The sequence below is a fragment of the Erpetoichthys calabaricus genome, chromosome 2 (genome assembly GCF_900747795.2).
Source record: "Erpetoichthys calabaricus chromosome 2, fErpCal1.3, whole genome shotgun sequence".
NCBI classification, from domain to species: domain Eukaryota; kingdom Metazoa; phylum Chordata; class Cladistia; order Polypteriformes; family Polypteridae; genus Erpetoichthys; species Erpetoichthys calabaricus.
The window spans coordinates 131,004,413-131,076,501 of record NC_041395.2 but is presented as its reverse complement, the minus strand read 5'-3'; the positions used below and the strand labels follow the sequence as shown (position 1 = coordinate 131,076,501).

Genomic DNA, 72,089 nt, shown 5'->3' with positions numbered 1-72,089 from the left:
AACTGCTGTCTTATTCAGATTATGCATGGATAGGTTTAACGTTGCCATGAGCCTGCAAATAACAGAATGAGTTCCGTTGGCACGTCTTATATTTATAATTAATACTTTGCCATTAATGTGCAATATTTTGAAATCATTAGTACTTAATTTTTTTCCAAAATGTTTAATGGCATGGAACAAAGACCTAAGCTTCTATACTGCAGCACCAAATGACATATTTGGTTTACTTCTGACAGTTTTCGTACACATTTTTGTGCAATGTCCACATTTTCCAAGTAGGGTGAATGATGAATACAATTAACTGGTTAGAGCTTGCCTTCCTTCACTCTTTCCTTCTTGACTAAGATAAATTCACTAAATACATTTTTCATTTATAAAATTGTATTCCTACTGGAATGTGCATCCGGCGCCGCCGTGAGTGGCAGCCTTTTCAGCAGCTCCGTGTATGACTGTATATGTATGTGTACTTTTCTACTTTTATTTTTCTATGTTTATTTATTGATCACTCCTATTACTTTATTTTATGTGGATTCCTTCCCTGGACACACTTACTTTTACAACGTGGGCATGGATTTTAACACGCCGAGACTCGCCTATTCAAGTACTCAACTTCGAGCGCTGAGAACAAATGCCAGTGCCGGTGTGGTTCCCTATTTACCCGACGAGGTAAGAAGGTGGTATCGTGGCAGCAGAGCCGGCACTAAGCTAAAAAAGAAGCGGCTCGTGAGAAAGTGGCGTTTCAAGCCTTCGGTGCCTTCTGTGATTCTGGGGAATGTAAACTCAATCTCAAATAAGATCGACGAACTGGCTGCGCTGGTGAAAAATGTAAGGACCTACAGAGAATGCAGTTTGTTGTGTTTTTGCGAAACCTGGCTAAATAACACCATCCCAGATGCCAACGTGGAGCTACCCGGGTTTAGCACAGTTAGAGCGGACAGAGATGCAAGTACCTGTGGTAAGCACAAAGGAGGAGGACTCGCTCTCTATGTTAATACACGGTGGTGTCACTCTGGACATGTTAACGTCAAAATCTCCACTTGCTGCAGGGATATCGAACTGTTGGCCGTAAGTTTACGTCCCTACTATTTGCCCAGAGAGTTTGGACACGTCATTGTTGTTATTGTATACATTCCTCCTCGGGCAGACGTGGAGTCAGCGAGTGACATCATCCATTCTGCTGTTGCTAAGTTACAAACGCAGCACCCTGAGGCACTTGTGCTAATCGCTGGAGACTTTAACCATGTGACGCTGGACAAAACATTACCTGCATTCTCCCAGTATGTGGACTGTAACACCCGGGGAAATAAGACTATTGATTTACTTTATGCAAACGTTAAAGACGCATACAGCGCCACCCCGCTGCCTGCGCTTGGGAAAGCAGATCATAACCTGGTTCTGCTTCAGCCTCACTATAAACCAAAAGTTAGAGTCCTACCTGTAACCACACGATCATTCAGGAAGTGGACTCCGGAGGCTGAGAATACTCTGAGAGAATGTTTTGGAACTACAGACTGGGATATCCTGCAGGGATCTCATAGTGAGAACATTGAGGAAGTTGTTGACTGCACTACTGACTACATCAACTTCTGTATGGACATTGTAGTTCCAGTAAGAACAGTACGCTGCTATGCTAACAACAAGCCATGGATTACAAGTGACATCAAGGGCCTTTTGAATCAGAAGAAAAGGGCTTTTAAAGACGGTGATCAGCATGAGCTCAAGCGCGTGCAGAAGGAACTCCGAGTCCAACTCAGGGCGGCGAAGGAGCAGTACAGGAGAAAGCTGGAGCAGAAGTTGCAGAATAACAGCATGAAGGAAGTGTGGGATGAGATGAAGATCATCACTGGCTGCAGCTCGAAGCGGGGTACCACCATTGAGAGAGACGTGAAGAGAGCAAACCAAATGAACAACTTTTTTAACAGGTTTGACCACCCTAACCCACTCTCACTCTCACCTCGGAGTACTGCACCCTCCACACATCCTTCTGCTGATACCAGCATAGGAAAGACATCCCCACCCATAATTACAACAGCGCAAGTGAGCAGAGAGCTGAGGAGACTTCGTGCCAGCAAAGCAGCGGGTCCAGATGGAGTATCGCCACGACTGCTGAAGGTCTGTGCATCAGAGCTGGGGGGTCCTCTACAGCGCATCTTCAACCTGAGCCTGGAACAGGGGAGAGTCCCGAGGCTTTGGAAAACATCTTGTATCACCCCAGTCCCAAAGGTATCACGTCCTAGTGAGCTGAATGACTTTCGGCCTGTTGCTCTGACATCACATGTGATGAAGACCATGGAGAGGCTGCTGCTTCACCACCTTAGGCCACAGGTTCAACACGCCCTTGACCCTCTGCAGTTTGCATATCAGGAGAAGGTGGGAGCGGAAGATGCCATCATCTATATGCTACACCGATCCCTCTCTCACTTGGACAGAGGCAGTGGTGCTGTAAGAATTATGTTTCTAGACTTCTCTAGCGCCTTCAACACAATCCAACCTCTGCTCCTTAGGGACAAGCTGACAGAGATGGGATTAGATTCATACCTAGTGGCATGGATCGTGGACTATCTTAAAGACAGACCTCAGTATGTGCGTCTTGGGAACTGCACGTCTGACATTGTGGTCAGCAACACAGGAGCGCCACAAGGGACTGTACTTTCTCCGGTCCTGTTCAGCCTATATACATCGGACTTCCAATACAACTCAGAGTCCTGCCATGTGCAAAAGTTCGCTGATGACACTGCTATCGTGGGATGTATCAGGAATGGGCTGGAGGAGGAGTATAGGGACCTAATCAATGACTTTGTTAAATGGTGCGACTCAAACCACCTACAACTGAACACCAGCAAAACCAAAGAGCTGGTGGTGGATTTTAGGAGGCCCAGACCCCTCATAGACCCAGTGATCATCAAAGGTGACTGTGTGCAGATGGTCCAGACCTATAAATATCTGGGAGTGCAGCTGGATGATAAATTAGACTGGACTGCCAATACTGATGCGCTGTGCAAGAAAGGACAAAGCCGGTTATACTTCCTTAGAAGGCTGGCGTCCTTCAACATCTGCAATAAGATGCTGCAGATGTTCTATCAAACAGTTGTGGCGAGCGCCCTCTTCTACGCAGTGGTGTGCTGGGGAGGCAGCATTAAGAGGAAAGACGCCTCACGCCTGGACAAACTGGTGAGGAAGGCAGGCTCTATTGTTGGCATGGAGCTGGACAGTTTAACATCTGTGGCAGAGCGAAGGGCGCTCAGCAGGCTCCTATCAATTATGGAGAATCCACTGCATCCACTAAATAGTATCATCTCCAGACAGAAGAGCAGCTTCAGCGACAGACTGCTGTCACTGTCCTGCTCCACAGACAGATTGAGGAGATCGTTCCTCCCCCAAACTATGCGACTCTTTAATTCCACAAGGGGGGGTAAAAGTTAATATTTAACATTATACATAGTTATTGTCTGTTTTTTTCACCTGTATTATTATCATTCTTTAATTTAATATTATTTATTGTATCAGTATGCTGCTGCTGAAGAATGTGAATTTCCCATTGGGATTAATAAAGTATCTATCTATCTATCTATCTATCTATCTATCTATCTATCTATCTATCTATCTATCTATCTATCTATCTATCTATCTATCTATCTATCTATCTATCTATCTATCTAATCAAATCATGAATTAGTGTCACAGTCTTATTTGTCACTATAATAAAAAAAAATATACCCTTAGATGCTTGATCTGTGTGAGATGATTTGAAGATAGATACAGTAACCACAGCTTCAGGAAAGACTGACATTGATAAAAAAAATTTTTTTTTAAAAGAGTGTTTACTACTTACTCTCTTTGAGCATGATACAGCATTTCAGCAGAGCAATATTCATTTTAACTTTAAAAATCTGATGGAATCACATTTGTACTGCTTCATGGCTATTTTTATTAATTTACTTATGGAAGCAGACTTTAGGTTATTATCATCTTCCTTCTTTTACACTTCAATGAAGCATTTATATAGTTTTATGCCTAGTACATTCATCCATCCATCCATTATCCAACCCGCTATATTCTAACACAGGGTCACGGGGGTCTGCTGGAGCCAATCCCTGCCAACACAGGGCGCAAGGCAGGAAACAACCCTGGGCAGGGCGCCAGCCCACCACAGAGCGCACAAACACACACACCCACACACCAAGCACACACTAGGGACAATTTAGAATTGCCAGTGCACCTAACTAGCATGTCTTTGGACTGTGGGAGGAGACCCATGCAGACATGGGGAGAACATGCAAATTCCATGCAGGGAGGACCTGGGAAGCGAACCTGGGTCTCCTAACTGCAAGGCAGCAGCACTACCCACTGTGCCCCTAGTACATTCAACTGTACATTATTAAGTGGTTTATGAATACCTTTGATTATGCTACCCTTAATTGTTTCAAGAGAGTGCAAGCATTTTGTCATTGTTGGTAAATGTAGATCCAGTATAGTACCAGAGAGAAAAAAACTTCCTTAAAGCTTTTGCCTTACCCTATTGGCAGTTTATGGCTATGTAAAGGTTCTCCTTGACCATATCATGAGCACCTTCGGATTGCTTATCAAAGTCATTAGGATGATACACACATTTATTCTGATGTTATTGATGTGTGTCTGTCCAAGATGGAACAGACAAAATTTTTAAATTAAGAATGCAGTGCAGCGGACTTATTAAACAAGCAAGGAAAGCAGCCACTGAGGGCCTAGTGCTAGAAGGATGCCCCCAAAAGACCTAATTGTCAATGAAAGATACACATGAACTGGTGATTATTATGCATTGTCTGGATTTATTTATAATAAAATGAAACAAAAACACATGTTTTAGTGCTTGTTTGAATGCAACTTAACCCTTCCTAGTGGGAAAAATGGTTTGTTCCATCATGCCCGGACCCTGTTGGTTTGAATAGTTCCAAAGAATTTGCAAGTACTCCAGAAACAACCACATAACCTTAAGTGTTGAAATTTAAAGGCTAATAGCACAGTCTTTCAACAACAAAATGAAACTTTTTATTTTTAAAAGTTAGTTTTCACACGTTACAAAATACAACTCCATTACACCACATAACAAAAACTGTTTTGTTAAGGAATAGTCAAAGTCATCCCTCTGACAAACAAAAAATAAGAAATGAAGAAATTTACAGAGAAGTTCCACAAACTGGTCTCTTTCTGAGTCTGCCTCACAATTTGTTAGCACTAGAGCTGGATGTGCAGTCTCAGGTGCAGAGGAATATGAAAACGATAGTATTACTGGTACCCCTCTCTGTAGCAACAGTGAAAAAACAGGAGAAAATGTTGGTGAGCCTCTTCCCCTCCACGAAGAAACTTTTTTTTTTTTTTTTTAAAGTTATATTATAAATGACAACCTCACTCTCTGGTGAAAACAACTATAAGATAAAGACTGCTGTTCACTGGTGAGGAGGGGGTCAATTCAGATGAAAAATAAAGTTTATCCTATTAACAATGATGGGTACTGATTTACTAATGCTAATTATTATGTACAAATGAAAAATGGAGAAAGAATAAGTAGATCATGGGTGGTGTACAGTGAGAAAAATGACTGTGTGGTGTGCTTTTGTTGCTGTCTTTTTGGAAGTGAGAGTAAAAATCAGTTCAGTGGAGCTGCCTGCTAAGGCCCAAGCATGTAAATTCAAGTTTTAATCAGCTCTTCTGTCTCACACAACACAAACATACACTTATGTTTTGCTGTTAGGCTGTTCTCCTAATGATTATACTAGTTGTTCTTTTCAATTTGAAAACCTGCTGTGTGTATTTTTTACATCGGGTTATTCTCTTGTTGATTATAACGAGTTGTTTTAAACTTTCTGTCTGACAATATGATTTATGTACCACCTTTTATGGTGAAGAATATTTGTTGAGCTATACCACATATACTCTATACTGTATATATGCTAAATTAAATTTGACCTCCATAAGCCACAAAAAGATGTGGGGGCCAGGAGACCCCTGTTTAATTGTGAAAAACAGAAAAAAGTGAAAATAAACAAGCACGCAAGGGTGGTAAACTACAAAAATGAAAAAAGAGCTCCTGAGGATTCAGCACAGGTGTGAAGGTTGAGTCAAATTGACTGTCTCCTTCTAGTTCCTAGTGGATTTAGAATGCTGATTCCTGGAAGATCGAGGCTTGGTGGCACAGAACCAGAATTGCTTTCAGTTGTCCTTTGGTCAATGTCCCTCTGAGCTGCAGATTATAAAGAAGGTTGTGTTAGGAAGTGTGCTCCCTCTTATTCTGGGGCTGGTATTGCTATCCTGACCTAAGCCTTGAATATGTTCCCTGTTTGCATGCGAGAGGGCAATGGTATTGGCATGAAGAAGGCCTTTCCAATATAGAACCTTCACCTTGTAACAATGCAAATCCAGAAACCACCTAGGACTTGAAGCACCAGTACTACCCCATGAGACCCAATAAAGCTTGCACTTGCCTTTGACTTTTGGCCATAAACATTCTCAAATGGCAGCAACTTTGGAGCATTGTGATTTAACCTTGTCTCTGCCAGCCATGTAACCCAAATATTTAGTCTTGATAAACCCAAAATAATACCTTTTAGATTAATACCTATATCATTGTGATGAGTGGCATGGAGCACAGCCAAAACATGCATCAGGTGTTCCTTCCATGTGCTGGAATAGATGACTATGTCATTTAGATAGGCAGCACTATAGGCATTATGGAGGTGTAGCAGTTTATCCACTGCGCATTCAAGACTCGCCTGTACCCAATGCAGTCCACATAGGAGAACTCCATAATGTCAATGTCCACTAGAGGAGGTAAACATGTTATATTCTTTATCAAAAACTGTTTTAGGGAATCTGCTAATAACTCTTTGTCATATCGGAATGGACAAATACTGTGCTTTTCCCAGCCATTCAAGGAGATCATCCACTCTTGGCATGAGATAAGCAACAAATCAGGAGACCTGTTTGAGGCATCGACAATCATTACAAAATTGCCATCTACTAACAGCTTTTGGCACTAACACAATACAGGCTAAAAATTTCTTCTATGAACCCCCTCTGCCTTTTTTGGCTCTGTGAGACTATAGTGATGTCATGAGCAGCTAGTGACGTCAGGTCTGACTTGATGTCTATTACTTCCCAAACTGACAAGATAGTAGCTTTCAATTGTCTCTTTTGCATGGGGAACAAGCCTTTACCAAAACTTACATGAATCGAATTTGTAAAGAGTGATCTACCTGTTCCAGAGGAGGATGCTGCAGCATCCCATTCCTTCCACAACTTTAACAAATTTGACATGACAGATGCGTTGGAAGTTTTGATGACTAAGTAAATCTACCAAATCACATTGCTCCTTAATTTTGTAGGAACTATTAGCTAATGCATTAATATCTACGAGTGAGTACTAGGAATCAGTACCATTACTCAATCTCTGGCTCAAAACAACTGTGTACAACTTGGACTGTTCTATTTCTGCATGCTCTTTCTATTATTTCAAAAAGATTTGTACCTTGGCAAAACTTTCACGCAACTGAGTGATGTATTCAATAATGTTCACTGAGGGCAAGCTAACCCTCCTTAAGAATATCAAAGAGTCCACAAGGTTTACTCCCATAAAGTAACTCAAAAGCAGAAACTCCCATAGAGGCCTGAGGGACCTCCCAAAAAGACAACAGAAGCAAGGGAATAAATCAAATCAAAATCAAATCAAATCAAATCAAATAGCCTTTTATTGTCAATTCACTATATGTGCAGAACATACAGGAGAATCGAAATACTGTTTCTCTCTCAACTACATAGTACAATAAAGTATAAAAAGTATAAAAGTATAACATATAAGATAAATAACATTAGAACTTGTAAAGTAAACCTGTGTACAATGTGCAATAGTCATTAGTGCAAAAGCCTGTTACAGTAAAAAATGAGAAGGTGCATTATAGAGTAGCTTATGAGATGTACAAAAAGACAAACAGTTACCAGCAGATGTAATATTGAGTCTTTATATAATACCAGATAAGGTAGGGTACTTGGTAGATAGTGACTCTTGTTACGGTCCAGGGGCAGGGGGGGAATGTAGTGGACAGAGTTCAGCATCCTGACAGCTTGGTGGATGAAGCTGTTAGACAGTCTTGTGGAGTGGGCCCGGAGGCTCTGGTATCTTTTTCTTGAGGGGAGGACTCTAAAAAGGGAGTGAAAGGGGTGGGAGGAGTCACCAGCAATGCTGATGGCTCCACGGGTGAGATGAGTGTGGAAAATGTCCTTGAGGGAAGGCAGTGGGGCACCAATGATCTTACTGGCCGCATCCACTATGCATTGCAGGGACTTCCTACAGGAGGCAGTGCAGCTTCCATACCACACAGAGATGTAGCTGGTGAGGATGCTCTTGATTGTGCCCTGGTAGAAAGAGTACATGATGGGGGGTGGAACTTGTGCTCTCCTCAGTTTGCGTAGAAAGTAGAAGCGGGAATGAGCTTTCTTGGCTAGTGATGTGGTGTTATCTAACCAGGAGAGGTCCTCAGACATGTACGTTCCCCAGGAACTTGGTGCTACTCACCCTTTCCACAGCTGCACCGTCGATGGTCAGTGAGGGGTGATGTGAATGACCTCTCCTGAAACTGACCACAATCTTTTTGGTCTTTCCCACATTCAGGAAGAGATTGTTGTCTTTATACCACTGGAACAGTTGGCTCACCTCGTTCCTGTAGTTGGCTTCGTCATTGTTGGTGATGAGGCTGACCACGGTTGTATCATCCACAAACTTGAAAATGTGATTGGAACTGTAGATTGGTACACAGTCATGGGTATGCAGGGTAAAGAGCAACGGGCTGAGCACACACCCTTGTGGGGCGCCTGTGCTCAACGTGATGGTATTAGAGGTGTTATTGCCGACCCCCACATATTGTGGCCTCCCTGTAAGAAAGTCCAACACTCAGTTGCAGAGAGAGGTCTTGAGTCCCAAATGGCTGAGTTTTTGTATTAGCTTTTGGGGAATGATTGTGTTGAATGCTGAACTAAAATCTAAGAACAACATTCGCACATAGGAGTTCTTTGAGTCCAGGTGGGTGAGGGCTGGATGGAGAGCAGCAGACATGGCATCCTCTATGTACCTGTTTGTCCTATATGTAAACTGAAATGGGTCATGGGAGGGGGGAAGAATGGACTTAATGCTCTGCATAACCAGCCGCTCAAAGCATTTCATGATGGTGGAAGTTAGTGCTATGGGCCGATAGTCATTATAGCTAGATGGGAGGGTCTTCTTAGGGACAGTAATTATGGTTGTGACTTTAAAACATGTGGGAACAACAGCTTAGTCCAGGGAGATGTTGAAGATGTCAGCAAGGACATCCTTGAGCTCCTCAGCACAATCCTTCAAAGCACGACCAGGTATGTTGTCTGGTCTGACTGCCTTCCGTGGGCCTTCTGTGGGTTGATCCTAGAGAGGGTTCTCTTCACGCTGGCTGGGGCCAGACATATGGCCTGCTTGCTCAGGGGGGAATGGTTTTCTGTGCTGGTGAGCTCTTTTGTGTCTCGAATTGGCCAAAGAAGTCATTTAGGCAGTTAAGCAGTGTGATGTCACCTTCACAGGTCTGTGGTGGGGGTTTGTAATTAGTGAGGGTTTGGATGCCACACCAGAGAGACTTCTCCTGTCATCTTATATGACTTTTCTTATCATTTGTTTTACTGTTTGACTGAAATACTCCACTAACCCATCCATCTGGGGTCATATACAGATTTTTGGGATATTTAATAGGTAAGAGTTTGGCAACCTCTCTGAATGTATCTTAAATGGACCTTTTCTGCATGAAGTATAGAACACTAATGGTCCTAGACACAACTGTTCCAGGAAAACATGTATAACCATGAATATAGTTTAATGAAATCTTAACATCATCAAGCATTGTCAAAATACAATTGGATAAGCTATTCAGAATAGTTCTGGTAACATTCAACACCTACTGAAGATAATGGAGAGCATGGCGGTGAGGTGGTTTACACTTCTGTCTCAAAGATCCAAAAACCTGAGGCTGAATCTCCTTGTATGGTAGCTGTATGGAGTTTGGACGTCTAACCATTTCTACATGCATTTTCTCCCCATAATGCAAGGATAGCTGTTGGGTTAATAGGTGGTTCTAAATTGTCCATGTGTGTGTGACTTTGTGTGTGAATGGATCCTTATATGGATTTCTGCTGCACAAAGGATTTGGCCCCGTAACACTGAGTTGGATTAATCAGACTTGAGAAAGTTATTAAATATGTTATGTTGTTTGGGTTAGTGGAGCAGTCATAGACTAGCAAGAATACACTACACTTCTGACAACTAATTGAGTCTGGGCCCTGACAAAGTTTCAAGCCAAATAAAGGGACCAACCCAAAATTATGTATGTTTGCCTAACAATCTGGATTGTGTGTGGTGCCACTGGGATGGTATGTTAGTTCCATTCCTTACAGCTACAAGGAACTGGGTTTGAGTCCTGACTTAGTCCCCATCTATGAAAGGTATGCATACCATGTGTCTATATCAGTTTACTTATACATCCCAAAGACATACATAACAAATTAATTCGTAATTTATAATTGACCCAGACTGAGTGGGTTTATGTGTGTGCATGAGTAAGTTGACCCAGCAATGAACTAGGATGTCTTGCTGGTTTGGATACTTTTTTCCTTCCAGTGTGGCTGATATTGAATCCAGATTCCTGAACCCATGTAATGAGTAATTGAGTTTCAGGAAATGTATAATGGGATGTATAAAACAACAACATATAAAGTCCATACATATACGTTATAACTAACTGCCAAGTTTTCCTTTTTTAATAAAATACCAAATTTTACATTTTGTATCATTGTAGTGTATACTGTATTACTTTTACCTTTTCTTCATGAAACAAACAAGTGTTTTTTTTTTTTTTTAAACTGCTCCTCAAAGGATGCCAGGGAGCTTTCTTAATTCCCCAAATGGCATGTGAGCTTCATTAGACCTGTGAAAATTATAATACGTTTCTTTTAATTTACTCAGCCATACAAAGCCTTTAGGCTAAGTTCCATGCTTATTATTTCTTTACTTTAATTAAGTCAGTGACACTGCACTTTTTATGCATTACGCATGCTTTGCGAAACATTTAATCATCTCATTGCAATTTAATTGATTTGTAATAAGACAGCTGAGCATGTATTCCCGATACCAAAAGTCACAAACCTCTCAATCCCTATGACACAGTCCTTCCGGAACACAGCCACAGGTGGTAATGGTTAAAGTGAACACAGCTACCTGCTGCAAAAGAACAATTTTGAAAAGCAACACCTGTGTCTCCCTTCAGGCTATGAGCAAATTGGAGTTCTGTTAGTCTTTTGTGAGCAGCAACAAGTTAAAGCAGACTTCTTATACCATTGTGGTTTATTGCTTGGCTGAATTTGCTTATGAAACATCTTTGCTACATTTCTACCATTGTAAATCAATGAATTTTATGCATTTTAAGTTTAAAAGTCAGATTTAAATGTTAGCCTTTTTTAATTGGCAAAGTGTATTGAATTGCCCCCTTCCAGTCTAAGGGCATAAACAACGTGATTTGCTGTTCCTGTTGTAATGTAATTTCATTTCACAGTAATTTAAATTTTCCACACTTCGATGATTTTATGCAAAATAAACATTCTGGGAAAAAAACAATACCTCTATTATTGTCATATTGTAAAATAAAAATATGAAAACATATAACTGTCATTCTATATTCTTTATTTGGTGCTTCATGACATAGCAAACCATTAAAATCTTTACTTGATTATACTTTACAAAAAGGGTTATTACATGTACACTTGCTTCTAGATATGTTGTTCACTGAATACATAGAATGCACATTCATCATGATACAGTTGAAAGATTTTATCAAAAAGGTGGTATCCAGAATAATATTTTTCTACTGTACAGTGGCATATTTTGTAACACTTGTGCATTAATGTTCTAGGAGAACTGATTTGAATGCCGAAAGAAGGCCCTGCCTGTAAAGAGTTTGCATGTTTTCCCCATGTCTGTTATTAATTCATTTAGTACATATGTTTTGCATCAGTGGGGGCTAGAAGCTGGCTCACAATGACTTGGTGAGGAAATGCATACACCAGTAACCTGAACCAGAGCCGACCCTAGACAATTTCGGGCCCGAAGCAAACTGATACAGAGGGCCCCAACCCCTGCAGCTAGGGGGTCCGGGGCAGAGCTCCGGCCGCCAAGCGATTTCCTGCATTCTGAGCTGCAGAAATGCGTTTTCCCGGCATCTACAACCATCACTTTTTGACGATTTCCATTTGACACTGACAACTATAACCGTAACACACTGACAGGAGCCAAATTTGCAGGCTGTCAGCGCAGACTGTCGTACAAGGCCCTGAGTGATGGGTATGAGTGATGGAGGTCGGAGCAGGCCCACATAAATATCTTTAGTGATGATGCATTAACAGATAAAGCTACATTTTAGCCAGCTTTTGCTGTTTCCACCAGGCAGCGCGTGGAGGTAAATAGCTAGGCCAAGCACTTTTTTTTTTGCTTTTTATATTTTTTATATATTTTTTTTATTTTATGAAGATGAGATCCATATTATTTTGTTTTTACATTTTTATTCAGTTTTAAAGCTTGTTTTCATACTTTCGAGATATTCAGATTTCCGTATAAAATAACTTACCGCCGTGGAGGCAGCAACAAACGCGCGGGCCTGAGTGAAGTGTAATGAAGATTGGAGTGCTGAGTGGAGATGTCCACATGGAGTAATTAGGTGATGGAATATTTTGCCCGTGAATTATATATATAAAAAAATTAGTAATAGAGGTTGGAGTGAAGGAGTCTGTTGCTCCATTGGGCCCTCCGCAGCAGTGTCGCGCATCACAGGAAAAAAAAAAAAACCTTGGGCGCAGTGGGCCCCCTCCAGCTGTGGGCCCGAAGCAGTCGTTTCGTTCGCTTCACCCTAAGGCCGGCTCTGCCTGAACAGAAATGTTTCCTGGTATCTGCCCTTAAGTCTCCCTTTAATTCTGAAAATTGATTAAATTGCTTAAGTAAAAGGTTATAGGGATGGGTTTATTTGTTAGATCTGCATCATTAAGGGAATATTTTTAATCATAAATGGATCTTTCAATTTTTCCATCCATCCACCAATCTAATTGTCTTTCCCACTAAATCCAGCTCATGGTTGTGAGGACCATGCTTTTCATGTTGATATGGGACAGGAGCCACTCCTAAAAACAACAGTCATAAGGGCTCGTTTATACTTCACGCTCAGAACGCATACGCGCCCACATCATGGCTGCCACGCTTTCCCAACGTTCATTTGACGCGTCCTCTGAGCAGGTCCTCAGAAATTAACGCGCGGGTTGCAGTACCAGCAAAAAGTTGGGGGGCGCAGTGTGCTAAAAGTTGGAACGTGACGTCAGAGTCTCTGTTTACTGTCTACATGTGACAGAAAGCCGCTTTGCGGATCCTACGAGATTGATGTGTGTGCTTCAATGTTTGATGAATGGTTCGATGTGGTGAAGCAAAATGCCGACATACAAATACATTCGTGGTGCTTTTATATTCAAGCGTCGCATATTCCCAATCGTAATGACACGATACATTTTAAAAGCCTCACATACCGTCTTCTATGCTGTCTTCTTTTTCTATGGCTTCCTCCGGACCTGACAGCAAACAGCAATAGATTGCCACACAGAACACATGAAATGTATGATATTCCAATTCTATGCACATTTAAAATCCTTAGATTTATACTGTACTTGATATCACTTTCATGATGAAATGCATTACAGTATGTATGTTACATTTTACAGATAAATCGTAATTTCATTTAAAAAGTGAATTACTGTTAATATTTACACACGTGGGGGTGACACTGTGGCAGAGCGGTAACACTGCTGTCTCGCAGGGAGTCACGTTGCTGGTATTCTCTGCCTGGAGTTTGCATGTTTTCCTGCTGGGTTTCCACAGTGTGCTCCAGTTTCCTGCCAAAGATATGCAGATTTGGTGACACTAAAATGACGCTAGTGTATGTGAGTGTTGTATTCACCTTGTGATGAGCTCATGCCTGTCCAGGGATTGTTTCAGCCTTGTGCCCAGTGCTTGCTGGAATGGACAAATCCCTGGATTGATGGATTTAATCATTAAACATCCTTTTCAGAGATGTTGTGGTAAGGTGTCATCAGAATTTTAATGGCCGTTCCAGGCAATTAACAACACAGCGAAGCCAAACCTGTTCTCACCGTGATGATATCTCACACTGCCACCTGGTGGATTCCTCCAGATTTCTGTAAAGTACACACGCAAGTATAAACAGTAAAACGCTTGCATAGCAGTAGCGTCCGCTGCAGCATGCGTCGCATCGCATGAAGTATAAACCCGGCCTAAGGTGTTAACCGGGCCTGGATGAAACACAAAGCACGCTCATTTGCCTACAATATACACTCTCAAATCAGGCCAGATTAGAGATGTCAGTAACAAGTTCACATGATGTGTGCTGTTAATGGCTGCTTAACACTGCTTCTGCTTGCATCCTCTCCATTGTTTGCTCAATAACTAACTGCTCTTGTCACCTAAAAGAGTTAAAAGAGAACACAAACTATGACTTACCATGCTCCTTTGTAATATAATTTCTTCACGATGTTCCCATACTTCACTTTGAAGTCCACTTACAAAGTCATTTTTACATGGCATCATCCTGCAGTATCACTCCGCACTTCAGGCTAATGTGAATGTATTGAAATCTGACTGCTTCAAAAACATGCCTTTGTCAAATGTTTCAGAACACCTCTTTGTATCAATGTGGTTTATTTTTGTCTGTTAGTGGGTACAGATGAGGAAGCCCATTTCATATTTTCTGTGTAAACATGAACAAATAAAAAAACTTGACTTTGGCTGATACCATATTAAGGAGATCACTAGCATCAACAGGAAAGTGGAGCCATTAATGGCAAAATTTAAAGAGGTGGATGACCATCATTGCCATAATAAAAGATTAGTTGCCATTATTGGTCTTGAAGGAAAGGTGTACTGGCTTTCTCATTTTGTTCTAATTTTTCAGGTCTACCCTCTGTTCAGCGCTCTAGAGAAAGTGGTTCTTAATCGTTTTTTTCACACCCTATTTTGCCTAATGGTTATCTTCGCAACACATACTGTAACTGCTGCATTTGATCATGCCATTCCCCCAAACATTGTCCATCCCTACTGGGAGAATTGCTACTGAATATCATCCTGGGCCCCTTGGACAACTGCTGCCAACCATTGATTTGCTTCAGCCCAGCAAGTAGTGACCCATTGCAGGGCTTTACGCAAACCGTTTCACATTGAATTGTAATTCATGGCTGAGCACTACCCAATCAGAGAAGTCTCACAACAACCCATGGTTTAAGAAACAAACACTGCTCAAGAGAGAGAGAGAGAGAGGATACCTTTGTGAATGATAACTTGATTTAAAGATTATCAAGAAAGCCAGTATGTACTTTATTAGGCACATAACTTCCAATACTTCATTTTGAAGCATATAGAATTAATTTTAATCAATATTTTGGTGCTTAAATAGCCAATTACTGAATAACAGAACAATAAAATTATGGGTCAACTTTTTTTTTGTTTATTCCTACTTATCTCAATGACTATTTTGGGGGGTCAAAAATTTTTGGGACACTCCAGCTGAGGCAAGCAAAGCTTTAGACTATTCTTAATCACTCTGTAATTCTGGAGCATATCGATCTTCATAGTATAACAGGGGCTCTTTTGTCCACCTTTTTCTCTTGTGACCCAATTTTGCCCTTCATAATGTCTTTGAGACCCAGTCCCCTTGGAAAATCAGCAGCGACAGTCATAGCAGCGGGAGTCTGCCTTAGAGAATTGCTGCCAATGGCTATAGTAGGGGATGGGTCTCCTTTGGAGAATTGCAGCCAACATCATGGAAGAGCAATGATGATTTCTTAAACAACACCTGACAACCTATCGTGAGAAACTTCGCATATTGTACTCAACCAATTCCCATTAAATACAACGTGACCCAACAGTGGCAATCTGCAATACATTTTGGGTTGCAACCTGTAGTTTAACCCATGTGCCCAGCTGTAAGGTTTTTTTGAAGACTGACTAGCTCTTAATACTTTCGATATGTTAAATTAAGTTTTTTTAATTGTTTTTATCAATGGTACTGTAGACATGAGTTGTATTTACTATTAGCCCTGCATCATTGTTGATACATGTTTTTTTTTCTCTCCCTTTCTCCCTTCCTCGTGTGAAGTGGTGAGATACATGCCTGTATGCCACAGGAGCCATGTGTATGACAGCTCAGATGTTAGATCGTGGTGGTAGGTATCTAGAGCAAGGAGGTTATGAGTTTTACAGAGTTTGTTTGGGAGGGTAGAGCCATTATTGTTACATACTGTCAAGTATGTGCTGCCTCAGGAATGTACATGGCGCTATTGGAACTTATTTTTATTTTTATTCTTTCTTGATTACCATTCTTCTTTCTATTTTAGATAATGGTTAATTGCAATATAGTCTTTTGGGAATGCCAATCTTCATCAAGCCCGGAGAATAAGCACTGCCTTGATCTTTCTTTTTTAATTACGTGCTTTTATTGAAGCAAGATGCTATGTCTTTAAGAGCTTCATTATTTTCTCAAGTCATCTTCCTATAAGTGTGGAGTTGCTGCATCTGTCCAGCAGACCTTTCAGCTGAAGATTCTAGGCTCTGGATATGAAACTTATGGTGTTATGATTTGTGAGATTTTTTTATATAGTTTTTATTTTTTCTTTACTTGTTTGGCATTTACATGTCATGTGATCATGAAATACATGGAACTGCAACCGGCACGTCATGTGATCCAATTTGGTCACTTGGTTATAGATGCACCTTGGTGTATTGAGCTCCCGGATTGGTAAAATCTTTTGTGAGACCATGAGTCAACCTAGGTGTCAAGCCAATTACCAACAGTACATGTGTTATTCCTTAGTGGATAAAACCAAAACCTTTAATCGTTAGTTAGTGGCAATTTCAGTGAAAAAAACAGGCATTTAGGTGTTGAACGGTTTTGCTGGCTTCTTAAATCTCCTTTTGTTTTTTCAGTTTACATCTCACGGTTCCTGTTTTTTTTTTGTTTCTTTTTTTGGGATTCATCTGTCATCTGCTTGGCTTCTAATTTCTTCTTTGTACCTTACACTATTCTCAGGCAATCCTTAAACTCACAATAATCCCATGGGACATTGTCCACTATCAGATGGTAGGTTCTGTTATCTGGTAGGAAGTGTGTATGCCCACACTCAATCCCCAACCCTGACACCTTCTTCTAAGATGTGACTAACCAAACCCTTACATTTTATGAAACATGAATCTGTTGCCCAGCCCCTTTTCTTATTCTCTTTTGTAAATTAAAGTTCCGCTATGCTACTGTTGGCTCCATTATATCTTATGCCTTTCATACAATTGATGGACCTGTTGCTAAGATGGAACCCTCATAATTCTGTTTCACAATGAGTCCCTAAATATTGGTGGCTGCCCCCATCTGCCAAACCAAGGTGTTTCCCCTCATTGGTGTTACTCAGGCATCTCCATTGTTAGTGTCATTTTTAATGTGTCAAGTCTTAGAACATTTGTTTCTCACCAGTCTAAGTCTCTACTTTTGTATTTGCAGTGGAGGTCTTTGCTCAGAGTGTACTGGGTCTTTCCCTTTTCACTTTTGCTTGCTGGCTTCAATTCTCTCTGCTAACTCCAAATCTGCATCTGGTTTCTACTCCTCACTATCCCCAAAGCTTACTCTAAACCACTCCCTATTATATCTAATTGACTAATGGAGCCTTCCCCCATCCCTGTGTTGTGCTGGTATATATTGGCTTTTAAAACATGAAAAACATTTTTCAAAAATTTTAATCACAAGCAAGCACCATTTAGAACTCATTAACTAATTTCTTTTATCTTTTTGTTTCATTTTTTGGATGTGTTATTATTTCTTTTATTTATTTTTATCATTAGTATAATAATGTTTTGACGTCACCATTTTTTATGTGCACTGCCATTTGTGCTTAGTTTTCCCATTGTTTATAGCTATGGCACCTGTTGCTACTCATATGATATAGAGTACAAGTTTCATAATAATCAAGTAATCAAGTTTACATTATAAAACATGATGGTGCCACAAGGATGTTGTCTAAATTTTTACTCTCAAAACAAAGGAGAAAACTAGGGTAGCAGAAGCAACTAAAATGATTCAGAGCTGGAAACTTTTCAAAAACATTATGAATCAGTAGTATCTGATTCAAGTTTAATAGGCAGTCATTTCTAGGAAAATGTTACTGGATATTATAATTCACAATAACATCATTCTCTTTATTAACAGTTTTAATAGATGGTTCCTCTTTGCCTTGCTCCCTTCCCCTTGAACTGAATGAGAACTCCATCTACTTCCAAGACAATTACACTACCTTGAAAGCACTTTAAAGCTGGAACGTAAATGAGGTATGGTATAAAAGCCCAAATTCTTTGGGACATCACCTTCTTTTGTATGCATGAAAGAAAGAGAAATGATAAACTCCAAGTTGAGTACATTTCAAGCTTTTTCTGTGTGCTTTTTTATTTTCTTTCTTTATCTTTTGTTCTTTTTATTGGCAGCTGATTTCCTAACGTTTCCTAGCATCCAAAATGACTGTGACATAGTGAGGCCACATGGTGGGCAGGTTCAGTGCCACAGTGGCCTTAGTCATACCTGTCACTGTGTGAAGAAGCAGTGGTTATTGTTTTAAATTGGTTTAATTACTACTGCTGATTAATTTATGGTCCACCGTTTTGTAATTTTGTTTCCTACTTCTTATCCTGCTCATTTTTTTATTCCCTTTTGCACATTATTTTGCTATCTTTGGATTTAATTATTTTGTGCCTTATTTTTTTAAAGATTTCATGTGTTTTATTTTAGGACTGAGATGGTTTGCATCCAATGCAAGCTAGTGAAAATATAGAGGTACTCATATTCACTTTGCACTTTAAACTTTCCAAAGTTTCTACTTTCAGGCCAGAGTTAAAACTTGTTTGTCTCCACCATATATTACATCCTTTGTGTTTCTTTGTTGCATTTCAGTATGAGTGGACCAACAGCACACTGGTTTCATATTAGTATTTTTATATTTTATTTTTACATATGTGCTAGTTCTGAACTGGCTACTTTCTATTTTTTGTCAGGAAATATTCCTCATAAACAGTCCCCAAAAGGCTGCATTTATCAACAACAATTTTATTTATTTATTTATTTTTTTGCATAGTCAGTGCAGGCACAGAGCGTTGTGAACAATTCTCTCTTAAAATACAATTATATAGTAGATAATACTAATTATTAAATACAGAAATTGTATGCACGTTTGTTAAAATGTACAAATGAACAAGGTAGAAAAAATAAACATAAATGGAAACCAGCAATATCCGTCCATTAATTAATTGCTAAACTATGTTCAGTTGACAACCATGGAGAATAAAATTGTAAAAGAGAAAGCCAAAAATAGTCAAAAAGACAGTTCTGGAGACCTCGACAAATTGGCCGCCTACCCTCTCCAGGGTTTTTAATAGTGGAGTCTGTGCTGGCTGTCCAATTTGATGAGAGAAATCTTTCCATCTGAGAATTCCAATGCTCCGTTATTCAAGATGAATTATCCGCATGCAGGAAGGCAGCCCGGCAGTACAGCAGGGACAACAAGTAACACATCCAGATACATGGTGCGCAACGAGTGAAAGCCCTTTTTAAGAATGGTGATAGTGTGACTGCTGCGCAAAGGAAATTTCGGCATCATTACCAGTTAGGACATCATGATCGTGTCTCGTCTGCTCATGCAATTACAACATGAGTGTGTAATTTCGAAGAAACGGGTTCAGTCTTAAAAAAGAAGTCCCCAGGTGGAGCCACTTCGCATACTGCCCGACAGTCGATGGCAGCTATTCAACAATTGTTTGGAAGGCACGTCATTTCACGCAATAATGACATTCCATGGCCTCCGAGATCCCCAGATATCACTGTATGTGATTTTTTTTTCTGTGGGGACATCTTAAAAGCCAAGTGTACCGCACACACGTGATGCAACCATTGCTGAACTAAAAAGGAAGTTTGAAGAGGAAATTGCTGACATTCCTCTTGACATGTTATGTCGAGCAATGCAGAATTTCCACAACAGGCTGTCAGAATGTGTACGGAAAAATGGACAACACCTTCATGATGTTTTCTTCAAAACATAAAATGAATATTGAATGAATATTGATTACCATCATTAATTGCATATCCTGTACAATACATTTCATCATTAAATGTATTTTGTAATGTCTTTATTTGTGCATTGAACGTCAATTGAAAATTTTCCGTTTCCCTGCGCCACTTTGTATATATATATGTATATATATAAATATACATACATATATATATATATATATATATATATATATATATATATAAATTCTGCATAAAAATTTAAATATATGCTGCATAAAAAGTCTTTAGAAACACAACATTAAATGTAAGTATACATTAAAATATTATAAAATTTCACAGCATTTATTGACAGCAGATACATTTAAAGTAAAAAAATATAGCTTAGAATTATCATGAATGTCAGCACTGTATTTATAATAATTTCCTTAAAGACATTTTGCAAAACATCTATATCTTTCTTAACTTTCAGAGTATTTTATCACGTAAAAGACCACTAACACCAGTTCTTGCCTTGTTCTCAGAGTAATCAATGAGCATATGTCCAAATTATCATTGTGGATTTGCAATTAATACTGATCAGAAAATTTTTTAAAAATTTCTTGTTTTGAGTCACTAAACCAGTAGTCTTTGAGCAGCAGATGTTAAGTAAGCTACATATGAGACACTGCAATTGCCAATAAAACAGGCAGTTGTTGCAAATAGTAAATACATGGCAACAATTAAATAGCTATGAATTAAGAGTGTAACTCTTATCATCAAGGAAAATAGACTGTATGTGTTTGCCTAGTCACCACAGGCACTCCTTTTATTATTTAAAAGGAAAAAGCATGAAGTCAATTCATAGCCGCCTTTAAAATCATTTTTGTTTCCAGACTGAGAGTTTGACTTAATTCAAAGACCTCTCCTGGAGCACAAGCTGACATCTCCTAAAAAATTACTTGTTCCATGTAAGATAAAAGAAGAGGCTTACGTTTTTTATTTAATGACCCTCTAATCATAAAAATAACATATTTCATTTCCATCCCTGAAAAAGGTGACTACTTACCTAGCAGCAGTTTCAGGAAAGATGAAAGTGTCACAGTGCCATTTCAGGAGCTTTGCACTCAGCTAGGTTGTCTCATTCACATGGAAGAATACACAGGAGGATTGAAGAAACCTTCAGACATTATTAACAAATGAATTTCTGATAAAAGAGGTTACACAAAAGGTGGCAATACTATAAATGTTACATAATTGATTAAAATGTAATATATACAATATGAGTGATGAAATACCATGTTTCTTTTTGATATTTAAAATCATACTTTCTAGAATGTCACATCAGGAGCTCATGGTATACCAGACAAATAATTGGTTGAAAGAGATTGTTAGAATAATAAAAAGAAAGAAAAATGTGCCTTTTCATTCAGTTAGTGTTAGATCTTAATTGGGAGGTGCTCCAGTGCACAAGGAGTCCAATCCTTGAGCCACCCAATGATTCCTGGTCCTATAGCCGTATAAGTATGTGGTCTGTCACTAGAAAGTAGTCCTCCATCCTGATGTGGATTGTCTCTCCTGGTTCCATGACCTCAGGGTCTGGGCTGTCCTTTCCACTGGGGACAAGATGTGGGGGGCTGTGTTACACATGTGTGATTAAGGATCAACCGAGAAGCTCAGGAAAGCACACCAATATCCCACCATGGCAGAAAGGACACCATTGTTAACAATATCTTCTGTTTCCCCTACAGAACTGAGTAGCTTCCGGGTGATGACGCTTAGCCTTGGCCCCAGCAACAAACTGAATTGTGCACTTTCCGAGGCCAGAGGCATATAACCAGAGGACCTGTCTGAAAAGTGCATCTTCTGACCAGAGAAACAAGATGAGATGGAGCTCTTGAAGGAAGTGCATCGATACTTGGATTTGTTTTGTTTAAAAGTGTGGCTTTATTGTGCTCATTTTCTGATTAAATGTGGTTACCACTGGCTTGGCATTCCAACATTTGCACTCATGTCGGATGATTCTTATCAGTATATAGATTCTTATCACTATATAAAATATATACAGTATACAAACGATATTTATATGTTTTACTTGTTTGCATTTTTGTAAATAATCTTTTCACCAAAAATTGTTTGGTGTCCTGATTTAGTATCAACATTTCCACAAGGTTGTGGTGCATGTTTGAATTTAAACTTGAACATGAACTTCAACTTTATTAGTATTTTATAAATTTAATGTAGCAAAATAGGTTTTAATACAATATCATTATTTTGAAAGATACTATTGGCTTATTGCACAGGCAAGTCTCCTCACTGAGCAGTGAGTCTTGACCACAAATGGAGTGTTTCTTTGATGCAATACAATGTGACAAATCCACATAGAGAGAAAGGAACTGGGATGTGCTTGCCGAAAACATCGAACTTAGTGAGTACTAACTAGATAACAAACCATGTAAGTCATTTTCCAACTCGCTATATCCTAACACAGGGTCACGGGGGTCTGCTGGAGCCAATCCCAGCCAACACAGGGTGCAAGGCAGGAACCAATCCCTGGCAGGGCGCCAGCCCACACACACACTCCCACACACCAAGCACACACTAGGGACAATTTAGGATCGCCAATGCACCACCCTGTATGTCTTTGGACTGTGGGAAGGGTTAGGAAACCGGAGCACCCGGAGGAAAACCATGCAGACATGGGGAGAACATGCAAACTCCATGCAAGGAGGACCCAGGAAGCAAACCCAGGTCTCCTTATGGCGAGGCAGCAGCACTACCACTGCGCCACCGTGCTGCCCTATTATTATTTTTGTTGTTGTTCTTGTTATTGTTTTGTTGTCCAAAAAAGTGCATCAGTGTGTTTTTTGTAATCTACTTAAGGTGACCTCTGTCTCACTGTGACAGAAATGAGGGTAAAAGTCCATATAAAGAATAACATTAAAAATAACAAGTGGGTCAGTTCACTCAATAATTTTCAAAGGCGATTAAGTACTACTTTAGTTACAAAGGATTTTGGAAAACACTTGCTAATTAACAAACAATCTTAAGTACAAGATAACAAAATACATTACAAAGATTTTGGTAAATGCTAATCACAAAGAAATCATAAGTTTAACATTAAAGCTTCCACACATATTTTGGATACTGTAGCCATTGATGCTATGATTGTCTATGAGATTAGAGTGAAGTCCCCGTGGACTATGATGTTTGTGGATAACATTGTGATCTGTAGTGATACTAGGGAGTAGGTTGAGGAGACCCTGGAGAGGTGGAGATATGCTCTAGAGAGGAGAGGAATGAAGGTCAGTAGAAACAAGACAGAATACATGTGTGTAAATGAGAGGGAGGTCAGTGGAATGTTAAGGATGCAAGGAGTAGAGTTGGCGATGGTGGATGAGTTTAAATACTTGGGATCAACAGTACAGAGTAATGGGGATTGTGGAAAAGAGGTGAAAAAGAGAATGCAGGCAGGGTGGAATGGGTGGAGAAGAGTGACAGGAGTAATTTGTGACAGACGGGTATAAGCAAGAGTGAAAGGGAAGGTCTACAGGATGGTAGTGAGACCAGTTATGTTATATGGGTTGGAGACAGTGGCACTGACCAGAAAGCAGGAGACAGAGCTGGAGGTAGGAGAGTTAAAGATGCTAAGATTTGCACTGGGTGTGACGAGGAAGGATAGGATTAGAAATGAGTACATTAGAGGGTCAGCTCAAGTTGGACGGTTGGGAGACAAAGCCAGAGAGGCAAGATTGTGTTGGTTTGGACATGTGCAGAGGAGAGATGCTGGGTATATTGGGAGAAGGATGCTAAGGGTAGAGCTGCCAGGGAAGAGGAAAAGAGGAAGGCCTAAGCCAAGGTTTATGGATGTAGTGAGAGAGGACATGCAGGTGATGGGTGTAACAGAACAAGATGCAGAGGACAGAAAGATATGGAAGAAGATGATCTGCTGTGGCAACCACTAATGGGAGCAGCCGAAAGAAGAAAAAGAAGCTATGCCAAGTTTTATCTGTATCCTTTTTTAAAACAAAAGGTTCCAGCAAAGCTGGATCAATAGCAAAACAAAGAATGAATGCCTTCCTCCGGATGATTAGGTCCTTTTATAGCATGGAACCTGACACCATTGATAACCTAACCAAATAAGCCAGGCAGTTGAAGACACAACATGAAGCAAGGGGTAGATGCAGAAAGTGCTTTATTTAAAACAGTGTTAAAATTAATGTGCAGTGCTCTCTTCAAGAAATAAATAATCCAAAAAAACAGTAATAGTCCATGAAGTTAAAATCCATACTAAAACGAGACTAATACCAACAGACATCGGGTTCTTCCTGCTCCAACAGACAAGCCCAGAGCAACACCCATCACTCGCTCAGCTGGTGGAGACACTAGCAGCTGCAGTCCTCACCTATCAACCCCTGCTTCTATCTATCTATCTATCTATCTATCTATCTATCTATCTATCTATCTATCTATCTATCTATCTATCTATCTATCTATCTATCTATCTATCTATCTATCTATCTATCTATCTATCTATCTATCTATCTATCTATCTATCTATCTATCTATCTATCTATCATAAACCAATGGACTGCATAAACACATATAAATAATTAAAGCAGTTACAGGCCAATAGTCTACAATTGTAAAAAGAGTAAACCAGAGAGAAGTGATTACCTCAGGTAGTATACAAAATATGCAGGACTAGGTGAAGACCTGATAGGATGTGCTCTGAACAAGAATATCAGCATACACTAATCTTTGCTTTTTTTAACCTTTTTATTGGTAACAGGCTTATTAATTAAGGCCTTGGGGTGATAATGTATTACAGTAAAATATCTTTTACTAAGGATTAAAACAAAGGCATGAAACTGTTTATAATTTAAGTACAATGAACTTTTCTCAAATGTGACTGCCTGTCAATTAGTTAATGTGATAGGACATCCAGAGTATCAGAAGAAAGCAATGCACACATGTACGTACTTCGTGAGAAAATGATGTTTTGCTTCTTTTCTCTTACTGCCAGCACAATTTATAGAAGCTACATAAACCATAATAGTATGAAAGCATTTGATTTAAGAGACAACTTGCCTGTCAAATGTAATTTAATCTGAAAATTGTAAAAACAAATCTGCAAATATGTGCCAATACTTCATATATATTTTTCCATAACTACAAGAATCTATTTTTACGTATATTGCTCTTCATCTAAAACTTGCTTAGGGAGTTGCATCTACTAATCTGGACATTTAGTCAAAATTAATTTAGCAAACAAAAAGCATACAGCCCAAATTTAGATAAACGTTTTTCTTAACACATCAAGAGATATGAGATTCACACCCTTTCACTGTTTAAATCTAGGCTAAAAACATATTTGTTTAGTCAGTTGTACAAGTAAATATTCACAATTCACATTGAAATCTAAATTCTACTTGCCTTTTTATCTTTTCATTTAAAGTAGATATTGTATTTGTATTATCTTTATTGTATTAATTTAAATTTGTGTAAATAGTACAACAGAGCTTTTATTTTATTCATTAATTATCCAGTGCTGGCCAAATCATTTTAGGTTTTTTAAACTAACCTGCCCTATTACTCATATGTTAGACCTTTTTCTTTGAAATTATCTATCTATCTATCTATCTATCTATCTATCTATCTATCTATCTATCTATCTATCTATCTATCTATCTATCTATCTATCTATCTATCTATCTATCTATCTATCTATCTTTGTGTTTCTGTTTGACAGCATAATAGTGATGCTCCTATGGTAATCTCTCCAGAGGCACATTAGAAATAAACTTGTTGCTAAAGCAAATTAAACAGCTGATGATCTGCCAGCATCTATCTTAATAATTGCCTTAAGGACTGTTATAATTAATTGTTCATAAACATTAGTGTATAAGATGTCATGTTAATCAACTAATTAATCACTTATTGACAATTACATTTGAATGGCAAGGCTCAAGATACCAAATCATATATTACTGTTAAAAAGCTTAATGTGAAAATTAATGAAGAACAGTACATAGCAGGCTGAGTGGAATTATACATTGTCTTAATTTTTGATGATTCTGATTTTGGTTTGCTTTGGTTTTCAGGTGTTTTATTTTGGCACAGTGTCAAAATTAGAAAAAAAGAAACAGAAGTAAACAAATATCAGTTTCTTAGATACGTATTTAATGGTGGCACGGTAGTTAGCACTCCTGCCTCCTAGCAGGCTTGAATCCCAGGATAGTCATCGTCTTTGTGTAGTTTGCACATTGCTCCTGTGTACAGTATACATGCTTTTTTTCCCAGTTACTCTGTTTTTTCCTTGCACATCTCTAAAAAGTGAATGCCATTGGTAACTTTAAATTTACTCCATATGAATGAGTGTGTGTGTGTGTGTGTGCATATATCTGAGTTTTTATATGTGGGTTCAGAAAATGAAAAAATAGATGGATAAATAAAATTGTTTTAAATGTTTTAGTCTTAAATTTTCCTTAGAATGTATATTGTTTAAAATGACTGCATATATTTCAGCTATAGAGATCAACAGACACAAATACAAAAAGAAAAATTTGTCTTTTTCTACTGTACCATGTGATTAAAAATTTGTTCATTTCAAAGAATGCGTTCAGTTAGAATCCTTATTTTTACAGTATGTATCCAAGTAAGCATTTGCAGTGCAGAATTTAAAGGATAAGTTTGGCATTTTTCAAGTTAAAGTTATTCTTTCACAATCATGACATAAATTAATTTCCCATGAAAATTTATATTGTTTAATTAAATATTTTTTAATATATTAAAAAAAATAACATCTCTTGTGGCATCCCTTGCGGCAGGTGGCCGGGTCCCATACCCAGCCGGGACGCCCCTTTGACACTGCGGAGCTTTGCCACATTGGTGTAGTCGGCAGGATCCCTGGCCAACTGTAAGGCAGGGACCTGTAATCTTTTTTGTGTGGCAACCCGGGACAGCAGCGCAAGACACGCGCACTACATGGCTGCACGGACAGTGCAACCCCATGACATCACCAAAGTACGCACCCGCAGCGGGAAGGATGCGACACTGGAGACTCCCTCATCCACCGTGCCCATGGGAAGGAAGATGACCAGGTGCAGCCTAAAGGCAGTGGGCATACCAAAGTAGCCTGTCGTCGGTGAAAGGATCAGCAGGTCTGATGAAGTGGCTAGGCCATGGAAGCTACCTCTGGGAGATGGGAACCAGGAGGTAGGTGCTGGACTCAGGGAGGGTTTGCTCTGGGAGCGCTGTTGCTTTTTTCCGGGTGCCTACCTCATAGGGGGAGACCGTCTAGAGGCATTTGGCTGGCCGAAGGATGCCGATTCCTGGGTCGGCAGCAGGACGAGGTCCGAGGAGGATGAGGGCCTACTGTCCAAAAGGAAACCGCAGCTGGGTTGGCTGAAGCGGCGCGATGCTGGATTTCCCAGCCTGTGTGATGTGGTGGTACAGGTAAGTGATGGCTGTACCGTAAAGCAAGAAATAGGAGGGCCGGGCAAAACAGCACATACAACAGGTATGTGTCAGTTCCAATTGCCAAGTAGACGTACCTCCTACAAGAGACGCAGCTACGACCGATTGCGCGGCAGAAGTGTGTGCGAGGAGACGGCTGGTGGATGCTGGCAGCCAAACAACCTTGCCCCCCATGCCAGCATCGGTCTCCCAGGTGTCTACCAGGGCGCAGATGGCTAGGAGTCTCTTTTCTTCCCATAAGGGGACCCAGACCGCCGGTGCACCCCAGAGCAAGAGGAGAACCCGAGAAAAGAAGACAGGGACTCCAAACAATGCGTAGCGTGAGCCCATCAGCTTAAAGGCAGTCGAGAGCCATGCTGCAGAGGGGCCACCAGCTACCCTCAGCTGGGCAGACCGCGGAGCAGGTGTTTCCAGCTTGCTTTCGAAACCGGAGGGCAGAAAATAGAGAGGGTTGCTATGATTGTAACCGTAATGGCCATGGCTGGAAGTGTTGTCCCTGGAGGACGCCCAGGGAACACGTGGACCGTGGACCGAAGAACGCCGACTCCCCTTCCCAGAGAGGACCAGCCCTTACAGTACCAGCTGCTATGCCCCACGGGGCATAGCTGAGAGGGGGGGGCACTGTGGCGAGCAGCCGGGTCCCATACCCAGCCAGGACGCCCCTTTGACACTGGATCTGGGGGAACACCCATGGGCTACATCCTACATTCCCCGGAACACTTAGTGGCAGCCACCCCCACAGCCCCCGGGTTGCATCGGGGCCACAATAGTGGAAAACTGGAGCTTATCCCGGTTGGGCTTCATGGCCACTGCCAGGGGGAGCTGCATGGCTTAACGAGCCCATGTGGGCTGGACTGCAGCCACACCCGGAAGTGCAGCCTGAAGTAGGTCAACGAGCACCTGGAGTACTTCCAGGGATGCTATAAAAGGAGCCTGCAACCACTACTCTAGGTGCCAGCGTCAGGAGGAGGAGGACAAAGCTGCCTGGGAGGAGTAGTGGAGGAAGAAGAGTGTGGTTTGGGGTGATTTACTTTGTGTGTTGTTTTGGGACTGTGTTGGGCCTATGGGACATGGGGAAGACGTGCCCCATGGCTGAAGAAAAATAAAAGTCCTTTTTTTTTTAATTATTATACGTGCCTCTGTTGTCAGGCTGTGTCGGGTCGACGCCTATATAGCGCCTTTGCCACACCCTGTTTTTAGATTTGAAAATGGGTCCACATTCATTGGTGCAAACATAATAAAAAAAAGCCTTAAAACCTACCAGATATGCCCTCTTTGTACCAACAAGGGTTTTAATTTCACAAAACATGACCGGCAACAAAACAAAAAAAATATTTTTTATTACTGATTTTTGGTGCTATTTTTCTGGAACAATTTCCTGTTCTATTGTCTATTTAAATACAGCATATCAATGGAAATGTTTTTCAACAAACAAAACGCATTCTGTATACATAAGTAGCTCTTATGTGCCTGAGTGTTTTTGTATGAAATTTGCATGTGAATGAATGTAGGGTTGTCTCATATATCCCAAATATCATATTAGGAAAATTGGCAATTCCAAATTAATGTGATTGGGAGAGAGGATAGGTGTTAGTGCAAGTGAATATAAAATGGCTAAATCATGGCAAAAGATTTTTCCAAAGCCAAGCAAAGACTCTTTGAACCATGTGTAAGGTGGCACCGGTAAGCACACGAACTAAGACTTACAGAAGACCCAACATACAAAACTGTATTATTTCATAAAATAGAAGATCAGTAAATAAATACATACATACATACATACATTATTACATAAAATAAACATAGCCATACGATTCAAGAATTAATTATCAATGGCAATGACTATTACTTCATGCAGCTAGCTAGGCTAGTAAAATAATGCTATTGATACACTATATTAGTATTTAGGTAAGAAAACATCTTGCCATAGATAAAGCAGAACTGCGCCAAGGCTGATGCCTGATACTACAAGGGTAAAAGTACTCAACCTCATTAAACCACTAAACTTACAGACAGAAGAGTTGAACATGTTGAGACAGGAAATTCAATCACTGCAGCAATTCTGATTAAAATCACAGTCTGGGGTTATCCAAGACAACAGTTACATTTACATTTTTTGCCGAACAATAATTTTTGTTCAGTTAATTTTTTATTGTATCAGTTTTTAACTGATACACATGTATTAAAAATGCATATACATATTGTGACACTAGAGGGTGCTGTCGCTCCTCAAAACCCCGCAGACAAACGTTCAAGACACCAGGTAAAAGCACTAATAATATTTTTAATTTCTTTTCCTTTTGATATTGTGCCACAGTAGACACCACACACGCCACAATAATCAATAATTCAATACAAATAATAAATCAATTCTCCTCCCAGCAGCGCCATCACACTACCTCCCAATTCCTTCGCAACTTGCTGGGTTTCCCACAGTCCTTTAAATAGTCCTTGACCTGGAAGTGCTCCTGTCCTTCTGTCCATGTGATTCCATAGAACTTCCGGGTCAGATAAAGAGTTATATTTTTCTTCAGCCCGGAAGTACTTCAGTTCTTCCATCCTCCTGACTTGAGAGTACTTCCAGGCTATAGGGAAAATAGAAATCCCTGTGTCTCCCTGCAGTGTCACCCGATGGCACCCACGGCACCCAACAGGGCTGTGAAGTAGAATCCGGGGCACCTCCATGCTGCAGGGAGGACTCCATCTAGTGGCCTGGGTGTGCTGGCCAGGATAAACTGCCAGTCATCTCTCACAATATATAAAATCATTTTTTAAGAAATTATGTTGAGGGGGTGATAGCTAGGCACCAGCTGTACCCAAAGAGCTCAGATCACTCTCAGCAGAAACAGTAATTACAGCACTAAGGAAATAAGCCATGAATCTCAACCTTGTTGGGGAGAGAGTGAAAGGTTGCCATGGAGGGAGACGGACAATGAGGCGAAGAACAAAGCCTTATTTCTTTTAAAATGGCGAAGAAAAATATAAATAAATGCACATTAGAGGAACATTTTTCCGGATCATCACAGGTACACGATATTCTGCTAGGGTCGTTTTTTCTTTTCTCTATAGCAGTGAAAAGACACCCCTTGAGGGAAATGAATAGTGCCCTGCTGAAGAGCTGTATAAGTCTAACACCTTCTGACGTCGGCGTCTCTTTTGGATCCAAACCTGATAAAGGACTGAGCTTTCCATGATTGAGCCAAGAATTCTAGGAAGCCAAGAAGGCTATTTCTGTATTATACCTGAGTGCCGATTTTGATTAATATTTTAATATTTGTTTACAATTGGAAGGGGAAACCCTGCTGGCACCCATACACTTTTTGAAACTCACTCTACATTTATTCACTTATCCATTATATATATACAGTATGTATGTATATATATATATATATATATATATATATATATATATATATATATATATATATATATATATATATATTATATATATATATATATATATATATATATATATATATTGCTTTTTACCAGTATTGTTTTGCAATATGCATGCAACCTCAAGACAAAGATCAATGCTTGTAAAACATTCTTGCCTTTAAAATGAACAGACTGTATTTGGTATGTTTTAAGGTTTTTTTTTCAAGTTTCCACTAATGACCCCATTTTTTAATGATTAGAACTGGCAAGGGAATTTAAAAAAATATAGAAAATACTTTACTTTGCAAAAATTTTAATAAGCAAATAAACGTGTGCCATGATTATGAAAAAATAACTTTGTCATGAAGAATGCCAAACTTATCATTTAAATGATTAAAATTATATCTTCAATAGTTTATGTTTCCTTTGCTTTTACAAAATTAGCAAAAGAAGATCCAGTCATCTGTTTTTATAACTTTGTATTTTATATTTCATGGTCATGCTTGCTTAAAATTAAGTAGACAAGTTACATCATAATTAAAATTATATGAAAATAATGAATTTTCATTTTTAGTGCTATTGTCATTTTATTTATTTATTTCATCCTTTATCACCTTATATATCCAGTTGTAATATACATAACCTGACAGCAATATGAGGTAGATATGCACTAAATTTTCTTTCATGCATCAGTAAGTTGCAGAATCTTCTCTACTACACTATTAATGTCAATGTTTATATATCAAAGACTGCAGGACTAAGAACTGAAATACTTTAATAATTCAATATAATACTGGGATGGAATGGTGGTGCAGTGATTATCCCCTCCGCCTCACAGTTCCAGAGTTCTGCGTTCAAATTTCACTCTAGGTGCTGTCTTGTGTGTGCAGTTTTCACATTTCTGCTTTGCTCTCAATATTACGTTTTGTGATTAAATCAAGCAGAATCATTTTAAAATGAATGAAATGAACTGATTAAAGTGCAGCAAGAGATTGCAACAGTTAAAGATGGTTCCTTTTAAGATCAGGGACACAGGTTCAACTTCTGTTCCTGCAAGTGTCTGTGAAGAGTATGCATGTTTGTTTACTGAACTATTGTTCAGGTATTCTAGTTTACTTTTAAATTCAAAATTAGAAAGTTCATTCATTCTGACTTGGCCTGATAAAAGTGAATCGTCATGGAATGGGCAGGGCATGTGCCTTGAAATATATTATATTACACAGTATGGTCCCACGGTATTGCCCCATTCTGGGTAATTTTCTGTATTTTTTTAGGTTTATTGCCTTGGACATAGTTGTTTCAACAAAATGAGCTGTAGATAGACTAATAATATGCACCACATTAACATATATGCACAGCAGTTCTTTCCTAATTTATTTCTACTGCTAGGTTGCCTTCTATTTAGCGTTTTTCTTCTGAAGTTAGCATTGAGTCTATTAAGGGGCAATTGCAATGCTTGCTCTCAGGGGGCGTCTTTACATTGTTCCCATTTCTCCTGAAATGGACTGGTATCTCATCAAAGAGCAACATTTTACCCATTACTAAAAGGATAGGCTTTGTCTCTCCTTTGTCTTATTATGCAGATCAATACAACATAGAGAACTGTTTTAAATAAGATTACATCAGTATTATTCAATTAATTGTATGTTGTGTATTTCCTAAATAAACCAGAGGGTTAAAAATTGTATTTAAGTTGTTTTTTTCTTCCATCCTTCATTATCCAACCCTCTATATCCTAACACAGGGTCACGGGGGTCTGCTGGAGCCAATCCTAGCCAACACAGGGCGCAAGGCAGGAAACAAATCCCGGGCAGGGCGCCACCCCACCACAGGGCGCACACACACACCAACCACACACTAGGGACAATTTAGAATCGCCAATACACCTAACCTGCATGTCTTTGGACTGTGGGAGGAAACCAGAGCACCCGGAGGAATCCCACACAGACACGGGGAGAACATGCAAACTTCACGCAGGGAGGACCCGGTAAGCAAACCCAGGTCTCCTAACTGAGAGGCAGCAGCGGTACCACTGCGCCACCATGCCGCTATTTTTTTTTTTTTTTATTTGATTTGTAATTTTTCATTTACAGCATTACTTCACAGTGGTATGATATTAAAAGCACAAACATCAGACATATTTACTGAGACAAAAGAGTTACTGCTCATGCTTTAAATGTAATTTTCTTATTAATTATGTAAGATGCATGAACTAAACTTATTTTCTTGCATGACCAATCAATATGTCAAATTAAAAAAAAAAAACGTATTTCAAGGGTGAAATTAAATTTGTTTTCCATGATAATCACAAGGGAATTCATCACTCAATTCACCCTTCCTGAACAACAGATGGAAGGTGTAAAAACTATAAATACATGAGCATATAACACTGCAAAGACCCTAACAGAGCTCTGAAAGCCTAAAACATGAGTTTGTTTCTTATTTTATATTTTATACTTCATTTGATTCCTGCAGTTATATTAAACTCTGATACATCCTGCAAAATTTTGGGTAACTTTAATTTACCTGATATTGTTAAAAAAGGTGACATTATGATTGGTGGATTATTCCCAGTCCATGACAAGGTTTTAGAGCCAGACCTGTCATTCTCTTCCAAACGCGATTCAAGTCAGTGTGCCGGGTAAGTTAGAATCACTCAGTTCACCAAGTTAATAGAAGCACTGTTCTTAAAATGTCACATAAACTGTATACTTTATGTGAACTGAAGAGATTATTTAATTGATCTTTAAAATATGCAAAGGTAAGCTAAAACAGAGAATAATTACGGGTTTTAGAAGCATTAGATGGGTTTCTAAGTTTACTATAGGAGCGTAACATAGAATAAAGCTGGCAATCTTTTCTGTAATAATAATTTTATTCGAACATTACTATTTCATTTGATTAAAATGTGATTAGGGTGGAATTTACTGTTTTATCATTTTTTGCCACATTTGTTTCCTGTATAACTTTTCTTTCCTTGACTAATTTTTATCATGAATTAATGTTTTTATTTTATTTTTTCAGACTTGTACAATTACTTTACATTACTTTATGATTTTTCTACAACTACAGCTTTACTTTGTAATTATGTTCCTAGCTTTAATTTCCGGACTTTTCGTTGGCTACAAACCATGATTTTCACAATTGATGAAATAAACAGAGACAATCAGCTCCTTCCAGATATTCGGTTAGGTTATAAAATTTATGATTCATGTAATACCCACTTTCATGCTTTAAAAGCTGCAGTTACACTCATAAATGGAAGGAATGATACAGTCTCTGACCTCAACTGCTCACCCAGTATACCTGTAATTATTGGTGATGGTGGATCCACTTTGTCTATTGCAGTAGCCAGACTTCTAGGAGTTTTCAAAGTCCCACAGGTAAATAAAATTCTTTTTAATTGGTCGTGCTTGCCATACACTTTTAAGCGCTCTAGAATGAATGTAAGTCTCTCTCTCTCTCTCTATATATATATATATATATGTGTGTGTGTGTGTGTAATTTATTAAATAATCCATCTTTCTGTTTTCAGCACTCATATGTCCTAGAGCAATGGATACAAGGCATTTAATGATTTAACGTGTTACATAATGGAGTGATAACTTTCCACCATTTCCAGTTATAGCCAACAGTTGAATAAGCATATCTGTGACAATGTTCTGCATACTGATACTCTAGCATTAGACAAAACATAGAGATAACAGACACATTAAATACCTATTTAACTGAATAAAGCAGTCTACATGTAATTGGGAAAAAGTTCTACCTAAAGGCTACATTTCCAGATGTTTTGACAAAATATATATCCATCCAACTTCTTATTAGCATTGGTCAGTATAGTGTAATATTAGCATCCACCACAACTCAGAAACCACTTTCAGGTGGGATAACAGTCACATTCATATACACACAAATTTACATATAATGGATCAATTATAATGGTCAATTATTGTAACAAGTATACATCTTTTTGATGTGTATAGAAAGTGTGCAACCTGGCGAAGATCTACTCAGATAGGAGAACAACATCTGCTGGCAGTGGCTAGGCAATGAATTACACCTGAATAATTACAATACCATTGCCATGCCTTCTAAACTCAGAACCAAAGAGGGTGTAGCACTTTGCACATTGCTGTCCCTCATCCTCAGAGACATGTGTTTAGTTTAATACACAATTTACTAATATACCACAGATGTGTATTTTAGGTTGACTGAATATTAGTAGTGAGTTTGTGTATGTGTGTGAGTGTGCCCTGTGATAAATGTTTGTGTGATCCAGAGGTGGTTGTTGCTTTACACTCAGTTCCGCCACAATAGTGTCATCTCCTTCAACCATAAGGCAGAATGCATGTTTAGAAATCAAATGCACAGATGAAGCAGTTACCTTAATGCATTGATATTTGTCTATTGATTCCTCCATCTATCCATCCCTTTGTTTAAGCTGTTTTAACTATTAAAGGTTTGCTGGAGGACAAAGTCCTTCACTGCAGCACTATGTGTAAGACAATAAACAATTAGAAATAATTCATTATTATTACTGAAAATGTTTCATTGTAGATTTCTGTTTTTGGCAGATCACCAATGCTGTGTAGCTTTACCTTTTCAGATCAGTTATTTCTCTAGTTGTGCATGTCTGAGTAATAAAGAAGAGTACCCTGCCTTTCTAAGGACTATACCCAGTGATTTCTTTCAAGTCAGCGCCTTGGCTCAGCTCGTGAAGCACTTTGAGTGGAACTGGGTTGGTTCAATAGCAGGTGATGATGACTATGGTCGAATTGGCATTCAGATATTTAATGAAAAACTGAAGCAGTTTGGAGTGTGTTCTGCTTTTACTGAAATAATTCCAAAGAATCATGCACTTAATAAAATTGTTCAAATTGTGCAGACGATTAAGTCATCTAATGCAAAAGTCATCCTTGTGTTTTCTCTGGAACAAGATGCTCAGGCATTGTTTCAGGAGGTCTTGCAGCAGAATGTGACTGGAGTTCAGTGGCTAGCTAGTGAAGCTTGGATTACAGCTGCCTTGTTGTCTACTCCTGAATACCTCAAAATTCTTGGTGGTTCTATAGGATTTGCAATTCGAAGGGCTGATATTCCAGGATTAAGAGAATTTTTGCTAAAGATTCACCCATCTGCTGCAAATGAGAATCCATTCATTATTCCCTTCTGGGAACAAATGTTTGATTGCACTTTCCAAGATATTAATAATAAAACGACAGAAAAAAAGACTCCATGCACTGGATTTGAAAATTTGACTTCAATACATAATATTTACTCTGATGTGACACAGCTGAGAGTATCATATAATGTGCATAAGTCTGTGTATGCAATTGCTCAGGCGCTTCACAATATGCTGTCTTGTGAAAATGGCAAAGGACCATTTGTGAATAATACCTGTGCAAATATGTCAAGTATCAAGCCGTGGCAGGTACAGAAATTTTTATTCTAAAATATTCTATTATTTAAAACTATGGTGTGAAGTACAATATAAGTGTATTTAATGTGACTGTAATCTGATAAATACTTGCTGTACGTAAATTGATATATATGTATGGGTGAGTTTACCCTGTGATGGGTTGACAATTTGCCCGGCTTGCATAAACTGGAAAACAATAGATATCATAATACAATAAAAATACTGATTTAAATAAAAAACATGTATTAACATGTTTTTTTCTTACTCATTTATCTATAGCTGATGTATTATTTAAAAAATATACACTTCACTAATAAATATGGAGAAATAATCAGTTTTGACAATAATGGTGATCCAGTCCCAGCCTATGACCTCATAAACTGGCAGGAAGAAACTGATGGCTCAGTACGTTATGTCACGGTAGGAAGGTTTGATGGAACTGTTAATCTAAACCCCAGACTGGAAATCTATGAAGAGATTATTATATGGAATGGACAACAAAGACAAGTAACTTTTTCTATTATCCTCAAGACAATTTTCAGTTTTATCTCTCTTAAAGTTGGGTTTAAAAGATAAAATGGAGTAATTTACACAGAACAGAAACTGTGTAAAGGTTATCTTGTTTTCATGTAACTAGAGAGTTCACTTAATTCAGTAGAAATCTCTTTTATATTTCAAAATTCAATCTCCAAGCATTTTGATCTTGTAAAGAGTGTTTTCCAGGACTAGTAAGTATTATTATAACATATGATAAATTTTATTAGGTACCTTTAGTCAAATACTGATGAAGAGAGTGTGTTAATACAAGATCACAATAACTGTGAAAGTATTTTTTAAGTGCAGACTGTAAATGAAAAAACTGAATTTAGTAAGTGGATGTGTTTGTGTGTAAGTGTATGAATATATGTTTATAAGTCAGTATATCTGTTTTGTGTGATTACCTAGATAGATAGATAGATAGATAGATAGATAGATAGATAGATAGATAGATAGATAGATAGATAGATAGATAGATAGATAGATAGATAGATAGATAGATAGATAGATAGATAGATAGATAGATAGATAGATAGATAGATAGATAGATAGATAGATAGTCATCTAAGTCAAACAGTTGGTATTCTGCTTTTTTCACAGGTTCCAAAATCTGTATGTAGTGAAAATTGCCTGCCAGGAACAAGGAAAGGTATCAGACCAGGGTTTCCTATTTGTTGCTTTGACTGTATACTTTGTGCAGATGGGGAGATTAGCAATGAGACAGGTAAGACTGTTAAAAATGTTATATGTATAATATTGTAGTGTACTTACAGAATCAAGCACATATTTACTGTATAAAATCTAAATGTATAAAAGGAAAATCCATGTACAATGGACAGAGTGGAATTGCACTTTGATATTAATAATATATCCACTTCACAAAGAATGAGTAATTTCAACTAATAATCATCTTTTCAAACCTCTAATATTCTTTTAATATCACAATGTATTCACCACTGGAGATCTGAAAAAGTCATACCTAATACAGCTGTATTTTCTCAATGTTTACAAAATTCTGCAGTGACTGGAAAAGATTAGGCATTGAAATTGACATTTACACCAAAAGACTTCAAGTGTCTTCATTCTAAAAGTTTTACTTTGCACAAAAATGAAGATAGAAATAAATAAAACACAAAAAACTCTTCTTGCTTATGATGTTTTTGTTTAAAGCTTATATATCTTAGCTACATTTCTCTAAGGTGGTATATTCATTACTATCTATTATGTTAATTACATATGCTAAAACATTTAAATAAGACAGAACTGCATTCCTCTGTAAATTTCCATTTGCAAACCATTTAATCTAGCAATTCATGTTTCTATCTTTGTAACATTACTGATTAACTGATTATTCTGTTGTTGTATTAGTTACTGTAGATCTGAGTTTTTAAGAATATTCCATTGACATGTTAGCTTATAGGGAATCAAACAGAATTTTCCATTATTTATATAGCTATGTAAAACTAACATACTATCCTACATAAGCCAGGGCTCTTATTTAGATCGGACTAACAAATATTATGTCTCATATCTTCTAAGTAATTCAATATATCTTGTTACCTAGAATGATGTATTGTAAGTTTTTTTGCCATGTTCTAAATATTCTTGTAAAATCTTGCATAACAACCGTCACAATGGATGGAGAAAAGTTATTTATATTAATATAGATTCATTCAGAGGAAGATGACCGGGTGGATGAGCATCTCTCAATTTGATTATATTTTAATATAATGATCTTCTCTTTTTTTCAGATTCAGTAACCTGCATAAAATGTTCTCCATATTATTGGTCTAATAAGAAAAGGGACCAGTGCATCCCAAAAGACATAGAATACCTCTCTTTTACAGACACTATGGGCATCTCCTTATTAGCAATTTCACTGTTAGGATCCTGTTTTACTATTGCTATAATCTCTGTGTTTGCATATTATAGAAACACCCCGATTGTTAGGGCGAATAATTCTGAGTTGAGCTTTCTGATTTTATTCTCACTAGTATTGTGTTTTCTCTGCTCTGTAGCATTCATTGGACAGCCAACAGTGTGGTCTTGCATGCTACGTCATACGATATTTGGAATTGCATTTGTGCTTTGCATTTCATGCATTCTTGGGAAAACTATAGTTGTGTTGATTGCATTTAAAGCTACTCTTCCTGGTAAAAACATAATGAAATGGTTTGGAGCAGCACAACAGAGAGCTATTATCTTTCTCTGCACTATGATTCAAGTAGTGATTTGTACCGTGTGGTTAGTCGTCTCTCCACCTTCTCCTGTCAAAACAATGAACTATCAAAGTTCCAAAATTATATTGGAATGCCATGTGGGATCTCTGACCGCATTTATTTTAGTCCTTGGCTATATTGGTTTTCTTTCCAGCTTGTGCTTTGTTCTTGCATTTTTAGCAAGGAAATTACCAGATAATTTTAACGAGGCAAAATTTATTACATTCAGCATGTTAATTTTTTTTGTGGTATGGACAGCATTCATACCTGCTTATGTTAGCACACCAGGGAAGTACACAGTCGCAACTGAAATATTTGCTATTTTGTCATCCAGCTTTGGTCTTTTGGTTTGTTTATTTTTTCCTAAGTGCTATATTATTTTAATTAAACCAGAAAATAATTCCAAAAAACATTTGTTGGGCAAAAGAGCATCTGAGAAAAGATTTTAAAAAATGGTCTAAAAATGCATTATTTTTACATGAAGGTTTGTATTATTTCTTTAATTCTTTTCTGACACTGACAGCACAGGGACACAGACAAAGTATTGATGTCCCTTTGTGTGAATTTCATGCCAAGGTATTATCCATGTGGACTTTGCATTTGTTGCATGGGTTTTCCTTCTGCTACTCCATTTTTCCTCTCACATCCCTCTAAAATGTGTTCTTTAGGCTACCTAGCACCTCTAAATTGGCTAAGTATGAGGGTGGGTGTACGAGGCGGGACCCAAAAATAACTGGAATTTTGTTGTTGTTAGGTTGGTACTTGTAGTACATGGTTGGGCCACTAGGGCGATCTAGTTACACTCCTCACAAGTCAGTCTGCTAAGTGCCATCAGTCTGGAAGGTTGTGCTTGTGTTCAGTGATTTTTTTTGTAAAAGTAGTTTTGTGCAAGCGTCGTTTTTTTACGATGGCCGATTATCGTGAGCAATGCACGGCAGTGAAATTTTGTTTTCTTCTTGAAAAAAGTGTTGCAGAAACTATTGTTAGAAACGGTATGACAACCCAGAACCACCCACCCTACTCACCGGATTTAGCTCCGTGTGATTTCTTTTTGTTCCCTCGGATGAAAAAAGACTTGAAAGGAAGGCGTTTTGCTAACGTCGAAGAGGTAAAACAAGAAACGACCAGAGCATTAATGGGCACTACTTCAGACGAATTTAAAAAATGTTTCGAACAATGGAACAAACGGTTAGATAAGTGTATTTCCGCCAATGGAGAGTACTTTGAAGGAGACTAATTGTAGTTTGTACAGAAAATTAAATTAAACACGTTTTTAAAATATTCCGGTTATTTTTGGGTCCCCCCTCGTATATGTGAACAACCCTTGCAATACACTGGTGCCCTATCCAGGTTTGGTTCCTGCCTTGCGCCTGACACTGCAGGGATAGGCTTGAGTCCTTCCATAACACTCTGTTGGATTAAACTGATTTGAGAATGTAATTTTAATTTCTAACAGGTTTTTAAAATTAATCACGTTGAGATTAGAAGGTCTCAATTTGCTGCTTATAGGTAAGCTACTATGCATATTGTTTTGTGTGAGAGAATCTATCAACCAAACTCAAATAGAGAGCTGACCTCAACCAAATGTATAGTATGCTTAGGCCAAATACATTGAAGTACTTCAATTTTTCCTTCATTGCTCCTTGTCTTTAAATATGAAATTAGATCAACAGTACTTCTGTAGTACTTTAATCTTCCTCTTTTTTGCGGAGATGAATTCAGCCTAAGCTTAACCCTTTATCACATGTACTCCATGCAATGCAGTGCACAACACAGCATCCTATGAATATTTTTTATTGCCTCTATATCATGTCTGGTAGTGGACAGTAAAGTCTTAGGGTGCACTCACACCAGGCATATTTATTCCATACTGTGCCCAAGCACAACTGACCCCCCCTGCTGGACTGCAGTCTCACTGCGCTTAACATTCTGGGCCTGGACACGCTTTTGTCATGACCATGTGACTTCATGTAAAGACAAAACAAGATCCAAATACAGAGTAAAAGCATGCATGTCAAAATGATTTTACTTATTTTGTGGTAGTTTTGGAGTCGTGTAGGGCAAGATAATGCTCTACCCTGTTACAGATTTATTAAGTGTGCAGCACAGAGTTATGCTGTTAATTGTGCTGCACGTACGAAAAGATTTTTATGGTGACAAATGATGTTAAGGGAGGAATTTGCAGCTTTTATTGCCAACTACAATTCACGTTCACGTGTAAGGTGAAAATAAAAACCTGTTTTTAACTCAAAAGATATTGAATGAAATGAGAATTGCACTATCTGACTTGTTGCATCATTGACGTCATGTCTGTTTTCCATGCTATTACACTGTTCCCAAATGCTACTGAGTCATGCTTGGGCCCACCTCTTCCAAGCAGGCCAGAGCACGGAACTGTTGGCCTGGCACAGTGCGATCACACTAGTCAAACGAATTACACTTTGTGGGGTTACATGTGGACAAACGTGCTTGGGCACAGAACAAATTGCCAGTGTGAGTACATCCTTAATTAGCTTCAAACCTCTACTGTTCCTAATATTTTTACTTCCTGTTTGTCTTGTGATAGTACTCACTGTCAAAAGCACTACATAAAATAAAAGTTGATTACTAAATATTTTGTAATTTTCTCCTTAAACAATACATTTAATTGTTTTTTGGTTGGGAGACAAAGTCAGAGAGGCGAGATTGCGTTGGTTTGGACCTTTGCAGAGGAGAGATGCTGGGTATATTGGGAGAAGGATGTTAACGATAGAGCTCCAGGCAAAAGGAAAAGAGGAAGGCCTAAGAGAAGGTTTATGGATGTGCTGAGAGAGGACATGTAGGTGCTGGGTGTAACAGAACAAGATGAAGAGGACAAAAAGATATGGGGGATCCGCTGTGGCAACCCCTAACAGGAGCAGCCGAAAAAAGAAGAAGTTCATATTATTATACTGCTGTTTTGGACAATGAAGGCCAACAAATTAAAAGCTGGCAGAATTGTGGTCTTTTAAGCTATGTTCTCTTTTTGGTAATGACTGCTCAATAAATAATTAACTATACATATTGTAAAAACTGTATGTCAGATGTAATGTCAGAGTAATATCTTCTTATTGACATATATTTACCTGATAATTACTTCGAGTGTAATTCTCAAAACTGGGGAAGTGTTATTGTTGGTGCTGCTTTCTCACTGTTACTGTAGGTGAACAGGATTCAATTCTCAGCACATTCACTGTTTGGGTAGAGCTTGCACTTTCTTCCCATGTCTGAATTTATTTTCTCTGAGTACTGTATTTTCCTCCCATATCTCAAAGATGTGCATATTTGCTTAAATGGCAATTATACATTTATTGACCTGATACGAGTGCAAGCAACCAGCATTTGAATAGAATCCATGTAAGGGGCTGCTTCTTGCCTTGCACCCAAATGATAATTGAGAAAATGTGTGGATCTCAGTGACAGTAGATTGTACAAAGGGGGTTCAGATTTAATCAAACCTGGTGAATGTGTGGCAGTCAACTTCACACATAAATTTTTGTGATGTGAAATGCAAGAGGAGTTCTCACAGAAAATACATTCAGATGCAGGGAAATTCTAATGTTGATAACAGGAAAAAAAATCAAAGAGTGCAGAGGGTAAGGCATACGGGAAATACAAACCTCCCCTACAAAAACTAAAAATTACATAAGCTACCTTAATTTCTTTTCTTGGTACAGTATGTAAAAGTCCTACATGTTGGGCAGTGCTTGTGTTCAAATATTGAAAATGCCATTACATGGCAAACTGCTGTATTAAAATATTTTAAATTACTTTGTATTTCTTTGTATATTTTCTTAAAAATAACACGCAGCAGTGGATATAAGAGTACCATATGTATTACATATATTTATTATACAGCTATAATTATGTAATATATCCACTACTGCTGTTACATACTACATAAATAAAAGTGAACAACACAAATAGTATTTATTTATGTTATTGCACATACTGGTTAAGATTGCTTAATGTGGATTATTCACACAGGGGTGCATTTCCTGAAAATTAATCTTAGAGAGTAACATGCGACTGCATGTACTGAAAGTGTGAGCAATTTTTGAGTGCGTTTCCCGAAACCCTTCTCAGGCATTCACTTCACGAGTGAGTACTACTTAGTCAACTCTTCCACTGAGGTTGCCTACAAAAAAATATTGTTTGTTATTTTCCGTATAGTAGCTCTGCCTCTACACTGCGTTCCAGCATGCTACTAGTTTGCTGATGTGTTGTATTCTATTGTCTTGTTCTTTGATTGCTACTTGAAGTTTAGCAATGATGTTAACAGACAAGGAAGGGAATACCCACTAACATCCCATAGCCATTTACCACTAAATTGTCTGTTCCTTTCTTTTTTGAATTGGCTTAGACAATCACATTTTGGGTACTCCACAGCTACTTCGCCAGAGTATCTGTAAAAGTATGGGAGGTATTTTCTCCAAAAATGGAAATGAAAATTAAAACTATAAAATTGCATTTGCATTTTCATTCTCAAAGTCTACATGCAAGAATGCTCCAAAAATAAAATGAAATAACACTATTTGCAATTTCATTTTCAGCCTGAATAGCAATTAGAGTGCAAAAATGAAAAGTAAAATTCAAATAAAGACTGGCGCCACCTGCTGCTCATTGAATTTTTATTTTCCACTTTGCATTTTCATTTTCAAGTTCTCAACTTGCAAATAGTGCAGGTCAATGGGTGGGGCACCTTGATTTACCACACTTCTTTGTCCTCCATAGTTGCAGCTACTTCGATTGATAGAATATTTCTCATTTCAACTGTGTTTAATTCACGTCATTTTGATCTTTTCACCTCCGTGCTGCAAGCTTCACAGTGGAACCATCTTGCAAAATCCAAAGACCACGCCTAACTTTAGTTCTGGCTTTTCCAGTAGTTCCTCTCCTTCAGACAGTTGAGCAAGTGTATAAAATATAATGAGTTTGTTGTAAGTAAAATAATGGTGAGCCTTGGGATGTTTTTGGTTAGAGAATGTGTGCCACCACAGACAAAAAGATTGGGAAACACTACTGTAAATAAGTAAATTCTATATAATACTACAAAAAAACAAAAATGCAAAACATTCCGTTTTCACTTCAGTGTAAATAAATGATAAATTATGATGTAATAAAGGCTAATTTTTGTCATGTTAAATATCATAATTGAATAGCACACTAATTACTTCAGAGCTACAGTTATGCATGGTCTTCGGATTTTGTGAGATGGTTTCACTGTGAAGCTTGTAGTTAGAAGGTGAAAAGATCAAAATGATGTGAATTAAACAGTTGAAGTGAAAAGTATTCTATTGATTGAAAGGGTTGTAGCTACGGAAGACAAAGAATTGTGGGAAATCCAGGTGCAAAGCCCCACCCATTGACTTGCGCTATTTGCATGTTGAGAACTTGAAAATGAAAATGCAAAGTGGAAAATGAAAATTCAGTTAACAATAGTTGGTGCCAATGCTGATTTGCGGTTTACCTTTCATTTTTGCTGCTTAATTCCTGTTCAGGCTGAAAATGAAATTGGAAATGATGTTATTTAATTTTTCATTTTTGCAGCCACCTTCCATGTAGACATTGTAAATTATTTATTTTAAATTTTTGCAGCATTCTTGTGCATAGACTTTGAGAATGAATTTGCAAAAGACAAATTGTATTTTCATTTTATAATTTAAATTTTCCTTTTCTACAGAAAATACCACCTATATAAAAAGACCTTAATGACTACAAATTGACACTCACATTTAATGTAGAGAATCTTTATAGAAGGTGTAATTAGGCCCCAAGAGGCTGGGTACAATGCATCTTAGTATTCTAAATGTCTAGAGAGCTACCATAATTTGAAATGAATGTAGTTTGTGTGTTGATCGCTATGGTTATGGGCAGTGCATGAGGGCGCCCATTTAAGAAGCTTGTAGCGAATAACTACTAGGTTGGAGAGCATGTAGATTATGAAGGATTTAACATGCTACATTAGTTACGCCGAGGTTCAAGAAATTGATCTGATGGAGTTTGTGATGTTCTTAGCATTACGGTGCTTTTGGGAAACATACCTCAAAAGAGTAATTAAAGCCATATATTTTATCCATATATTTATCCATCCATTGATTTGTTACAGAAAGGAAGTAGGGAGCTAGTGCCAGTGTTATAGAAAATATTTACAATTTAAGCATTACATCTGGAAGGCTAATGTCTTATACTAGATTAAAAAAATACTGATTAATAATTTAATTACAAAAGTTTTAAAAATACATGCCTTTAGATTTACATATTTATTATTTAATACTGCTAAAAGATATATCTCACATAATTATTAGCATGCATGTTATTAGTATCAAAAGCAAGATGTGTTATAGAATAGTAGGCTAGCATAGCAGAACAGTGATTTGAGTGCACTCATCTATTTAGAGTTTGCATGTTCTCCTAGTGTCTCTGTTGATGTTCCCTTATGGTACACCAGTTTTCCTCCCATATCCATAAAACACATAGATTAGTTTAATTGGTGACTATACAGTGGCCCAAGTGTGACAGTGTGTGTGTGACTGGGCCCTACATTAGACTGGCATCCTGTCCAGTGCTTCCAGGATGGGATTTTGTCCTTTGCAAACCTGTACTGGATTAAGTTTCAAAATGTTATGAACATTTAGGAAAATTAACAGTACAATAATCAATAATATTTTGATCTTTATTTAATAAAATCTTAATAAAACACTGTGTTCAATATCTAAACAAATTCATCTATAGTAGAAATATCCTGATGGCACTACACAATTTCATAATCAACTAACTAATGACTTGATATTTATTTAATTTTATATAACAAGGTTATTTGATGTCATCCCCTTTGCTTTTTACTGTTTACGTTGCCTTTTCCCATCATGTGTTTCTTTGTATTTTTCTCTGGTTTAAACAAAATGATATAGCATTTAGGAGCAAATATACAGAAAAGTAAACCAAAAGCAGATGCTAAAATTGCAAAAAGTTCAACTGCCACTGTGTACTTTCCTGGAGTACTTATATAGGCAGGGATGAATGTGATCCAGACAGCAAAAAATATTAGCATACTAAATGTGATGAACTTCGCTTCATTGAAATTGTCGGGGAGTTTTCTAGCAAGAAATGCAATGACAAAGCACATAGATGCAAGAAATCCGATGTAACTTAAAACACACCAGAAGCCAAAAGCTGAACCAACTGAGCATTCTAGAATGATCTTTGAGTTGTGAAACTTTGAGTTTGGAATTGCATATGGAGGACTTGTAGTTAACCATATAATACAAATTACAATCTGAATGGAAGTACAGATGAAAACACTAGCTCTTTGTTGTGCAAGTCCAAACCATTTCATGACATTATTTCCAGGTAGTGTAGCCCTGAAAGCCATAAGAACAACAACTGTCTTTCCTAAAATGCATGAAATGCACAGGGCAAAGCTGATTCCAAACAGAGTGTGACGCACAAAGCAAGAGATGTTTGTCGGTTCACCAATAAAGGCAAGAGGGCATAGAAAACACAAAACAAGAAACAGCAACAAAAGAAAACTTAATTCCATGTTGTTTGCTCTCACGATCGGAGTTTGTCTGAAGATGGTGAACACAATTGCAACAGCTATTGTGACACAGGCACCGAAGATGGAAATAAACGTTAGTGTTATCCCCATTGTATCTTCATATGACAGAAACTCAATTATTTTTGGCAGACAGCGATCTCTAGCTTCATTAGACCAGTCTTCCAAAGCACATTTAAAGCATTCTATAGAGTCTGTAATAAAAATAAAAACAATGTAAGTAGCAAAATATTTTAAAATTAGGTGCTATTATAAAAACACAATTAATGCAGCACATATACAGGCACTCCAATGCAGTCCAAAATACACTTAGGACCACATCTATGCTATGGTGTGCTGGACTGGTAACATCACTTTAAGAGAGACCCACCGAATCAAAAAGCCAATTAAAAGGGCAGTCTCAGTTATGGGACACACTTTGGACCCCTGGAAGGTTGAAGCAAAGGAAAGAATTAAAACAAAACTAAGTGCCATTATGAACAATGCTGTACATCCTCTCCCGACACACTAACATTGAGGACTTTCAACAAATGAATTATTAAACAGAAGTGTGTCTGGAAATTCTACTTGGGCTCCTTTATACCGACAGCAATAAGCTTGCATAATCTATTGGTGGGAAACAAAGCCTAACATGCCAGCAGCAGATAAAAGGCCAGAATCTAACTCTGTGTGTGTTGTCAGGTCCAGTTTCCAGTTAGGGTTGATTAGATGAATGCACAGTATGAACATTCTCTCTATTTCAAAGTTAAATTTAGCTCAACAATAAATAATAGGTCTAAGCAATAACATTTTTCCAAAGCATATATGTTGTTATTTCACCCCCTATATATCCATCATACAAAGTGATTGTTATCTTCAGATGTATTTTTTAATAGTCTCTGTCTTCTTTCTTAATGGGGTAATACTGTGGGAACATTTCCTTAGTCGTTATTCCTTTTCTGATAACAAATTCCTTACCCATTTACATTCATGTACATATGCTCATAGACCACTGTTCCCTGACATAACAAACAGAGCAAAATGTGGTTTTAGCTGAATGCATTAAAAAAACTTTCAAAAATTCTTTATTTAGTTTGCCGAAGCAACATGGAGAGGATTTTTGCACATATATAGTATAATTTACTTCAAAGGTGTAACCTAATACAAATGTCATAATTCAATCTAAGGAAATGTTTTAAAGAATGGTAAACCTGGTAAATTGCTTCTAAAATATAATTGTATAATATAACTTGTTCTGTCTTTTATACCAGAAAACACATAGTTCTGATGATCACTTTTTATACTGTATACTGTATGTAAAACTACTATAAATATGATAGCATGTTGTCTGAGAATTTCACTGTGTTGTATGGTTATGATGCTATAAATTTAGAAAGCATCATGATTATTAAAAAATATGTCTATTCTACAGAACTATTCATGACCTGTATCACTTCAATTATATGTCCAGTACATATGTACATAAATACTATGCAAAAGTGCTTTTGTTTACCTGTCTGGTTGCTAATCTCGCCATCAGCACAGGGTATACAATCAAAGCAACAGCTAGGCTGTCCCTTTCGAGGAGCTTTTCTTGAACCAGGGAGGCAGCTGTTACTGCAGACAGACACTGGTGCCTGCTTATGATGCAAGTCAATATACAAAGGTTCAAAATCAATTGTTAGTATCAAAATAGAATATATATTATGAAAATATATATTATATACAGTTTAATGAATGGATGTAATATAATTTTTAAAAGCCGAAGAGTTAGCGCTTACCATTAAAAAGTTGAAAAATAGGTGTTTATTTAATATAGCATACTACCCATATTATACAGTTAAAAGTGTCTTATCTTTAATCAAATAAAGCTGAAAAAATGTAATCAAATAAAATTGAAAACGTAAACCAATATAATTATTACCCATTTTACATGTAGTATAGATTTTTACTGCATTTGATATGGTATAATATAAGCTAATACATATCATATACAGTATACAAAGTGCTCTCAATTAATTACACTTAAGGCAAAATTACTATTTTTGACTGTTACAAGAAATTCAGATTTAAAGTGAAATGATAAATATGATTATATATATATATATATATATATATATATATATATATATATATATATATATATATATATATATATATATATATATATATATATGTATGTTTTAACTTTTCAAAAGAACATAATTTATTGATGAAAGCCACAGTTCAACTCCCAGCCTGGGCACCTCCAGCATTGCACTCCCATTTTACTCACATATCCCAAAAAAGGTGTGTTAGGTTAACTAGTAGAATTAATTTAATTCTAACCTTATGCTCAGGGTTATTTGGACAGACTCAAGCTGACCTAATATGTTTATTAACTACCTTTAAAAAACTCTAGAACAGTAATGCCCCATAAAAAAATGGGTGTGATGGTATTCTCTGTGAAAGGTGCTTTATGAAATGAAGAATGACAAAAATTTAGTGAGTAATATTTTTTGAATTGTCAGTGTTTTTAAAAGTAAAATCTTTACTATTACAACTTATCAAAGGAGAGCTGATATTGTAACAAGACATTGCTCATTTTCTCATTTTTCTTGTAGTGTCCTTATATTCTTTTGTCTTTATTCCATGATAATAAAATTGTCATAAAGCTACAAATGTAAAATCAAAGAAAATGTAAACAAAGCTGCAGTAACTACATCTAAATATAAAGTAAACATATAAAAGTTATTTTCACAAAATCTACAGTCTTTAACATATATATTATATTATATATAATATACACATTATGCTTCTGTCTGTACAAAAAGTAACAAGTTAATCTGTATATTTTAGATAATTCTAATACAAGTAATATACATATGCAATAAATGCAATTCATCCATTAACTAAGAAAAACAAAAAACAAAACAATTTATAGTTGAGGAATCACTGAGGATTGATGGTCAGTTCATCACTACTGTATGTTCACATTCCCTCTGAGCAAACTTATAGTCATCAGATAGTATAATACTGACATCTTTAAGGCATCAAAATATATTTCTAGTTTTATCTCACAACATTCTAGTGCCACTCATACGCTTATCTCTAATGTTTAACGTCAAAAAATAAAATGGATTAACCAATCATAAAGGAAGAAACTGACTATGCCAGTTGCTGGATGACTGATCAGTGTGAATCACTGATTTCAGGTTGGGTAACATACAGTAGGCAGTGCAAAAATCCATAGTTAGCTAATACATGATGTAGAGAGTATCGGACATACTGAAGGTGACAGACACAGGCAACTCCTTGCAGAAATCCCAACAACTCGTGGCAGTACCCTCTTCAGATGGGGATATAATACACTATTAGTTGCTGAATGTAATAAAAGTGACAAGTCTATGTGTGTAATTTGCTATATAGGTTTCACCTGCTTTATAGTTATGTACATACCATAGCTGTGCTCAATTTTCACTGTATAGCTTATTTTAATATTCATTATTGCCTATCATTATTGTAGTATTTCTTGCATTATAAATTCATAAAATGCCCAAGCTTAATTTACATCCACTACAACTTTTGTTGTATTTTTTAATGACATATATACTTACTTTACATTTTATTTAAAATGTAACTTTGCTAGCTCTGTAAATTATCTTTTAAAAATGTGTGTTGTTAATGGCACTATATTACATAAAACTGAATGCACGTTTAATCACCAGGCACTGTGAGCTTCCGTTTTAAATTTTAATTAAGTGACTAACATTTTGACTTCAAAATATCTGAAACAGCAGCAGTCAGTTTCATATTCACATTCAAGCACACTCGTATACCATATACTTACCTAAACATTACTAATAAATTATAAGGCTGTGTACAAAATTACAACTGAAGCCTGCACACTGAATTATCAGTTCAACAAATATTAAGCCATTTTTTTCATCCATCCATTATCCAACCCGCTATATCTTAACTACAGGGTCACGGGGGTCTGCTGGAGCCAATAGCCATTTTTTTGTTATTTCTTATTACTCTATTCATTTTCCAGACTCACTCAATCCCATATTAATTCCTCTGTCCTGGAGCCATTGGGTGCAAGGTATGAACCACTCCTGGATAAGATATCAATTCATTACTTGGCACACTTACTCCAATATATACGTTTTGGGAGATAAAAAGAAAACAACCCAGAGAAAATAATTCAGTCAGATATACAGAGAATGCACAGACTCCACAGAGTCAGCATCAAGGACAGGATTCAGATTCTTTATTCTGGACTTGTGTGTTGGTCAATGCATCATTGTACCACCCCATTTAAATATCAAAGTAATATTCAATCAGTACATAATTCTCTTTGCATGTTAAATTAAAAATAAAAGGTAAATTAGTTCTGAGTTGTAATTCCTGATCTGCTGGTTGACTGTTAACTGTATATTAACTTAAACTATGAAGAATGAAAGTAGTATTGTTTATTATAAACTGCTAGTATTTTTGTGATTTATTGGGTTGCCTCTCTTTGTAGAATTACCACAACAACTAAAGAGCACCATAATTGTTACAGATTAATTGTAGATCAACACCTATAACATATTCATACCTTAACATTTCACACTAATTTATGAAGAAAAGCATACTTTTTCCTATGAGTGAGTACATTGGCAAAACTGTAAGTAACACCAACCTGTTTTCCTCCATGCCAGAATATAATGGAGTCATTTATGAACAGTTCACGTTCTCCTTCCAAAGCAGCATCATAAAATCCCACTTTAACAAACTGCACGGTCCCACCAGGTCCTTCATGCCAGTTTACCAGATCATAGGAAGCAATTGGGTCTCCGTTTTTATCAAAGCTGACCTCCTGGCCAAATGTGGTGAAGTTAACTTCCTTCATGTAACGTAAAAGCTTTGAAAGAAAATAAGTCATCATGAGCTTGACATTTTATAATAATTTAGACTAATGGAAAAAGTGTACAACATTTTATAATAATAACAATTACTTACCTGCCACGGGAGTACATTTCGAATATCTCCACATGAGTTGTTTGCAAAGGGTCCTTGTCCAGTTTTGCACCCATTCATGTTGTGAAGTGCATGCGCAACAGCATATACTGCTTTGTAGACATTATAAGAGACACGTAACTGGGTGACATCAGTATATGTGTTCTCTACTGTTATCAGATCTTCATGTCCACTGCATGGCTTTCTTGAAGTTGATGCATGGACATGTAAATTCAAAGAATTATTTAATTTGCAATTAAATATCTCTTCCCAAAATTCAGCAATAAAGGGTAATGAATATGCTTCAGATAAACGTATCCTGGTTAAAAAACTTTTTAAACCTGGAATGTCACCTTTCCTGATGGCGAAACCTATTGTCCCAATTAATAACTTCCGATACTCAGACCATAGTAATGTTGCTGTAGCCCAGGCTTCACTTGCTATCCACTGGATATCAGTGATATTCTGTCGTTTAAACTCATCCAGGATGGGTATCAGTTCACCTTCACCTGTGAAGCCCAAGACCACTTTAGCTGATGAGCTCTTGATTATGTCCACAACCTCAAGGATCCGCTCCCTCTTGTAGGTGGTTGGAAAAAACTCAGCATAAGCAACACACACGCCTGACCTTTTGGCTTCTTCAACAAAAAGCTGAATTCCAAAACGGGCGTAATCAGTGTCCAACCCGATGGCTCCAACCCAGGTCCATCTGAAGTGCTTGACCATCCTAACAATGGCTTTTATTTGGAAAGCATCACTTGGAATTGTTCTCATAAATGATGGAAACTCAAGCTTATCACTTAAACAATTGCAGGAGGCAAAATAACTGACCTGCAGATCATAGGAGGCTAAATGAATACAATGTTATTACAATTTAAAGAAATAATAAAAAAGAAAGCAAGACCAGTGGAAACACCAACTTTTGTTTGTATTTAATTCCCCCTTGGTGATCCATACTGTTTTGCCTTAAAACTCCAAGATCCTGGGACCGATTCCAGAACCGGACACTGTCAGCATGGTTTTTGTAAGGTGTGTGTATTAGGTAAATTAACTACTATAGCCTGTCCCTGGTCACCTGATGGTTGCCTGGGCTAGACTGGTATTCTGTTCACTGAAATTAGTGCTTTGATATTGATGGAATAGTTTTATGCTCAATGCGGTCATTGAAAATGTGACACAGGTAACTGATAGATGAATACCACATCAAACAATTTCAAAAACAATTTCCAACTTAATTCATTTCAAGGTCGCAAAGAGTCAGAGGCAATCCCAGCAGCATTGCAAGGCACAGTTAAACATAAAGGAAAACAATTCAGTCATCAATCAACCTAACCTGCATTGCTTACAGTATATATGTATGTGTGTGTGTGTTTGTACATTTGGTGCTCATATGTTATCTGTCTTGTCTAGGTAAGATTTATGTGAGATGGCACAAGACATCAAGAAATTAGAAAATAATGCATAAACACCAAGCACAAACTAAAAATATTACATGAAATGTCTTACCAAAGGAATTCGGAAATGTCCAATAGTCCTTAGAACAGCTACAGATCGAGATGATCCTGCATCTCCAATAATTGCTTGTGTAGCTGGGTGCCCATCACCTACACATGTGTAATTATCCACAGATTCGTCCTGCCCATTAAGAAGTACGAGAGCACTCCTTAAGGATGTCAGTATGTGGTCACAGCTATCCATCATTCTATAACCAATTTTAAAATTAGGAAGAAAATTTTCTCTTGCATTAATTTCCTTTATAGCAAAAATCATTGTTTGCATCCAGCGAAATCCTCTTGGACTGTACCTATGAGAAAGATATACAAATATACATATACAACTAATAAAGAGTTCATATAATAAAAAATCTAACAAAAAAGATTTAAATTTCATTTGTGTATTACTTTGTAAATGTAAACAGTATCATCCATCATAATTGCAAGCAAAAATATATAGACTTATTACCTGATAGATAGATAGATAGATAGATAGATAGATAGATAGATAGATAGATAGATAGATAGATAGATAGATAGATAGATAGATAGATAGACTTTCCATTATGTTAAACTGTTCAGTACACTCATTTGCCAAAACACAGTTTATACATTGGTATAAGGGTATAAGGACAATTAACACATATTAGTTTATTGTTTTTAAGTGTCCATGCAGGGCTTTGTTATTAGTCAGAAAAGCCCTTCATATGATCTAGTGATAAGTTACTTACTCACTGCAGGAGGATGGCTTGGGTTTAGCATCAAAAGGTAAAAGATCTGGGTCTGCCCTAAAGTGTAAAGGGAACAGTCCACCAAGAATGAAATCTCCATCCTCAAAAAGACTATCTGTATGAAAGTTACCCAGGAACTTGTATTTTGATTCTTCAGAGAATGTGATTGTTAGACCTTTTATTAAAATAATTACAAAACCTATTATGTTGACTCTCAAAAATGCCATCATTATGCTGAATGCTCTCCAATGAACACTCCCTAAATATATAGTTTAAGCATGATGGACCCCAGTGTCTTGTTACCAAAATAGAAATGGTGCCAAGCATTAATTATTTGCTTTTGATTCTGCACCATTTGGGAATTCTTCTAGGGAGTTTTCACAATAATAAGAATACACTGTTTAAAACACACACTTTGTTGTAGGATTACAAACATTTATGTAAAAATATTACTATTATAATAGTTGTATTTGTTGTTGATGTATATAATAAGTACAGTGTTAGTGGGAAAAAATGCATTATTTTTATGTGAAAATGTATATAATGTTAAAATGTAAAATATTATTAGTAAAGGTAGAACATATGTATCCAGGCAACTGAATTTTTATTTAATATGCAGGCCTTCTTTAATTGACAGCATCAGTCAATGTGTATCCTTCACTTTTGGTCCTGTAATTTATATTTAATAAAATAATAAAATAAGAATTGGCATAATTGCTGCTGTTGTACAGTATATTATATCATTTCCACTTAATATATGAATATTTAAAAAATGAAACAGCAAATTACAACCAAATAAGCAGCACTTCTAATGCATAACTTCAGTTCATTTTATTATCTTTTAATTGTTTTTTAATTTATTTCATTTTTGAAACCAGCTTCAGGCTCACATGTAGCCAGAGCCTGTCCCAGCCTCTCCAAGGATGAGGATCCAGTCCTTCAAAGGACATATTCACCCACACACAAAAACCAAGCCCCCCTCACACACAAAATAAATATTCATTTCTGAGGAGCAACACCTAAAAATTAAAATTATACTATGATCAGGTAATTACAGATTTTATGTTCAGAGGAAACGCAAATGAATGTTAAAAACTTTCAAGATTCTAAGTGAATTGTGGTTGTTGTCACATCCAAAGAGAAAAAAAACTATAAAAAAGTTTTTCAATAAAAGAAAATCAAAGTGTCATTACAAAGGTTAAGGGGGTAAAGGTGCACTTTTCAGTGTATCAACATTGATAAACTGAAACATTTATGAGAGGTCCAGATCCATTTAATTTTAGATAATGTGGCTTTAATTAGACATAGTCTATTTGACACTGGATGGTTGTTTTTTTTTTTCCTTGTTTGTTTAATAAAACCAAAAAAGTGTTCTTTTTAAGATATTTTAAAGATTGTGTTAGGTGTAGTTCATGTGGCAATGAAAACAAACTCAAATTTTAAATTCTGTGGACGTATTTTAAAGAGAAACTGACTTGTATTGTGTGTGTCTGTGTAAGGCTACACATTTTAAAAATATTTCAACACTCTCCAACAATACATGGAACTTTTCAGCATGTGGGAATCTTATAAACATTTGTGTTATTGTTAAAATCAATCGCCTGGTGTTACATCATTCCAAATGTTAAATATTACTAGCATCTTAATCATTTTGTATTTTTTGCCTGTTTTTCCTTGCCATTAACATGGCAACCATCTATTATAAATAAATGATGAACGGTGTCTCTGCATTAAGGGCATGTGGGGTCTGTAAGGTGATTATTAAAATGTTTAAAGAGTACAGTGAATGTGAGTATCACTACCTTACTTATTCTGGATTTCTTAGCATAATGCTGATGTATTATCAAAATGTTCATAGCAAACTCAACTTAGTATAGTCATAATGATTTTTTCTAATTGTACATAATATTCACAATGCAGTTTCTTATATAGAAAGTATGGAGTATGTGAAATTTTCTTTGTGCCTGGTCTTTCTAGTGTTCCAAGAATACATTTGCTCTTGTGTGCTCATTCATTGATACTTTCCAACACAGTAGTCAGTACATCTGCTCCTATATACTGTATATACAGAGGCACTTGTGAGGTCCTATGGTTCTTCTCGACCCCTCAGATCTGCTGATGAACTGCATCTGGTGATACCATCTTGGCATAGTATCAAATCTCAGTCCAGTTCACGTGTAACTCCTGGCTGGTGGAATAAGCTGTCCACCTCCATTCAAAACCCTGACTCTCTCAGTGTGTTCAAGAAGCATCTGAACACTATATTGTTTGGTAAATTTCTAAGTGAAAGCTGTTAGTTTTGTATACAGTATCTGAGAATTGAAATTAGATTTTCACTTGTGGAAATCAGTTTTGTACCCCTTTTCTGTAACACTTGTTCCCAAACATTCACCAGACTGATGTTATTTGATTATGTTGACCTCTTTTATAAGTTGCTTTGGATAAAAGCGTTGGCTAAGCAAATAAATATAAATGTAAATGTTCACATGTGTAGCCTGAACTTTTCATCTCGGCCTTTGGGCTTAAAGGTTAGAGTCTTTTAAAGTTTCTAATTAATTGATTTTTTTGTGATGCAGTTTATAGGGTGCATTATTTGGAACATCTTGCTATTTTGGAATTGACTTCATTATCATGAATCATGTTTGTTATTTGTATAAAATATAATTTAGTACTTTGTTCATTGAACAAAAACTAGAAATGTATGTATATTTATTTGTGTTTCAGATTTTAGTATTGGGTATTTGTTGTTAATGTTAAGATATTTTTTAATACAGTTCTTTGGTAGTTGAACTGAATGACAAAATAATTAGTTACTCCTCATTTAGAGTAATGTTTTATGGCATTATTTGTCTGATATTTTATTATCACTGGTACTAGTAGCATAATACACTGTGAAATACAGTGCTGCTTCTTCCACAACTGCTGTCCCATCATTGTTGCCATCCCTCTGATCTTCTACAGATCCTTCCATACAGCTCCAATGATCTTTTCTGTGTCACATAAACTGCCTTCACATTCGGTGCCTCCCACCAGTCACTTGGTGTCAGAGACAAAAACATCTGCACTCACTTCCCTCAACTGTATAAGCCAATCCAAACCAGGATCTTTCCTGACATTTGCCATTTTTGCATAGTAGAGAGTGCTGAAAATGTAGCTCTTCAAGTGCTTTGCCATTTCTCTCTCTGTCACTCACACACACACACACAACCTCTTCATTACTTATAAAGATGGCTTCATTCCTTCAGACTGCACCTCTCTCTCCCACATCTGTGTGGTCCCACTATAATTTTCATTCCAAAAATGTCACTGTTAATGATTAATGTTGTTTTATCTGTTACGCAGTAAGTTGCTATTGTTGCAGCACCCTTGCTCTATACATTATTTTTCTCTATTAGTTTGTGCATTCAAAAGATATTAAGTAAGCATTAAGTGACCTGTATCTTTACCTTACAGCATCATTTGTGTATTTCAAAGCTGTGAAAGTTTTAATCAGAATAAAGATCTGTTTTCTTGGAGTCTGTAAAATGCATGTAGCTGTCTTGTAAATGTAAATATAAATGCAAAAAATGTTTATTTTCAAAGAACTTTGTTTATTTGCAGCATGTATTGAAGGTTTACAAAATTAATATTGTGTTTTAAATTTCCTGGAGTTTTTGAAAATCTCCTAAATAGTACTACAAATTCACAATATTCTCAGCCTGAAAAGACAAACCAATTACCATTGCAACACTGTTGATTCAGTGGTAAATGGATTTAAATCCTCCCAGATCTATATTGCAATTCCAGCTTAATAATTTGCAGCTTGGGGAGACTTCCTCAAGTTGCCTCAGCTCTGGAGCATAGTTCCTTAAACAATGGGTCGCGGGTTGCCACCTTTTGGTTCATGCAGGAGTGTGACTCATCTGCTGTATTCAATGGGAAAGGGCAGCCTAAGGATTATGAAGGGTCTCACAATGGGTCGCCACTGACAAATAAGAAGCATACAAAAGATTCCTCACATGTCACACTATTGCTTGAATTGTTCAATGAAGTAAACTAAAGCTGCAGAACCTTAGAAACGTTGGATAAATGCAGCTACAATTTTTGTCAGAAAGCAAAAAAGTTTAAGCAATTGAAATTGTTCTGCTATGACTCTTGGTGGCAGTTCTCCAAAGGGAACCTGCCTCTCCTCTGCTCATGGTTGTCATGGACTGGGTCTCAAAGACACTAAGAAGGGCAAGATTAGGTCATGAGAAAAAAACGTTTAAGAAACACTGCTCTGGAGAATAACTATTATAATAATATGTGTCTTTCTTTATAAACAGTGAGTTAGCATACTCATTAAGTTTCCTGTCTATTTGTATTACTTACATTCACATTTTAATAGGACACACTTTTTCCTATAAATTGTGCCAAACATAAAATTTGTCTCTGCATGTCTGCAAGACCTAAGATGAGTTAATGTAATGTAATGCACTTAGTTAATTGGTCCTTTGGCTAAGATTCACTATAATGTGAGGAGTCCATCAATGTCCTAAAGTAAGAGAATTGAGGGGGAAATGTATAAAATGCTTCTTCATTTGGCAGGCCGAAGCACATCAAGTCAACAGGCCAGCCATTATGCCTATGTAGCTCAGCATGAAGAATGTAAGTAAATAAACAGATACAAAAAAAGACTCCACCACCTGGGGCCTCATGCATAACGCCATGCGTAGAATTTGCACTATAACATGACGTAAGCACAAAAGCCGAAATGTGCTTATGCACAGAAAAATCCAGATGCATAAATCTGTGTGTTCGCCAACTTCCACGTTCTTCCGCTACATAAATCCTGGTCAGCGTGAAAAGTAACACTCGTGCATGCGCCTGCTGTCCCGCCCCAACTCCTCCCAGAATTAAGCCTCTTTGAATATGCAAATCAATATAAATAGCCCTTAAGCTCAGAGTTCTGTGAAAAGGCAATGGCACAAGTACGAGGAAAAATAAAAGAAATTCAGCGAATACCAAATGGAGGCAAAGAAAAATGTACTATTTGTTGGTTTAAACAGTTATATAAGCAACAAAAGGAAGCTGATCGAGTAACATAGCGTGTCGGAGAAACTCGAAAGCTCAAGTTCACAAAGTCGCACAGTGCCCAAAATAAAAAAGAAGTTGTCACATATCAAAGTTAACATGAAAAGGTGACTCGTAGCCCACCGTCTGAGTGTCATACGAAAGCTTATTAGGGTACAGTGAAAAAAAAGGCACACAGTGTGAAAAAAGCACGAAATGTCAACTTTAATCTCAAAATTTCCACTTTAATCACGTAGTTTATTTTGTCATTAAACTAGAACATCATAAACTTCATCTTAAAATCGTTTAATTTACTAGTTTCTCAAATCCCATCGTAACTAAAGTAGCACATTAAATGCTTTGTTTTGTATTTGATCTTATACTGTATGTGCTCTATGTGCCTGAATCACTACGTGCTCTTCCTCCGACAGGACACAGAATCCATTACATTCGTAATATTACAGCTCTCTGAATAATTAAAATACTGAGAAGTATACGTGATATCATTTTCATGATGATATGAGTTAAAGCATGTTATTAAACATGGGAACACGGTGGCACAGTGATTGTTCATGTCTTACGCAAGAAGCTTGCTGCGCCATGCGCGACCTTCGATGAAATGGTTTATTACAGAAGTACTGTCTTTTTCAAACGTACTAACCCCCAATTCCTGTCCTTACTTTTCTTTCTCCAGATACCCAATCGCCACACAATCAGCTCTGTAATAGACGTTAAGCCATCTGTAAGCTTAGAACGCCGATTCTCCAAAACTTTTAAGGAACATCGAAATATCTTCAGAATGTTTAATTATTCTATCCATTTATCCTTCCAGTGTCGCGCCAGCCACAGCATGAATACAGCGCAAGGCAGGAACAATCCATGAACGAACTTTCTTGCTAGCGCTGCGGCACCGTGTAGTTAAAGTTAAAGTTTTATCTGTATAATATAATAAATATATTTTGCTGCATTTCATCTTAAAAATGATATCGTCATCATATGTAAATACACGCTTTATAAAGTGGCTCATGTTGTGCAATACTATAAGTGTATTATAAGTACAAAAACCTCACGGTAAGTTGCAAGTACAAACATTTCTACAAGGAGCACTTGATGCACTGATTAAGTGCGTGTATAGTTCTTGGGATGAAACTGTTTGTGAACCGTGAGGTCTGAACAGGAAAGGCTCTGAAGCGTTGGTCGGATAAGAGCAGTTCAAATAGCGAATGGCTGAGGCAGCGTGTGCTTGATGCTGTGTACCGATAATTCTCTTTCCGATCAGCTGCTGTACAGCTGTGATTCACACTCAGATACAGTGATATAAATACTCCGAGTGGTGCAGTGAGAGTAATATGGAAAAAGATGATCCGCTGTGGCAGCCCCTAACGGGAGCAGCTGACAGAAGAAGAAGAAGGTGCAGTGAGAGTAACAATGCTAAAGCAGTTACGGTATTTAGAATAGTTTGACCATTCTGTGGACCATTATATTGTTACAGGTTAATTACAATCAGATGCATTAAACTAATAAACAATATGCAGTTAATTTCAGTGCATTTATATAGCCGTGTCAGGGATGTGGATCTAAAAAAGAAAGGGAAACCACACAGGAACAGTAGCACTGCTTTGACGCTGGGTGGCGCCAGTCTGCAAAACCAAGCAGAGAACTTGCGTATGACAGGGTATGAGCTACCGTGGAAATGTGCGTGGCTTTACGCCAAGTTTAGGTTTTATATATCGCGATTTGAACGTGGAAACATTCTTACGCAACATTTCTGTGCGTACGCACTGTTTATACATGAAAAGAACATGGGTAGAGAAATTTTAGAATTTACCTCTGCAAATCAAAAATTGAGGCAATGAGAGGTAACCTATATTAAAATGAGCAGCTTAAAGTACATTCCAAGGTGGGACATATAGCTGTTAAGTATCAAGCGATTAATCATCACAATGGCCGCTAAAAGTTTGCTTGAAGAATGCTACATTTGTTTTTTTTTATTTGACGGTTTGCATGAGTTTAAACTCTGTCCAGTATTGGAAGTAGATGCAAAAAAATGACCAGAATACTGAGCTGAAAAGGGAATATGATCATTTGATGACAAGCAGAACATTATGCAGTAGTAAACAAGAGGTAAATATGAATATTTGTAGAAGAGAAAGGTCCATAAAAAGAGAAGGTCATGAGAGACAGGGACAAGTGGGGAATGAGGAAATAAAAATGAAAAAAAGAATGATGAAAAAGTCCAAAAAGAGAAAAAAAAACAGAACAAAAGAAATACAAGAATTTGAGTGGAGACTAAACAGAATCAACTATAGAGAGGGGAATGAGTACTAATGATAACAGAGTTTTTTAAAAGAAGTTAAACAAAGCAAATACCAGGTGAAATCGGGAGAATACTGGAGCAAAGAAATGCATTGTTTCAGTATAACAGATTATATAACAAACAAACTACAAAATGCCCGACTTTACAGCACAAATTAAGAAATTAATTAATGCATAATTGAAGATCTGGATGGACAAAATAAATAATATGGACAAACTAATACTAAATAAAATGAAAGAGATAGAGAAAATGTAGAATGTAGAATGGGGATGTTTCAGTCATCAGTCAGTCATTTTCCAACATGCTATATCCTAACACAGGGTCATGGGGGTCTGCGGGAGCCAATCCTAGCTAACACAGGGTGCAAAGCAGGAACAAATCCCAGCCCACTGCAGGACACACACACACCAACACACCAAGCACATTAAATGAGACAAATGTACATAAAGTAACAACCGGACAACAGAAATTAATTTTAGGTGTTTAGGTAAAAGAAGGCATCATATAGAAAATGAGAAGGGGCTCAGAAGTATTTCTTTAGGTAGTGAAGAAGTAAACATTTTGACTAGATATCCATAAAATTGTCTTTTTACAAGGTATCCATAAAACTGTATCCATAAAATTGTCTAAATATACTGAGACATTTAGAAAAAATACTAATATTATTTATATTATATAACAGATTTTATTTTTCATAAATTGTAATAATAATTTCTCTCCTCTGACTTTATCAGCTCCCTCTCTGTTGCTGACCTCGTGGATTTTTATAACCAGTCCCTGAGCAGTCTCCTGGACTTCCACGCCCCTTTAACATCCAGGTCCGTCTCATTCTCATGCTCAGCTCCTTGGTATACCTGCGAGCTGCGAAAAATGAAGGTGGCTGGGCGTGTCCTTGAGCGGCGGCTCAAGGCCTCTGGGCTGACTGTCCATAAACAGGCTTACAGGGAACACATGAGGGCGTATGCAGAAGCTCTGAAGGTTGCACGGTCCAAGTGTTATTCCACCATCATCAGAAATGGCTCCAGGAACCCTAAAAAACTTTTTTCAACCATAAATCATCTTCTCAAACCTCCTTTACCCGCCCATTCTGAAACCACCGATGAGAGATGCAACATGTATATCAACTTTTTTAAACAAAAAGTTGATAATATCCGTTTTCAACTCTCTACCAAGGATATCTTGCCCTTCCCAACTGTTGACTCATTGTCTGAGACTGTCCAGCCTCTTTGCTCTTTCTCTGTTGCCACACAGGAAGAGGTGGAGGATGTCATCAGGAAAATGAAACTGTCTACTAGTTCCCTGGACCCTTTCCCCTCACCCTTGTTGAGGGCCAACATTTCTGCCGTCTCTCCACTTATCACCAGGATAATAAATCAGTCCCTCCTGGTTGGCCATATTCCTTCTGCACTAAAAACTGCTGTCATCAGACCTCTACTGAAAAAATCCACCTTGGATCCTGAAGTTCTCTTTAACTATAGGCCCATCTCCAATCTTCCATTTCTCTCCAAAGTTCTGGAAAAAATAGTTGCAGCACAACTTCATGATCATCTCAAACTGAATAACCTGTTTGAAAAGTTTCAGTCTGGTTTTCGCCCTGGCCATAGCACCGAAACAGCCCTGGTCAGGGTCACCAATGATCTTCTGATGACGGCAGATACTGGTTCACCTTCACTACTTATCCTCCTTGACCTGACAGCTGCTTTTGACACAATAGACCATAACATCCTTCTTCACCGCCTGCAATACACTATTGGACTCTCAGGAAATGTTCTAAATTGGTTTACATCATACCTGACTGGCAGAACAGAGCATGTTGCCCTTGGCAGCGCAAAGTCCCACACCCACAACGTCACCTGTGGTGTTCCACAGGGCTCTGTGCTGGGCCCTATCCTTTTTACTATCTACATGCTCCCCCTTGGAACTGTCATTGGCAGACATGGTTTATCGTTCCATTGCTATGCCGATGACACTCAGCTTTACCTCAGGACTACTCCCACCTCCTCTACTGCTCCTCTGCCAACATCTACATTGACTACCTGCCTGGAGGAGATAGAGGCATGGATGAGGCTCAATTTTCTTCAGTTGAATAGATCCAAGACAGAAGCCATCTTAGTTGGTACATCACATCATCTCCGCTCCTCTACCATCACCAGTATTACTTTCTCTGGCCAAACTATTCCTCTTTCCACATCTGTTACTAATTTGGGTGTTAGAATGGACTCCCAACTTACTTTTGACACCCACATCAAATATCTCTGTAAGTCATCTTTTTACCATCTCAAGAACATCGCCAAACTCCACCCATTACTCACCCTGGCAGATGCAGAGAAGCTCGTCCATGCCTTTGTCTCTTCCAGGCTGGATTATTGTAATGCGCTCCTCATTGGGATTCCTGGCAAGAGTATCCAGAGACTCCAGTATATTCAGAACAGCGCTGCCAGGATCCTGATGAGGGTGCGAAAGCATGATCACATCACCCCAATTCTGAAAACCCTTCACTGGCTCCCTGCTTCATTCAGAATAGAGTATAAGGTCTCCCTTCTTACCCATCAGTGCATTTATGGACATGCCCCTCTTTATCTACAGGAACTCCTTACCCTTCATACCTCCTTACGCTCCCTCCGCTCTGTACACACTAACACTCTTCAAGTCCCCAGAACTAAGCTCAGCAGCATGGGTGACAGGGCGTTTTCATCTGTGGCGCCGAGACTGTGGAATGCCCTCCCTGATTACCTGAGAGCCCCAGAGTCGACGGAGGCCTTTAAGCGAAACCTAAAAACTCATCTTTTTAGAAAGTCATTTTGTTAATGTATTTTATAGATTCTTCTGTTTTTTTGTTTTTTTTTATTCTATTTTTACTCTGTAGCACTTTAGGATTGCTAAAATATAAAGTGCAATATAAATAAAATTTATTATTATTATTATTATTATATGTAATTTAACTACTTGGCATTCTCTAATACATTTGATTTTTAACTTAGGGTTGAAAGGGACTGGGACCTATCACAACAATACCATGCACAAGGCAAAGAACTACCATGCACAACTCAATTACACAAACATACTCAGAATCTGGGGAGTGGTATGGGAGGCTAAGGTGAATTCACCTGTTAACCTAACACAAACATGTTTGGACATTGGAGGTACCTTAGAATACCACCAAAGGAAAAACATGCACACAAGGGGAAAACAACAGACAGACCACAACCAGGCGCAAGATTCAAACTTAGAATGCTGGATTGGTGAGGAAGCAGCTCTAATCACCACACCACCATGCCACATTGTATATGCAACATACAATTATAAAAACTGTGTATAGGATAAGGAATATTATTATATATGAAGAATTTGTGCATATTTTGACATATGGGTATTTAAAAATACTATCCTTAAATGAAAAGAGAATTAATGTTAAATATGGGCTTTTTTCAGTATTAAACATTAACAACTGAGAATTTATCATTTATCTACCTTCACAGGGCAAGATGACAAAAAAAATGGCAGAAGAATTCTTACATTCAATGGAGGTAAGATTTAATATCTTAGAAAAAACAGCTTTTAAAAAAGGAAACAAAATAGTCAATTCTTAGAGTCTCTGGAAAAAGGCATATATACTGGTATACAATGTATTACATCAATGATGACAGGCAATAAACAAACAATTTCTTCTGAGTAATCACAAATACAGATAAAGTAAAACATAAAGAAAGGCCCTTTTGATTGTTTAGTGAAGAAATATGAAGACTTGACAAAGAACTAAAAACAGAGATGCCTGAGTTTCATGATGATACTGTATAGCTTCACTGATTTACTAGATTATGAAACAATAAAGATATGTATCACCAGGTTCCTGGCATGTTTATTAAAAATACATTTTAATTGTGCAAGAGCATTCGTGTGGAGGTGTCCGATTAAGAATGCACGGTATATGCAATAATTTAAGCACTTTAGAGTCAATTATTAATGTAATACTCATACTGTACACATCTGGCTTTGTTTTGAAATATACACTGTATGCATTTTCTTTATATGCAGTGATTTGTTAATAGCAGTTTGGACAATATGACATACACAGTGGGCTAAGAAATAAAATATAATAACATGATTGTGAAAAAATCTTACTTTGTAGTTGTATGACTGTTTCTGCCCATCATGTATTTTTTTGTATTTTTTTCTGGTTTTAATAGTATGATATAACATTTTGGAGCAAATATGCATACAAGTAGTCCAAATGCTGATGCTAGTATAGCAAATAACTCAACAGCTACTGTGTATTTTCCAGAAGTACTAACATAGGCAGGAATAAAGGTGATCCAAACAGCAAAAAATATCAACATGCTAAAAGTTATGAATTTGGCTTCATTGAAATTGTCAGGAAGCTTTCTAGCAAGGAAAGCAATAATAAAACACATAGAAGCAAGAAATCCAATGTAACCTAGCACACACCAGAACCCAACGTTTGAACCAACAGAGCATTCTAGAATGATCTTTGCGCTCTGATACTTTGTGTTTTGAATAGCATACGGAGGACTTGTAGTTAACCATACAATACAGATTACAATCTGAATGGACGTACAGAGGAAAACACTAGCTCTTTGTTGTGCAAGACCAAACCATTTCATCACATTACTTCCTGGCAATGTTGCCCTAAAAGCCATGAGAACAACAACTGTCTTTCCTAAAATGCATGAAATGCACAGGGCAAAGCTTATTCCAAACAAAGTGTGACGCATAAAACAAGAGATGGTGGTTGGTTCACCAATAAATGCAAGGGGGCATAGAAAGCATAGAACAAGAAACAACAATAAAAGAAAACTTAATTCCATGTTGTTTGCTCTCACAATTGGAGTTTTCCGGAAGATGGTAAATACAGCTGCAACAGCTGTGGTAACGCAGGCACCAAATATTGAAATAAATGCTAGTGTTGAACCTAACAGATCTTGATATGACAAAAATTCAATACTTTTTGGGATGCATTGGTCTTTAGCTTCATTTGACCACTTTTCCAAAGAGCATTTCAGGCACTCTACAGCATCTGCAATAAACCAAAAAATAAAAATAAATAAACGGATGAAATAATTACAGAAACATTTCGTTTCCAGTTTTATATTTCTTTGAAATTGGCATATTTTATTGTTTTATATACTTCCATTTATCTTGCCATCCATTTTGAGCCTAAGGCACACATCTTTTCAATTTTTAAGGAAACGTGGTAAACACCAACAATCCGGCAGTAGCACTGATCTGTGTCACTTTGTCACTCACCAATGCATTGTTACAAGATTTGTACATAGTATAGTTATTTAAGTGTTTACATTAGAGTATCTGCCATTTTATTATGCCATTATGTTCTATGGTGTATTACAACAGATGTAATAAAATCCCACAATATGAAGTATAATTAAACTACTTATAAGTTTTTCTTAAACTTGCTAATTTAATAAACATAAGTGGATACAAAATAACAGAGTAATTTTAAAACATAAATTTTATAAGCTCGTTTCTAAATGTTTGGTGTGTTCTTCTCCATGCAGACGGACGAATGTCATTTATTTATTATCAACATTACGGAGTGTACACTGTAGTACAGTACATTGTCCATATAAACATAACTAACTCAGTTCTATAAAGCCTCTCTCGCGTTTTTCGTGTTAAATGTTACAAATTACCTGTCTGATTGCTGATTTCACCATCTGCACAAGATATACAATCAAAACAGCACATAGGCTGTCCCTTCCTTGGCGTTCTTCTCGTTCCTGGGTTGCAGCTTTCACTGCACAAAGACTTCGGAACCTCGTGAAAAATACATAAATAAAAAGTAGCATAATGTATCGCAAGTTGGATTTAGAATTAGTCTGAGATGGTGTCATCCTGCCTAATGTTCATAATGTAATTATTTACTTCATGAGAAATACAAAATTAACAAGAATAGTTGCATCAAATATTTGAAATATTAAAATGTGTGCTTCAGTTTAAATGTTTAAAGTTTAAATAGTGTCGATTGTAATAGAAATGTATCGTGTTTCACTGATTAACTTTCATAGAGGGCAAGATCTTAAGGGATCAAAATCAAAATAATGTGAACTTAAAGGCGTCTTAAAAAAACGTGAAGTGAATTCAAGCGATCATAAGTAGTTCTTATGAACACGAAAAGACCTGTATCAAGGGGACGCACGTTTGTGAGGAATCACATCTTACCAGGCGCTGTTAAACTGGGCGTAAGAGCCATTCCTACACGGGACGCCACTCTACATCCGAGCACAAGGGTGCCCAATGTTTTAGATGAGCTTGGGTGGGAAGAGTAAAGCCGCTACTCTGTGGTTGTTTTCGGCTAGATTCGATTAGCAATGGCGTCTTCGTCACCAAGAGTGTTAAGAAAAACTGTCATAAATCTAGTTGTAGGTGCCACTTGCTGCTGTTAGCTACAAATTACAGTAATACTCATCGTAAAGCTTCATGTTGTTCTCCCCATGAACGTGACACTGAATTTTGCTTTGCAAAAAGGTTTAGGTGAGTTGTCTGTTCTATTACTTTTAACAGAGTAAAGTGGACAAGATAAATCACATATCACTTTTATTTAATGTCTTTCCCAGGTACAAATAGGGAATGTTTGCTTATATCAGCAGTAAAGGAAATGTGTGATTTTTGTTATATGTTGCATAAAAATACTGACCTGCTCTCCACGCCACAAAATGATGGAGTCATTAATAAAAAGTTCCGTTTCCGTACCCAAAGTGGCATCGTAATATCCAACTTTTACAAACTCAATTGAACCATCCTGTCCCATTTGCCAGTTAATCAAGTCATACGATGGAATTGGATCTCCATTTTTATCAAAACTGACTTCCTCTCCAAGAGTTAAAAAACGCACATTCCTCATGTAATGATGAAGCTGAAACGACAGTAGCAAACAAAAGGGCAACACGATGACTGATAAATTAAACACACCTATAAAGTTAATACAGAAGACAATGACTTATAGCAAAATACTTATACGTTGAACTGTTGTTGCTCTTTTTTCTTAAATAAAGCTCGTAAAAGGCCATCTTGCCTGAAGAAGGGGCCCGAGTTTCCTCGAAAGCTTGCATATTGTAATCTTTTTAAGTAGCCAATAAGAGGTGTCATTTTGCTTGACTTTTCACTACATTCATAATGGCTAACACGTTACAACACCCTAGTACTAATAAATGCGAATAACGTTTATGAAACCATATGTTTAATTACTCAGATAAAATGGAAAGGGAAAAGCAGGAACCCAATCTGATCAGGGCGACATAGCAAACTCACACACCCCTGAAAAAGAACTGCAAATCAATCAAATTGTAAAAAGCATTCTTTAGTTTGCATTCTGGTGTACTGTACCACCTTTGATTTCTCTAGCTACAAAAATATTTAAATAACTGTAACATACATGGCGTTTTCAAACCTTCCTGGCAGCACTGGGTGCATGAAATGCAACCGCCCAGGCCAGAGTGGCAGCACATCGCAGAACTTATTTATGTACACAAGGGTCAGTATAGAATTGCCAATGAATCTAACCTATCCATCCATCCATTTTCTAACCCGCTGAATCCGAACACAAGGTCACGGGGGTCTGCTGGAGCCAATCCCAGCCAACACAGGGCACAAGGCAGGAAACAATCCTGGGCAGGGTGCCAACCCACCACAGGAATCTAACCTAAAAACCTTTATAATTTATATATACATATTAATAAAGTATCTATCTATCTATCTATCTATCTATCTATCTATCTATCTATCTATCTATCTATCTATCTATCTATCTATCTATATATTCTTTTTTAAGTGTGAATCCCAATCATAAGTTAATTCAATAATAATAGTGATAAGAATGACGATCATTCAGTCACTGCCTGTCATTATTTTTCAGATACGTACCTGCCATGGGTGAATATTTTTCATTTCTGCACATGAATTGTTTTCAAAAGGCCCATTATCCTTTATGCAAGAGTTCATATTGTGAAGCGCATGAGCAACGGCGTAAACAGCTTTGTAAACATTATATGACACTCGCAACTGCGTGTCATCAGTGTAAATATGAACTTTTGTTTCCAAGCTCTCCAGACCTGAACAAGGTTTTCTGGACTGAGGCCCATGCATATGTGTATTCAATGAATTGTTCAGCTTGCAATCAAACACCTCCTCCCACAATTCCGCAATGAATGGAGAAGTGTACGCATCCGACTGACGTATTCGGGTTAGGAAACGTTTCAGGCCTGGAATTTGCCCCCTTCGGATGGCAAAGCCAACACTGCCCGCTAGAAGTTCCCGGTATTCGTTCCGGAGCAGCGTTCCCGTTGACCAGGCTTCGCTTGCTATCCACTGAATGTGGGTGATGTTCTGTAATCTGAATTCATCTAAAATGGGAACCAGGTCCCCTTCACCTGTAAATCCCAGAACTACATTAGCAGAAGATTTCTTCATTACATCCACAATTTCAAGAATCCTTTCTCTCGTGTAGGTGGTCGGAAAAAACTCGGCGTAGGCAATACATACATCCGACTGTTTTGCTTCTTCAATGAAAAGCTGGATGCCAAAGCGGGCATAATCGGTGTCCAGTCCAACGGCCCCAACCCAAGTCCACTTGAAATGCTTGACCAGCTTCACTATGGCTTTGATCTGAAAAGCATCGCTGGGAATTGTTCTCATGAAATATGGAAACTCTTTCTTGTCGCTTAAACAACTGCAGGAGGCAAAATAGCTGACCTGTGAGTTATTAAATGTAACGAGTATAATGTAACCGACATAAAAATGAAACAGGCCAACATAAGTTACTAAATTACAGTATGAATGCTAAATCTTCAGAAATTAAAAACGTGTCTTAAATACATAAAAATGCATGAGCAACTTAAAACACATCCTTACACCGTCATACAAAGTTCCTGCGCTAACTAAAACGAGGCAGCTATTGGAGAGAAATATCATTATTAGCATACATTTACATGAATATCCACTACATTGAAGTCTATCATTGATATCCAAAGATATCCTAAATTCACACAAATCAATACAGGATTGTATATTAAAAACATTTACCAAAGGAATGTGAAAAGGTCCAATGGTCCTCAGAACAGCCACAGATCTCGAAGACCCTGCGTCACCAATTATCATATTGACAGCTGCACGCCCGGCAGCAAAGCATGAGAAGCTGCCATCCTCACCCTCTTGCCCATTTAGTTGAATAAGCGCACTTTTTGTAGATGTCGCGATGTGATCGCAGCTGTCCATAATCGTGTATCCTAATGTAATGTTTGGAAGGAGGTCTTGTCGATTGTTAATTTCACTGATTGCAAAAATCATAGTCTGCATCCAACGAAACCCACGTGGACTGAACCTAAAATAAAACACACGTTTAGATATCATAAATAAACGAGACGGTATCCACATACCAAATAAAAAATGCAGTGCATTATGGAAAATTAAAAAATCAGTCTGATCAGGTCTTTAATGACGCGCTGCGGAGAAAGAGATTTAAATTAAATTTAAGAAATGGCAAAGCGCCAGCATCACTCCTTGAGAATGTTAGATTTTGTTATCGTAACTGATTTAGCATAAAACGTTTAAATACACTCATTTGCAATTATAGAACTTAACATTTTGTGCTGTAAGGTGTAAATTAAATACATAGGAACATATCCGTCAAATCAGTAAGAAAAGCAACATAGGTGTTTGCAGTCTCTCAATTAAAAATTGTATATATGGTTTACAATAATCCAAAATGCATGTACATACACGTGGGTCTACTCACTCACTGCATGTGGGCGGTTTGGGCATCACTTCAAACGAAAGCAAATCCGGAACCGATTTAAAAAAGTGTAAAGGGAATAAACCACCAAGAATGAAGTCGCCTTTCTCCGAAAGGCTGTAAGTGTTCGTGTTCCCTAAAATCCTGCATTTTAAGGAACCGTCGGCAGTGCACATCAGATTGTTACAAAGAATTACCATTAATATGATATTTAAATAGCCCATTGTTCGGCACTATAAAGTGATTGCATTGTACACAAAAGCATATATACTGTAGGGAGGGGAAACGTATCTCAGTAAAACAATCTGACGAAAATAAACACTGTCATTATTATAATGCAATGGGATTTGGCACCCAAAAGGCATATCAAACAGTACCGTCTGGGAATATTAAAGTAATACTATGAAGTACAAATAATCCTCACATTTACAGGTCTTAAAGGCATTAATCTTTTAATTTAAAATCGGGCACACGCAATTTTTAATTGAATAATTTTAGCTGGGTGCAGAGCACCTAACAGATAATGCACTGTACACCAGATTAAGGGTAAACAGTTAAAACAATATATATACATGTATATGTGTGTGTGTGTGTCTGTGCATATATATATATATATATATATATATATATATATATATATATATATATATATATATATATATATATAACCAACATTCAGCAAGTGAATGGATGGATGGATTTACAATGCAAACCACTACATAATCAAATTGAGCAACTGGATTGCTCAAATCACCAAATTGGATTGTACAGATGAGCAATTAATTAATTAACACATTCATTTTTGACAATTAGATTATTTTGTTTCCCTCTTGACTATCAATTAGGAAATTATGCTGTAATGAACATAAGATCAAGATTTATAAAGTAGTGTATTTTTATTCTTATTGGTGTTTATGTACATGTTTGTATCTAATTGATTCAATTAGTAACAAAAAAACGTACTATAGCATTGAATTGAAGATGATTATTGTTTTAATGAAGTCTGCACAAGCAGC

At 37.3% G+C, this 72,089-nt stretch overlaps 3 protein-coding genes across 3 annotated transcripts; 1 reads left to right on the top strand and 2 right to left on the bottom strand.

The window, feature by feature from the left end:
* The first annotated feature begins 33,439 nt into the window (after positions 1 to 33,439).
* LOC114669571 (extracellular calcium-sensing receptor-like) lies at positions 33,440 to 39,903 on the top strand. Its single transcript, XM_028825758.2, has 6 exons — positions 33,440 to 33,663; positions 34,120 to 34,405; positions 35,632 to 36,453; positions 36,721 to 36,948; positions 37,579 to 37,702; positions 38,730 to 39,903. The coding sequence occupies exons 1-6, from the start codon at positions 33,449 to 33,451 to the stop codon at positions 39,644 to 39,646; spliced, it is 2,592 nt and encodes an 863-aa protein (XP_028681591.2). The 5' UTR covers positions 33,440 to 33,448; the 3' UTR covers positions 39,647 to 39,903.
* A 6,024-nt stretch (positions 39,904 to 45,927) lies between these two features.
* LOC114669569 (extracellular calcium-sensing receptor-like) lies at positions 45,928 to 54,186 on the bottom strand. Its single transcript, XM_051922535.1, has 6 exons — positions 53,960 to 54,186; positions 53,242 to 53,539; positions 51,739 to 52,566; positions 51,419 to 51,640; positions 48,266 to 48,389; positions 45,928 to 46,967 (listed from the first exon to the last, which is right to left on the bottom strand). The coding sequence occupies exons 1-6, from the start codon at positions 54,184 to 54,186 to the stop codon at positions 46,042 to 46,044; spliced, it is 2,625 nt and encodes an 874-aa protein (XP_051778495.1). The 3' UTR covers positions 45,928 to 46,041.
* A 10,804-nt stretch (positions 54,187 to 64,990) lies between these two features.
* Positions 64,991 to 71,500, bottom strand: LOC127526666 (extracellular calcium-sensing receptor-like). The gene is made up of 6 exons (XM_051922627.1): positions 71,077 to 71,500; positions 70,365 to 70,662; positions 69,207 to 70,034; positions 67,981 to 68,199; positions 66,977 to 67,100; positions 64,991 to 66,342 (listed from the first exon to the last, which is right to left on the bottom strand). The coding sequence occupies exons 1-6, from the start codon at positions 71,295 to 71,297 to the stop codon at positions 65,426 to 65,428; spliced, it is 2,607 nt and encodes an 868-aa protein (XP_051778587.1). The 5' UTR covers positions 71,298 to 71,500; the 3' UTR covers positions 64,991 to 65,425.
* Between the last annotated feature and the right edge of the window lie 589 nt (positions 71,501 to 72,089).

Bases quoted from the DNA above. Each gene is read 5' to 3' on its own strand.
- LOC114669571 (XM_028825758.2), top strand. From the start codon at position 33,449: ATGAGTTTGTTTCTTATTTTATATTTTATACTTCATTTGATTCCTGCA. The intron at 34,406-35,631 runs GTAAATAAAATT...TTACCTTTTCAG, and splicing joins GAGTTTTCAAAGTCCCACAG to ATCAGTTATTTCTCTAGTTG. The intron at 36,454-36,720 runs GTACAGAAATTT...ATTTATCTATAG, and splicing joins CAAGTATCAAGCCGTGGCAG to CTGATGTATTATTTAAAAAA.
- LOC114669569 (XM_051922535.1), bottom strand. From the start codon at position 54,186: ATGGCATTTTTGAGAGTCAACATAATAGGTTTTGTAATTATTTTAATA. The intron at 52,567-53,241 runs GTAAGACATTTC...TATGATCTGCAG, and splicing joins GACATTTCCGAATTCCTTTG to GTCAGTTATTTTGCCTCCTG. The intron at 46,968-48,265 runs GTAAACAAAAGC...TTTTTATTACAG, and splicing joins CGAGATTAGCAACCAGACAG to ACTCTATAGAATGCTTTAAA.
- LOC127526666 (XM_051922627.1), bottom strand. From the start codon at position 71,297: ATGGGCTATTTAAATATCATATTAATGGTAATTCTTTGTAACAATCTG. The intron at 70,663-71,076 runs GTGAGTAGACCC...GTTTTATTTTAG, and splicing joins AAACCGCCCACATGCAGTGA to GTTCAGTCCACGTGGGTTTC. The intron at 70,035-70,364 runs GTAAATGTTTTT...AATAACTCACAG, and splicing joins GACCTTTTCACATTCCTTTG to GTCAGCTATTTTGCCTCCTG.